We start from the raw sequence: 72089 nt of genomic DNA, 5'->3' as shown, positions 1-72089 counted from the left end.
TTTGCCCCATGAGGGCCCTTAATTGGTCAATAAAGAATTGAATATATATCTTTTTAGGGGGGGGGGGGGGGCTTTCCCTGTGGTATATCTTAAATCAAGACAACCTATGTCTACATATGAAACTCAAAACACCACCAATGTACTAAATGGGAAGAATTGCTCTTCATTATATGTTGTATTCTGTCTGTTATCTTATCTGTAATTATACATGTTATATGTTTATGCCCATTGGGTCCTGATTTGGTAATAAATCCTATTCTATTCTATTCTACATGATGAATATGTGAAATAAATATGATTTGTGAAGGAACGTCCAACAACGTGAACAAGCCCCGGAATATCGGGAAGATGGAAGGTCCTGTCCACAAGTACCTGAGGCCGTGCATGAAATCAGGACACTGAGTCTGAAGGTCTAGAATTTTATTTGTATCCAGATTGTTTGAATCTCTGTATATGAACGTTTATGTCATACATACACTTTCCAATATGCTGCCTAAACCAGTTCCATTGATTTTAATCGTTTGAAACTTTGTATTAAATTAAAATTACATATATGAATATTTTATAATATCTCGGAAATCGGAATAAAATACGTTAAACCGTATTGGGTTTTGATAGTTCCGTTCATCCTTCTATTACCGATTACAACTGTTTTAGTGTTTACAGTTTTGATTAATATTTATGTTTCTATGGGCTGGACTTCAAGTTGGGGATTTTGGCACATGTTTATTGGACTTTGGATGAGTTAACCCTACAAAGCATGGCAGAGTCAGAGGTTAAAAACATGAGTGTAACCCGTTTTATTCAAAATAAAAGAGTTTATTTCCAATCAAGGGCCTACCTTGTAGAGAATCCTAACTTTTTACTCTATGAGAAAAAAAGACATGCTACTAACCAGAAAACACAATTCTGCATCTTTACAGGACCTACAAGTCCAATGATAACTTTTGTGGCAAATTCAGGGTGGAAACACATGTACCAGGCAGGGTTGCCTTCAAGAGCATAGCTGTTACATAGCCTCTACGTAAAACTACGATCTTGAAAGATATGCTATCCTAGCCACTACGTATAAAAAATTATTTTTATGCTAGGTACCAAATCAAAATGGCTTAAATTCTTAAGCTACCCTCTCGGATCACATGAGATTTATTTGATATGAACAAAAATTAATTGTGATTGTTTTCTCCATCTAAGTGAATTAAATGTTTATTTACATATACATATTCAAATACATATTCAGCTCAATTTGTTCCAAATTAGTTACAACTATGATATTTGTATCTTAAATCTAACATCTGGTGGCTAGGCGAGCTGCATGTCTATTCAATAGAGCTAGATATCTACCACCTAGCTGCTTTGTTAGCTGCTACCATCTTGAACGCAGCCCTGAACAATTATCATGGTCCAAATATTCACATAACATATGTTCTGGGTTTTTTGCTTTCCAGTCAGAACCTCAGAATCATAATTCTGGTGTCAGGTTTTGCTGTAATATTGGTTGGCACAATCTCTTGATTTAGCTATATACTTAAATTAGTTGTATAGCTTTATTAAATATAGATATTTAAAATATTTAATTGCAGTCTTTTACAAATATGTTTTTACAAGAAATATACTAAAAAATCCCAAGTATACAACTACTCATACATGTCCAAATCAAAGATAATTTAAACATTGCAGCATTTGAACACTTTTAAGCAAAAGATGTATTTCCATTGTTTGGATAACTGTATACATCTTGTGAGTGTGTTTGGGCATGAATAAGTATGATTGCTAAAAATTGTGCTGAATTATTACTAATCAATTATCAGGGTTGTCCCGAAGACCTGGGGGCCGGGAAATCTCCCTGCCTATAATGATGTAATTCCCCGGTTATTCTGGTACAGTGTATTCCTCAACTCCCTGTGAGAGTGGAACCCTAAACCCCCTTCTACTTTTTTAATGTTCCCTTCTATTTCAATTCTTAGGAACAACCCTGTATTTTTGATCAGAATTGACCTCCTTTTATTTACAAATCAATTGCTTAGTCCAATTGATTGGAACACAAATCAGTTCTTTTATATAGCCCCAAAACATTTAGAATTTTGAGTGCAAAATCTATAAAGGAGACATTTTGATGAGCAATTTTTTCATGCATTGTATTTAGAAAGTACTAAGGTGAAAACTTTCACTGCACCAAAGTGCAACTTATACATAGTAACTGAAAAAAAATTCAAATTTAAGAAAAAAGTATGATAAGATAGGTAAATAAATCTAAGTCAAATCCTTATCTCAAACTTGATTGAACCAAGAAAAAACTTTGTGATATCTGAGGATTCGAGATATGAGGGTAAAATACTTAAAGAATAAGTATTTGGGACTTCCAAATCACTTCGACATATCCATGATAATCGAGATATCAGTGTTCGAGATACCGAAATTCAACTGTATTTTGAAGACCTATATCAAGCTATATAGCTGAGTCAAGCTATACATCTAAAAAAGAGATTGTGCGGGACTTGTATACAGCTAAATTGTGCTAAGAGCACTGAAGTTAAATTGATACAAAATTGTAGAAAACAAGAAGGATTTAGTAAAATTGATCAATGCTAAACATAACTCAGTGGATGTGAAATATTTCTTTGCAATCGTGTAGATTTTTTTTTACAAAATATTTAAAAGATTGTAATTCTATGAATGCTATAATTATCATTACAAATATTTATTATTATTATTAATTTATAGGGAAATATCCAAGTGTTTTGTCGAGTTCGTCCTCTGCTTGGAGATGAATTACTGGGAAATGATGGAATAATACATCACATGGATCTCTCAGACATTGACGGCAAGATACTGGAGCTGGAAAAAATTTCAGATGCTCCACCCAGTGAGGTCAGTGTGGATATAACTCTTAACTATAAAATACAGTGTATACGATTGTAAAGTGCCTCATTAAGAGATGATTTTAAGAGTTTGATTGAAAAAAAATATCATGTTAGATAAAAATAATAAAGTACCTTGTAGTTTTCACCAGTCTGAGTTTACTATCATTTTCATGTTATTATCATATAGGGTTGTTTGACAGAAAACAGGAAAGGAAAGTACAAGTTTACCTTTGACAGGGTATTTAACCCTGACAGCACCCAAGCTCAGGTGTTTGAGGAAATATGTCAATTTGTACAGGTACGGATACATATATCTGCCTGGTGCAGTTGACACCATTTATCTCCCTCCCCCTTCCCCCCTCTGCTGGTATTTTTCTTGGAATGACCTCCCTGTAAGAGTGTAAGGGGATTCTAGGGATGACATCCCTGTAAGAGGGTAAGGGGAAAACAGATGAGTGATTAAGTGCTTTAACTGACTTTATTTTCTCTCACCACAATTGCAACAAAATAGAAATTTGAATTAAAGTATATGGGATTTATTTCAAATGAGCAGAAATGTGATATGAAAGTCAAGGTAATAGATAAATACTATGCCTTGGGATAGAAAAAATTGAAACAGCTAGGATTGCACAAGAGGGGGTTGGGGGAGGAGACGTACCATTTAATTTTCACAGAATTACTTTAAAACTCAAACTTTACAGAGCCTTATTTATTTCACACTAAAAAGGAGAAAAAAAAACACATTGTAAATATCAGAGAATTGTGTAATATACATGTTTACTATGCAGAATGAGTAATTTATATACATAGTATCATCTACAGAGTGCTTTAGATGGGTACAATGTCTGTATTTTTGCCTATGGACAAACTGGCTCAGGTAAGACACACACAATGGAGGGACCTTTGCAGTTCAGCCCGGAGCAGGCTGGAATTATCCCCAGGGCTGTGGTTCAGATATTTGAGAGTACCCAGGACCTGATCAGCAAAGGTTGGCAGGTAGGTGGCTTTATTTTTGTTCTCATGCAAGTACAAATAGTTGTTATACATGTAGGTGTTTGGACAAGTAGTGTACATGTAGTAGTGTACATGTAGGAGTTTGGATTATATTGTGCATTATCTAGTGTATTAAGTCAGTGAAGATGGATCTAAAAATGAAAAGAATGTGTTTAAGGTAGAACCTATGTCGGAAAAGTCTTTGTCACAGGATTTTCTAAATGAGTAATTAGCACTTGCTTATTAATCAGTTAAAAATACATGGCATATTTCCATGTTATTGAATGTAGTGCAGCCGGTGCAATTTAGAATGATTATTATACACGGCAACTATAATTTTCAGCCATTTTAGGGGTACATGGTCATAAGGAGAATACAGAAAATCACAAAAATACTTCTTCAAACACCTTTGTTTATAGACTTTAACTAAGAATGGTTAGAACTATTACTAAAAATTAAAATGGTTATTCTTAAATTGACATAAAAGATTAAATCCACATTTCAATAAATATACGCAAATGTGCTCAGTATTTTTTAAAGGATTTTTTAGTCCATCTACAACCCTAAATTTGTAAATATTTCGCAAAAGTCTTTGTGACAGTGTTTTCAATCCTTAATATGATGAAGAACATACCCAAATGATTACGAAAAATGATTAAAATATATACCATACCCCGCAAACTAATGAGAGAGGTGTTTTTTTTATCAATACTAGACATGTTGACCTTTTTGCACTTACACAGGATTTCATGATTAAATGAATGTTTTGGTGATACTTTCAGATTTACAATATGAATAGTTATCAAAAAATGAAAATCTCTCTTTAGAAATTAATATTTTAGCGAAATGTTATTATTATACACGAACCACTAAAAATCCAAGTAAATAATTAAGAAATAATTATGAAAATAAATACATTTCATTTCATAATAGACATTACAAACATTAAACACAATCTTTGATAAATTTAAGACTCAGAGGATATATATCATCAAGATATTGCACTATTTAATAGTCGACTGAAGATTTCTTTGCAACTTTGCATTCCTTCAAAATAGTTGCATGTCATTCACTTATCACAGTTGTGTATTTTCATTAGCTGAGACAGTCTTGCATTCGTTCACTTAACTATGACGTCATACGACGTAGGTTCTACGTTAAAGCTTTAGTACATGTAACAGGGCTCAAAATGATATTTTTTTTCACTGGTCACTTGGGCTATCAACTTAAAATTTTACTAGTCAGTCAATAACTATCACTGTCCCACTGGGCTAGTAGGTGTGAAAAAGACTAGACCAAACAAAGGCATTGCAAGGCAGAGCATCCACTCGCAAAAGAGCACATCAATCCCAATATAAATTATTCCTTGCGTAAATTCCGTTATGCAAACATTCACCTAAACATACACAAGCATATTACTACATTCACTCCAACTTTGTTGCAAAGGGGATAAAAATCAGACTACATTTAATGTAACCATGAGTTTATTTTCCAATTTTAATAACCAACAGTTAAAATAAATCATATTTCATTACCACCGAATCTTTATTCTTAATCACCTTTAGTAGTGCCACTTTCTGATTCTGAATAGCCCTTAAGGACATATGCAACATATCTTACCAACTGATAATTTTTCAGGATCTTCTTAATTTAAGATTAAAATGCCATCAGATGTTCGTAGACAAAAAATTAGCATGCATTATCAGGGGTTTTAAAAAAAATTTGATTGATGAAAATTCTTGTATAATTCAAGGGAAAATATACAAAAATTACTAAACATAAATTCTAGATGTTTTGTTTATCCAAACTTGTTTTAGAAGAAGTGTACAACAGCATATTATATAGGCATTAAAATATAGCACAGTTTTGTTAAGTATTGGAACTCTTCAACTCCAGGGAAAAAGGCAATAAATTTCAAACTACGTTGTGTATGTTCTTAATTGTTTACTTCACATATTTCTTGTTTTTATGATGCATCATATCTTATTCACTATGATGAAACAGCATTTAAAAACAATATTACAGTGTTTAAGAATATACTCCTCAAGAAAATTTGTTCTTAAAAATATTTGTGGTATTGAATTTACATCGCGTTATTTAATCATAGTACATGTACAACCTACCAAAACAAGGAATTGTTCGCACCCAAATAGAACCTAGTGGATGCACAAATTGTCTAGTTAACTAGCCTGACTGTGAATTGATGTTGATATGCATAAAAAAATGAAATAATCACTGGTCCCAATGACACATGCTTTCTACAAAGCACTAGCTCAATCCAAAATTTACTGGCCCCAGACCAGCAGGCCATATCAATTATTTTGAGCCCTAATGTATTATGGCTCAGTGATTTGCTCTGAGAGAGATCATGTCTCTTCAAACTTTGGGTGTAGGTTGGTCCCTGACAAGAAACTGTCTGTGGTTGGAAGAAAGTGGAATGTTATCAGTATCTAGAACTATTTAATAATGTAACACATAAAACTGATGGTGCCGTGGGAGATATGTTAGGGCTCCAGTAGAGTTTGTCTGCTATTCAATCCCTCTCTGTGAACATTTTGCATTGTACATTCATATGCTGTCTGTTTACCATACAAATTTTGGCTGACAGATTTATATGAGTTTTTATATTCATATTTTCACAGTATGAATTAGAGGCTTCATTCCTAAAAATTTACAAAGAGAGAATTCGAGATCTCCTTGGAAATAACAGTGATGACCTAAAGCACCAAATCAAGATGTCCATGATGACGGGGTCAGTGGATAAGAAAGATGTGATGGTGACCGATTTAACATCTGTGACAGTCACATCAGAGGAACAGGTATTTAGTGGGCAAGTTTCTCTCCTTATATATCTCTTTATCTCTCTATCTCATTATCTCTCCTTATCTCTCTCTCAAAATGAAATGGTCACACCTACGTATACTATATGTACCTGTATCATCTGTACAATATACATTTACTTAAAATTCCACAACTTATACATGAGACAATTATGGTATCCATATTAAAATTCAAATTAAATATATAGCCAAGGATTCTGGTGTAAACTTCACTACACATCCATACAACCCTTCCTCTACATGGACTGTATAAATATTTTGTAATTTTTTATTAGTATGTCCATACATATGTTGTAAAAATAATATTTAGGTGCGTGAATTACTACGTAAAGCCTCACACAACCGTGATGTATTAGAGGTTAAGTATAACGAGCGATCATCTCGCAGCCAAACTGTATTCAGACTCCACATCTCAGGGGTCAACAAAAACACACATGAGGCTTGTACAGGTAAGACTAGATTTTAAATATGTTAATTGATTAATTTTTCATATTTTAACCACAATCTGTTGATGCTTATGGTTATTATTCATGGAAAATCCTTACATTTTCCAGGAACCTTGAACTTCGTGGATTTGGATGGCAGTGAGAGACTAAAGGAATCAGGATTAGAGGGAGCCAGACTTAAAGAGGCTCAATCCATCGGCAAGAGTTGTAATACACTGGGTAAAGTCTTCATGGCCATCGCTAATAAGGTTAGTGTAAAAACATTGTCAGACTAAATAAATAACATTACTCCATTTCATAATAGTATGAAGCCATTGATCCATGGGGAATGTCTGATCAGGATTTCACAGTTTAAGATTAAAATGTGAAGAGCAATATAATCACTTCTCAGCATTATTATTATTTAGACTTTATTTTCTGAACAAAATTAAATTGTTTATTAGATTTTACACATATTGCATGTACGTGAATCTGTATTAGTCAAAATGATTAAAGATGAAATTCCTGTCACAGGATAGATTTATCCCATATAGGGAGTCTAAACTGACATACCTTCTCCAAAACTCCCTGGGAGAAAACAGCAGTAAGACTGTGGTGATTGTAAATGTGTCCCCCAAGGAGGAGTGTTTCGAGGAAACCCTCAGTTCCCTTAGGTTTGCCACAAGGGTCAGTGTCTACAAATATTTTTTTGTAACTAAGTACATGTATGCTCTTTAGCTCACCAAAGCCAAATGCTCATGGGAGCTTTTCTGATCAAAATTTGTTTACTATTAATGTCCTCTTTGTTGCTATCGTCATCTTAAACTTTTCCCATTTTCATCGTCTTCTTTTGAATCAAGGGATTAAATTCATTCACTTTTGGAAAGCATCTCTGGTTGAAGGGGATTTAAGTTTGTTCAAATGAAGGGCCATGCTTTCTTCCAAGAGGAGATGATCAAGAAAAGGCAAAAATAGGGTGGGATCACTTCTTCTCAAGAACTGCTGAGCTAGAAAAGATTAAAAGCTTCTTTTTATAGCCCCAGTCACACATTCTTGATTCAAGCAAAGATCATGGGAATATAGTTTTTATACATGTAGGAATATTAAAAAAATGAGAGTTCAGGATGCCACCCTGTCATATTGATATGCGAAGATTTGTATATTGTATGAATTCAAGTTTGTATGAATTATGGACACTGAAGCTTAGATCAGGCTAAATAAAATAGGAGATCAAATTTACATAATAAAAAAATCTTCTTCCAGAACAACAAGGTCTGTTGCACTGATATAATCCCCGTGTATTGTGGATTCAAGTTTGTTTAAGCCATAACCCCTTGAGGGCTATAGTATTGGTCAATATTCTCCTGTTCTCTTGACGCTTCAAGTAAATGACCAAAATAATGTAAAAAGAAAAATCTATATAGTATATGCAAATGTCATTGCCTATTTAATATTTATATTTATGTAAATATAATTACAACAAATTTTGGTTATAATGAAGTCAGTGGGACTCCATATAACCCAGTTTATATCCATATTAAGAACATAAGGACATAGTGCAAAGTCTCCTAAGGGTTTCAGAAACATTTCCTTATTAACTGAGATTTCCTTATAAGTAAGTCCTTTATAACCAAGTTTTACTGTATTTACAAGATTATTCAAAATAAACATTTATGTAAATGTCATTATTTACAAAATTAAGATAAACTTTTGTATATTCTCTTTCCAGGTCAAGCAATGTAGTATTGGTACAACCCAACAGCAGTCAAAGTAACATATACTTCAGAGTATTGTGTAAGCAGTATTAATCCCCTTTCAGCATCCATAGACTTGTTTCCCTTTAAAAGGCTTAAAGTCTTAATGATGTAATTCTGTTAAAAATCACGAAAGCAGAACAAAATGCAGACTTGATCAACTCATCAAGGTTGAATGGCATACTAGAAATTTACTCAGTATTTGAAAATGTATGAGAAGAAAGGCCGGTCTGGAATCCATGTGGGATGGACTCACTAAAAGACAAATGGAGAAGAAGTAATTAAGAGTGTACAAATATTATTCACTTTAAAAAGTGTTCATATAGGACATATACATGTATATCATCAGGAGAGTTTCATTCACAAATTCATAAATTTTTTGAGCTACTCTGAACAGTGTAAAATTGTTTTCAAGATAAATTACATTTAAGTAAAAGTCATGATCTGCAGGTTTTATAAGTTATCAGTTGGAATGTTTTTATCTGATTGTACAAAAAGTTGGATTGCAATATTAAGTCATTGACACTCAAGTTTTCATGCACAGGATATGTGGGGATAATTGTGGGTTCTAAGTGGGAGTACATTCAGATTCAACAAGATGTTTACAGAGTTTTACACCTCGCCCCTTTGACTTGAAGCGTTTTTACACCTATGAAAAAAACTGTTTTTGTGATATGTGTACATGTGTTTAAAAGTGACACAGAAATACTAGTGTGTATTTGTAAATCTTCATTTAGGAATTTCAGATGAAACTTATATGTGCATCATTTACTTGTAAATTCATTCTGCTATATCCTCTTTCCTCCTTTCTAACCCCCCCCCCCCCCCAAAAAAAAAACAAAAAAAAACGTATAAATCATTACCAAATAATTTCTAATGTAATTAGCAAAACATATTTATGTCCCGATAGATGTTTTAGAATGATTCCTTATAACTGTTATAGGCTGCAATGTAGTTTTTGAAATTATGATTAAGTTGAGATTGTAAGTGCAAAATGTGTCCAGAATAAAATATTTAAAATATTTATATTCAGATGCATTTATGATTCAAATGGAATTCAATGCTCCGATAGACTTGTTGGAAATAAGTAGTAAAATGGAGAAAAGTGCTTCAAAAATGTTTTAGTTGTAAATCAGTATTTTATACGATATGCAAACATTGCATTTTAAATGGACAAGTCAAATTCAAAATCGTGTTTTAGACCCCCCCCCCTTTTAAATAAAATGCTGCAAATAAATGTGTCGGGAACGGTCCGTATATATAAATGTACATTGTATACTGATCTCAGTGCATGAAATATTCTTGTAAGTTGGAGAATCGGATGAAAAAAAAAATGGGTTAAGAGATTGAAGTTATTTTGATTAGACATATTCATGAATCCGTCGGGAAGTTTCATCATCGGATCGTATATATGTAATTACATGTATAAAGTTTGTACAACTGTAAAGGAATACGTTATACATTTATTGACTGGGTTCTCGGGCAACATGCGATTTGTCGGACCCAGGAACCAAACTGTTTGCCTTCGGTCCTCAGGCAAACAGTTTGGTTCGAGGGGTCGACAAAATGCATTTTGCCCGAGAACCCCGTCAATAAATATTTTGTTATACCTTTTATTTATTTATTTATTTTATTATTATTATTATTATTATTATTATTTTTTGTTATACATGTATCTTTTGCTGGCTTCCATACCAACCAACCAATGCAAATATGATTTAGCTGATCCCGCCCACAGTGTGACGTAAGCTGTCCAATATCTCGTCCATAGGTCCAACATCTCACTCTGCGGTCAAACATCGATTTTTATGACCCGCAGTAAAAGATTAGAAATGTTAGACTTTTTTTATTATGGGTTTATACAGGAACTAATTTTTAAAGGTATAACAAATAATATTGTCTGAAACGATACGGGAAAATCTATAAAGAAATTGTATGTTTCTTTATAGGGATAATCATAAGTGAGTGGATTGATCGCGATGTTCACAACTTTTCTGAGATATTTTGCGGACAGACTGTTCTTCTGTAACTTACTCTTAGACTAGAAGGGTGGATATACTTTAAGGCGGACGGGAAAGGGGCATTTTATCAATCTTAAAAGTCTATACCTACTTATTCACACTACCAATCATAAACATTAAACACAGATTTAATTAAAAGTCATATTAAAGCACTTTTTAAGCTATATTACCTAATTATATCAATCTAATTAATATTAGATGTTCCGAATCCGCTATACCGCTTCTCAAACGGTAGCGAATTCGGAACATCTAATTATTATATGGATATCTCGTGGTAAAATTTTGCGAATTCTCGACAGTGATATGATGAAATAGGATAAAATGTGCACAATTAAACTTTTTTTCTCAGAAATCGGCAATATATCTGTTAGAATTATGTTTATATATATATTAACCTGAAAAAATTTTGCCAAGGAAAGTGTGCAAATTTTGTAAGAATTTGTAATAACGTTATGAAATGTATGAAAAAATTGCATAGAAAACTGACAAAGTCGCATATTTAAACAGAGAAATCCTACGATTTCTTCATATTTTAGGAATCTATTATTTAGATCTATGTCATTTTTATTTAAAATCATTAAAAAAAGTCAAGGCCACCATTAAAAATATCTTTGTTTCCCCTAACCCGACCCTAAAATCTCAAGGTGGGTAGGTAGGTAGGCAAATAATTTTTTTTTTTTTTTGACAGCAGCTTTGAAAAATCATTCTCAAAATTTAATGGAATGATACTTTTATAAATAAGTACAAAAAAGCGATTTGTTAACAGCTAGAATACCATACAAATGCCTTAAACTCACCATTTAAGGTATATTAATTCACAACTGTTATTTAATCGAACTTGTGAAATATCTCATACCATAGTAAATTTGTTGAAATCAAATACATCTTTAAAAGATTCTTCAGTACTCAAAGAGTATATTTTTCATACCTATACTACACATGCAATGTAATTTTTCAAGACCTTCGACTTGTGCAGTGGTTCTAGAGCATTTCGTTTTGGAGTCTCGAAGAAGGGAGCTATTTATAAGTTGCAGGTTCATATCCAAATGCGGGACGTTGAAACCGGTTCTTCGAATGAGACTTAAAAAACTTAATCAGGTCCAGTATCACAGCGGATACTGGCACAAAAAAGATCCCCCAATGCTCAATGGCCTAAAGTGCTGCGTACAAGTCTTAGTTTGGAGCCCCTTCTCCAGACAAATGTTTAAATAAATGTTTTTTGTCCCAACTATTATCAAAGGAGTTCAAATAAAGAAACAACCAATCTTTGAGGGCCTTATTAAAGGAAAATACACAGACGTGTATCATAACTTCAAATCTATTTGGAAAAAGTATGCTAACAATATTTAATTGAGACAAACCATATCAAAATATGAAGAAATGTCATAAACAATTCAAAGTTACGAAGTTTAATCCATGAACGATGAATAAAAAGGCATAAAGAACACAGGCACTTGGGGTATGGACCCCCCCCCCCTTTCCATTTTTTTTTCTTTTTAAATCTGGGGTCGAGTCACCTTTTTCCTAGTTTTGTATTCTAATATGCACTGTATGTTATCAATAATGTAACTCTTTTGTCTCTATAAGCTGTTTTTAAATATATCGTTTTCGACTGATACATAAAAAGAGAGAAGGCTTGCAACTCTTTTCTCATCGTCTGCCTCACCTCGCTTAAACTTCGCCTGATTATTTATCGAAAGAATAAGAAAACATGGAATATGCATACATCAATAAATTCGTTATACATTCTTCTTCCTTTTCATATTTCCATTTAATTTTTATGTGCCCCCGATTTGTAAATATTTCGATTAAATCACCCGCATCTAGGGTAAATTTTGTTGATGTGCACCAGCTGGGACGGAAGTGCAATAACGGTAACTCTAACTTTATAAATGTTCTGCATTAAAAAAAAAAATTCAAGGCTTTGCAATAACAGTATTGTGAAATTTGGTTGTCTAGGTCGTCTGTTAAAAGTTAATATTCATCCATTAGAATTTGCTAGTTAAAGTTATCTTGTTATTCACAGAACTTACCGTTACATGTCATATGAAGAGAAAATTCGGGATTTATTCCTTCTCGCATTTAATGTTCCGAATGACATTACACATAATGATGATACCCGAAAATACCGGGCACTTCCGTCCCAGCTGGTGCACATCAACAAAATTTACCCTAGATGCGGGTGATTTAATCGAAATATTTACAAATCGGGGGCACATAAAAATTAAATGGAAATATGAAAAGGAAGAAGAATGTATAACGAATTTATTGATGTATGCATATTCCATGTTTTCTTATTCTTTCGATAAATAATCAGGCGAAGTTTAAGCGAGGTGAGGCAGACGATGAGAAAAGAGTTGCAAGCCTCCTCTCTTTTTATGTATCAGTCGAAAACGATATATTTAAAAACAGCTTATAGAGACAAAAGAGTTACATTATTGATAACATACAGTGCATATTAGAATACAAAACTAGGAAAAAGGTGACTCGACCCCAGATTTAAAAAGAAAAAAAATGGAAAAGGGGGGGGGGGGTCCATACCCCAAGTGCCTGTGATAAAGAAAGGATGTTTGAATTCTACATGTATTTATTAGGATGAAATATGCAGACTTATTTTCAACTCTGATGGTCCCATATAGTAAACATAGGAATATTGATGAACTGTTTTTAAGATGAAACTCAAATAAAATGCAGTGAAATTGATTGGTGTGTTCACAAGGTGGGCCCTTTGTCTGCTCATAAGGGGTATCATAAGGAGGGCTTACGGACCTTAGCATGCTCTCTACGTACCTTAATTTTAAGACAGGTTAGTAAATACAACCGAAACACTCGTAATAAGTCATTGCATATTATAATTTATTAACAAAGTGTTTCAAGAGTGTATGATTCTTATATGCTAAAGGCATAAGGTTGATATGTCGCCTTTCTTTTAAAACACGAAGTGACGAACTACGCCCTCCGTGACGACATGTTTGAGCGCCATTTTGTTTACAACAAACACTTGAAAATCACAGAACAAAATCAGTCGTTCTGATAAAAAGGGATTTGGATGGAATTTTATTTTATGAAAAATAACAAACATAAAAAAAATATTTGAATAATCTTATGTAAAAAAAAAATTCCAGTCGGCGCATTTTAATTGGGTCGGTCGCGTTAGGGGAAACAAAGGTATTTTTTATTTTGGCCCAATCCATGCATCTTTTATGTATGTGTTACATAATCGTAAATTCTAAATATTACAAATAAAAACACTTAAATTCTGTTTATGGATTTTGCATCGCTTATTGGATTTGGCTGTCAGAAAGACATAGATTGACACTTAACCTTGAAAAAAATGGAATGTCATAAAATTGAAGTCCGCGATTGTGGCACATATATATTGATACTTGTATATATTATAAAATAAAGTACCGAATAAAATAAATAACTCTACTAACAATCATATACATATAACAAAAGTATTTTACATCGTTGTGATTAACTACCATATATATATTATAATTGGTTTAATTCTTTGAGTGACTTTAGAAGTTTAAAAAAAATGATCAAAACATCATGTGACGAATAAATGTCCTGAAAACAGTAAAACAATCAGATTGGTAAGAAACAAATGTCATCATTTTCCCATGTCAACATGTGCATTAATTAGCATACATAAATCTTTTGCACTAAGTCGAGTCAGTATATATTTGGGAGAAAGCGATGTTGAGCTACCTTTCACGTGAGTATCATTCTTACCAGTTTTGAAAATACGTGTACATACGTACAGTAAACTAAAGATTTAGTGGGAATACTTACCGGAAGCAGACATAGCTGATATGAAGTTTCTTAAAATAGTGTGTAACTTTGGGCTGGGGTGGGGTGGATGCTGGATTTTTAATGAAAGACGACATGAATTTCATTATTTATCTTCATTTAAATCTAAATTTAAAGTTATTAGCAAACAAAAGGGGCATATTCTTACAAATGCCTAATTAGAATTATTTTGTGTTGCAGAATTATTTCAGTTAACATAAAGGTGCATACGGCATGTTATAAGGCTTAGTATTTGCATTGTCCAGGCCGTGCCCGCTCTCTCCGCCACTCTCCAACATTTGATATAAAGAATACTTTGGAAACAAAGTTTCTTTATAAATGTACCCTCTATAATTACCCTTGATGACTTTTTCTGTTAATTTTGCTAGTCAAGAAGTTTTTGTGTGGTATGCCCTGAAAATGTTTGATTGTGTGCCCCCCCCCCAACCCCCACCCCCATCTGAAACTGCTTCCTATCGGCCTATTTGTACACGTCTTCAACACATTTCATTTCCTTGTACTTGATCGAGTTGAAACAAGATTTTCCACTTAACAACGCTACGAGAAACCTTTGATATTTGACAGCGTCAAATTCCGTCAGATTTTAATTAATTTTTTTGAATATTTTTGTTGACTGATAGGTTCAAAGCATATGATTTGTAATTAAAAAAATAAATAAGACAAGTGCGTCAAATTTTTATACAAGAGACATGCATTTTTTTTGTAAATAATTATTCAAAAATATACATCATCTTTTTTTTTAATGATCAAACATGACGTCACAAGGTGGTGACAGAAAACGAACATCCTCCAAGCGTATGTTCAAATTTGTTCAAGTAATGGCCTCTGGAAGCTAGGCCTGGAATCACAATAGAGAGTCACAGATTATACACTGAAAAACATATATAAAGATGAAATATGTGGAGATAACGAACAGTATTCCAGCTCAGAAGTCCATTAAACATTACAAAATAGGAGCAGAGCAAACACGGACCTCTATGACATCAGAGGTGGGATCAGGTGCCATGGAGGAGTGAGCATCCCCTGCCGACCGGTCACACCCGCCGTGTGTTCCTTGTCATGATCGGGAAATAACGGAAAATCCGTCGACAATTCAGTATGTAAATAATGGCCTAACAATTAGTATGAAAAAAGTCAGTCAGCATTTGACTTAGTGAGAGCTAGATTGTATTTGCTGACAAGGTCATTGTATCGACCATAGAACTTACGAAATGATGTCTTTAAACGAGACTGCTGATATTCTTGTTTCATCAACTTGTTTGTCAATAACTTACCTCGTTTTAGAAATTGTTCATACGTAAAGCATACTCTAGCGTATCGAATCAACTGAGATATGTAAACCCTGTATGCAGGCGATAAAGGGTATATTGCTGCATAAGTAAGGGAAGTTGACGATTGAAAAGTTAAAGTCATAGGGAGCCGCTGAACCAATATCACCCACTCTGGCGTAGAGCATTCTTGAGTGAAGGGGAACAAAAATTGTGAATATCATGCCCCCAGGACTTGAGGTGTGGGGCTAAAACCATCAAAATTAGTTCTACCTTTAAAAATCTTTTTTGCTCGTGGACATCAAGCAGTTGAACTATTGACGTGATTGTAATTGAACCCTCTGCTAAAATTGTGAAATTCCTGACCCCAGGGTCAGGGATACTGGAGTTAGGATCGGGCTCTGTATCATCACATAGTGAAAATGCATAAATTATTTTAAAATCTACTTCTTTGTTCCTGGGTATTTAGTAAACATACTATTTGCATGGTTATGATGTGCAGTGAAGTTTCTTCCAAAATAATGAAGTTTCATGGTCCCTGGATCAGGGGGCTCTTGTGTTAGGGCATGGCTGTATTGATTATATAGTGAAATGCATATATCCTTGAAAATCTTCCTGCTCTGCTGCTGGGCATTTAGGAGGCAAACAGAGTACAATTTTAAAATAAGCAAAGGTCCTTTTTACCCAAATTTATGAAATTCTGGACCACTTGGTCAGGTGTTCTTATGCTTGGCAGGGCTCTACTAATTTGTATTCTTTTGAGAGAAGTTATGTCCCTTTACTATTGACCAATGATTAAGTAGTCACTGTAAATAATGCATGTCATTGAAAGGTCAATTCAATAAGAGAATTATACGAGAATTTTTGTAATATACAATACAAAAAGTACTTTCATTTGGTTTTAATGGTCACTGACATATTGTAAGTAATAGATAAATAAAAACGAGACAAAAATACCTTATCATCTTACATATTAAATGTTCTTTAAAGACCAAGAGAAGCTATAAATGTGGGAATGAGGTGGGTTCACTAATAGTGCTCAAGCACTAATGTTTTGTTACTTTGCATGGTGATAATGACACCTATGGGCAAGTACAGGCAAGTATATGTAGATAGAGCCACCTTAACAGTTATGTACTAGATCACCTATTTTGTTGATCCCTGATCATCCTCTTTTGCTCTTTGGCAATATAGCTTCATTTATCAGTTTATTTTGTTTTATTTTTTACTTCAATGGATCCTTTACAGTGTTGTATTATTCTCAGGTGACCGTTAAGGCCCTTAGCCCTCTTGTCATTTCTTTTTTTCTGTTTCGTATTGTTTATTTTCCTTCCTTGTACAAGAATCCATGTTTTGTCCCATGCATAATTAATATACATCGCAAGCAGGTTTGTTTATGTCGCGGTATACTTGATGTACAAATGATAAAATGAATCGGTAATGCACACCTGAAATCAAGGTGAAAAGTAGCGGTAATGAATGTAATTTCTTGCAAAGTAGAGGCAATGTGTCCCTACCCCTCATTTTGTGCAGTCTTTTTTTTTCAATTCATGCAGAGGCGTCGGAAGAAGGTATTTACAATTGGGGAGATGAATTGATTGGGAAATTGGGGAGAAAGTTCGGTCCCGGTTTGACTTGAAATTCAATAGACAATATTTATTTTTTTCAATCAAGGGCCCCCAGAGAGGCATGAAAGATACATTAGTAGACAAAGGCAGTACATTATCAATAAGGAGATATATTTAAAAAAAAATGTTAAAGTAAAATACATACATAGAAAGTTGTTGTGCTTTACAATGTCATATTAAATGATTAGAGAGGTAGTTTCCAAGTTGAAGTAAAACATTCATATTTTCACATGTAATGATCCAAAAATATTTTTGAGAACTATCTAAGCTATTAAAACTTTTATTATGTTTCTGTGCTTCATTTATAAGTTTGGTTCTTTTTTCTTTGTAAAAAGGACAATCTATGGTAAAATGTATTTCATTTTCCACTACATTCAAATTAGATTTTTCACATATTCTTTTATCTCTTTCTAGTCCAATATATCTACCAGTTTCAATTTTTAGCCTGTGAGAAGATATTCTTAATCTGGTAATGCCTCTTCTAAAGTCAAAGTTATTCAGTAATGTTAAATATTCTTCACATTGGAAATTACTCTTAAGCTTTACATAAGAATCCAGTTTTCCAGAAGAACTTTTTTCTTTAGAGTTGAACCAAGAGCAAATAAACTTTTTGCGGATTTGATTATTGATGACAATTTTGAATTTAGATAGACTCAAAGAGGAGGCATTTTTTGATATTTCTAAAATATTCAAAAATTCAAGTATACAAGAGAACCAGGAGTCTCTACTTGTACTAAGTGTTTTGGAATTGATAAAAGCATTGTACAGAAGAGAATTGTTATCAGAATTTCCCAATCTATGCCAATATAAAACATTGATTTTATGATATCAATATAATACGGAAATCTTCCAAGTTCTGACATTACTGCAAATTTGGCACTTTTCTTATGAACACCCAGTATAAATTTACAAAACTTCAAATGTAGCTTGTCATGTTCTGAAAAAGTATATACATTGTCAATTGAGATACCATTTCTGAATCGTGATGAATGAGGACTAAACACACCCCATATTTCGCTGCCATATAACAGTATTGGCTTAATTGTATGGTCAAAAATATGTAGACTAGTTTTAACAGGAGTATGAAATGCTAAAATATCTTTACATAACTTAAAATAACATTTCAAACCTTTTTTGTACAATGCATCTTTAGCCTGCGAAAAAGTACCTGATGCAGTGAAATAAACACCAAGATATTTATAATTAGTAACATTTTCGAGTATACTACATGTATTATTCAATAAAAATTTATTCTTCAACAATTAACCAGATTTATTAAAAACTAAGACTTTTGTTTTATCAACATTTACATATAAACACCATTTTTGACAAAATTCATCTAATGTGTTTAGGTTTTGTTGAAGACCATTGGCTGAGGTTGATAACAGAACAACATCATCAGCATACAATAGACAATGTATTTCTAAATTATTAAGTGTACCAGGGTCCGGTGTACTAGACCACATATTTGGTAGATCATTTAAACCAACATCTTGATATTTCTTTTTCTCATTAACCTGAAAGCACAATTTGAAACAAAACAAACAGATATTCTTTTCTCTCTTATTTTTGTATTTTTACTCAGATTGGAAAAATATTATATTTCTAAATTACACTTATATATGGAAGCCGTCGTGAAGGGACTGCATAGCGGTGTAGGCGCAAAAAATTACATTTTTGGAACAAAATACATGTGAATTATTTATTCGTCCATTTAATTTATTATATTTTTTGCTAACCCTCACCCTTGCTGTGACTCACTGGCCTAAAAAATGGGAATGGAGAATCAAAGTCTCTGGTTGTCTTTACCAATGTTTTTTTTTAGACCAGTAGGCTATACAGACCTGCAGCTACCCTCCCTTCCATTTCCGGATACGTTTTAAACTACGACACAGTTAAATTCGTGATTGTTATTGGCGAAATCATGCTTAATTAGAAAAAATAATATGCCTTACTTAAACTCGAAATATTTTAATTCTAAAGTTGTTGCAACCTGGGTTCTGATAATTTAAATTGCGTCTTTTCTCCGAATTTGCCATTTAATAATTATTATAACTATGATTAAGTCAGAGAAAAGTAAATGCCAAGCATTTCCCCATGTTGAAATATATGCCATTATATCACGGTAACATGTACGCCTCGATCCCTTTCCTCCCTCAGGCTTACATGTATGATTACGTTTGACGATTTAAATTCAATGCATTTTAAGGATAAATAACAAACTTTTTTCACAAAGCAGCAATATTTCTCATAGATTTATATTCAAAGATGTTTACCAGGCAAAGTGGGAGAACTTTGTAAGATTTTGTCGCAATGTTAAAAATATGTGCAAAATTTTGTATAGAATTATGTAGAAAACAAAACAAAGTCGAATATTTAAGCACCAAAGAAAACTTACGATTTCTTTATATCTTAGGGATTTATTATTAATGTAATTTCTATTCGAAATCAGTTAAAAAATATATATTAATCCAGGCATCAAATTTTTATTTGTGTTATGTATCCTTAAACTATACGGACACCATCTTTTATCAACAGTTTTCTTGGTCCTGTTTCACTGTGTGTCAGCTGGTCAGGAGAAACACTGGTTATGTGTTAAAACCCCTCCCCCACGCTTTCGGGACCTGCACGCCTCCTGTCCCTCGGAACAGTGCTACTCTCTGCATCTTTTTGCGTGCTACAACGAAGACTGCTGTGCCTTAAACATCCGGCCAGATGGCAACGCCAGTAGTAAGTGTGTAATGGGGATAAAAACAAGAGGCCCATGGGCCACAGTGCTCACCTAACCTTTTTCATGAGATAATAGGTATATACTCACAGAGCATATAGATAGAATCCTTAAAGGTAGCTATTAGTTTACATTCCATGATTTTAGGACGTCATCCTAGTCAGGGGACAATTAATCTTAAATGTAAACTACATGGAGATACATGCTATCATATTTATTGTTGCCTCTCTGCTCTACAAAAGAGAGAGTTTTGAAGAATTTTCCCCATATCTTCGTATGTAAGACGCTGATCCCATATTGTGCCTTCACCTAGCCTATGTATGCTTTGAATACTAGTGAACATAAATCTACATGTATGGGCATATCAATACGACGTACTGACTTCTACCCTCGGTTATCTCGCTAACAGATTTTTATTAAAGTTTTTATTCTACCAAATCACACCGTATTCCACAATCCAAATATAAAACTTTGACCCCTATTGTGATCCAATTCTATTAAGATGGGTCATGATTTGGTCAAACTTTAATCTTCACTACATGGATATGTGAATAATGTGACTAACTGCAACCATTCTATTCTTCCATGTCAAAACAATCCCTACTAAGCCAAATCTGGTTAAAATTCGTCTTGTGATACTGGGAAAGAGGTCGAAAATGTTAAAGTTTGACGAACGTCGAACGACACACAGACTAACTTATACAACATACTTATTTCTGATAAATTATTAAAGACATGATTAACTGTCTCCTTCTACCTTTGAATAATAATAAATTTGGAACTGTTATTTATTGCCCTAACTAGAGGAAAAAAAAACAGACATTATAATACATATATAAACTTGACGTTACGCACGGTGTTGGTGTCACATTTGGTAACGTTATAAATGACGTTTAACGTCACGTAAACGGGACGTAAAAATTACTCATATCAATCAGCGACTTAGTAAAACTTTCATAAAGGTTTAACTGCATACTGAAGAGTTCTAATCCATATGTTTTATGAATTTAAAGTGATCTGCCCTTTTATGTAAGTTGGAATAAATGGAAATCTTCAGTAAATGACACAATTTGAAATAAAATGAAAGTAATATTGACCAAAAAAACCCTGAATACATTAATTGAATGTACGTAAACATGAGCGAATACTTCATTTTCTTTAAACATCTTTATATATTTTTTCTTGGTGAATGTTGTAGCTAGGTACTAGTACCCTTGTTGAAATTGAAGTATCTACACGTTTATATAAAAGATCTCAAAGTAAAAAAAAAAGTTTTCATTAGAATTTAGAGTTCCCTTAAATCCATTTCTATGTTAAAAGTAAAAAAATAAAATAAAATAAAATGAAAAGAAACTGGAAGTTTAATGAGTGAATATGTTTATTATGTAGCGTGAAAAACGTTCATGTCAAAAACAGGCAAAACTGTTCTTTACCGTATTAATTAACTTTCTTTAAATTTGTTAAAAATACAGGTTTGAAATCAATTCTAAAAAATATTTAGATGCCATTTAATATCAATTTAGTGTGTTAACACGCACAAATCGACGCATTCCAGGATATCTTCATTTTCCTCTTCGGTTAGGTGAAGAATTTCGTTTTGTATAGATACATTTTGGCATATAAACAGTAAAGATGCACTTGGAACCATGGCTACTGGGCGTTTTATTAGCTTATAGTCCAAGATTGAGTTTTCCTTTTTAGCAAAATATTTTCCGTGGATGACTGTTGACCCTGCAACAAACGATCCACCCCACTTGTCTGTTTTGGCTTTCCGTAGAGTTTTGCTCTTTGATGTGGCTTGTAAAAGATAAAAGTCATTGTCGTCATCCCCTGTGCACAGAACAGCAAACACTGTTCCTTCAGTAATAAAATCTGAGAGTGTTTCTGCCTCGGTATATTCTTCCTCAGAAATGTCAGGATCCTGATGTGTAGATTCGCTATTCGACTTCATTTTCATTTCTTTGGAAAGTCCAACTTGAGGTAAATTTTCACACTTTTCCCCTTCTAGACAACTGTCGCAGTAACACGACATATTACGTAATATGATTTTCCCGTCTTTAGATGTTTCTGCTCGATGTACGGCTCGAATTCCTTTAATTGGCTGAAAGTTCTCTTCAAACATCGGGATTTCTTCAATATATCGAAATATTCTTCTTTTGCAGGCATGAGATCGCGGTGTCCTGAGTTTAGCCTCTGCAAAATTAAATAAATCAAGCGCAGATCTTATTTGAGCTTTCCCGCGGATAACGGCCATATCAGCTTGGTTCTTAAGTAAACCTCCCGCTGCATCCTGTGGTCCTTTACCATGGCTACTTTCAAAATAATTTCGTATCATTTTCTGATATCCAAGCTCGTCAACGGAATGAACGAGATTTCCCAAACAGTTCCTGCTTTTATATTGGCTTTGACATCCGTCACAAAACTCATGCATTGTAGAGAGCGGGTAATTGACGGACTGCAAATATTCAGATATCAATTTCTGAACACATTTAACAAAATGATGGTCGTGCTTTTCGTCAGGAGAAATAAGAAAAAAATGTTCACAAATAATATAAGGGTCATCGGGGGTGCTCGATACACCGTCAACTTCTAAAATAGCATGTCTATAAATCAGTGAAATGTGAATGGAAACCTCAGTTCGTTGAAAATAGTTTGACTGGATTTCAATCTGCTCACTACATCGGTAGTTTTCCGAGAAATCATGAACTGTTAAACATTCGTTTTCCGGTAAGTTTTCGGCAAGATTTTTCAGCTGATCCGTTTGCCATTTGGCCCTGAAATGATGACCTGGGAAAAACCCCAACACCTTCTTAAAATACTTTATCATCTCACCGGACTTTGTTATTTTGTCTACCAATGTCAGTTTCTTCTTGGTGCCATTTTTTGTTTTGATGTCAACATACTCGAATTTTTTCCAGTTTACATCTGGCGAATCGTCACACATATCTAATTCAGCGTCACAAAATTTCAGCAAATGAACACCGCATTTTTCACAGCTTCTTTCTAAACAGTCTTTCAAATGTAAATTTCCATCCTCCGTATGGCACATCGTATCTTCACATAATTCCGAAATTGTTTTGTAAACCTTAAATGTGTTTTCGTCCAGCAACCCATCGTTTGCCAACTGATTTCTACGTGCCTTGAAAGCGTTGAACAAAAACTTGCTCTCTAGATGATACCTGCAGCAGCATGTTGTTCTATCCTTTTTCCTTGCAGATCGGACAAAATATGGCTTACATTTTTCAAATGTTCTCTGTGAAATCTGAATTTCAGGATAATGTTGGTTAAAAGACATGAACAGTTCACTCTGTGTTTTTTCTAGAATTTGAATAGCATGGCTACAGTAAGTTTTTGGACCTATTCGGACACGCTTGACATCAGTTTTATTTCCAGTGTGCCGCGAATTTTCAGGTAGACACTAAAATTCATATACTGTTTTTTGAACTTCTTCAGTTAGTTTATCTGACCTTGTTTTCCTTTTTGTAAACTCAAAGGATGATTGTTCTGAATGCAAAACTCGTTGTCGGATTCGAACACCCTTTGAGATCCTTCTAACTGGCATTCCGAGTTTTCTCGCAAGGTCAACTTTGGCCCTAGATTTTTGAACTAATGGTCCTGATACAGATGCAGCTAGAATGTCGACGACTTCCCGCGACTTATCACTCCTCTTAAATTTCACCGAATTCAAGAAAGATTTCACATCCTGTATAACCGATTCATTCATTTCCAATTCTTTGCGTTCTTCCGGTGATGGTACAACCTTTCTACGCTGTAGTTCCTTAACCGTGGGTGATTTCTTTGAGGACAAGTACGCCTTTACAGTTGCAATACGTTTTAGAGGTGTCCTAGGAAGAGCTTCCTTTAACTTTCTTATTGCACGGGATTTGCTCATTTTATTTTGAAATATTTGTTGTTCCTCTTGTGTGAGCGGAAGATTGTGTTGCTTGAGTATTTTTTTCTTTTCTCGCCATCGTCTTTGTTTCTCTGTGTTTTTCTTGCGTTTTTCTTCCTTCTTTAATTTCTCTTGAATCTGTTTACTCTTAAGGACTGCCCTACTTTTCCGCTTTCTTTCTGTAGCTTGTTGTCTTTTTTCACGTTCTTCCTCTTTTTTCCGAGCAAGCCTCTCTCTCTGCTGCCTCTTCTTTACAGCAGCTATAGATTGAGACAACTCCTTTGCTGGTCTCAATAATTTTTGTTTTTGTTTCCATTTTCTCTTTTGTTCTCTGCGTATTTCCTCTCTCTTTTCTTTGATCGTTGAGCAATTTGACATACCTGTACCAATATATGATACAAATTTTATAATTTATATGTAAACTAATATATTAAGGAACGATAAAAATAGTTATCATACAATATATCTATACATATGTCATCCAATAAGGAATGAAATTTGAATTTATTATTGAATGTTTCATAGACAACATAATGGCTGGGGGTCCTCTTTTAGGTACATGTGAAACAATATCATTTAAGATTACCCCACCCCCCAACAAGGGGAAAAATAAGGAATACTTTAAGATCAATTTTGTTTAGAGCCAAGAAGATTAAATTTACCAAATATGTTTAGAAAAAAAATAAGGGTTTTTTTATTCTTTTTTGCACAATTTGTGTTTTATCAGTTCCCATATTTGGACGCGGAATAAACTTGGCTACAGTAACCGACATTCAAATAAACGAGGCGTCCGGTTTAGTTGCAAGCCGATTACATGCCGGTGTGCTGTACACCCACAATGACAGCGGGGACCGGGCGCGGATCTTCGCCGTGGACTCGGAGGATGGTGGGACGTTAGCAGTTTACGATATTGCCTCAGCTACTCATCATGACTGGGAGGATATGGCTGTTGGCGTGTGTCCCTCAGGATCAGGATCTTGTATATACATTGGTGGGTAAAAAAACATTAATTACAGAAATAGCTCTTTGGTGGAGGAAAAAAATGAGTAATTTAAGTTGACGGGGAAAGGGTGTAAAAATGCCCTCTGCTTCCCAAAACATAACTTGATTAATTGATTAATTGAACACCATATAACAGATTTTAGTCAGGAGTCAGTACCTCACCTGGGAAAAGCACTAGCGCTGATGCTTTCATCAGAATATTTTTACACCCTGTTAGAATCCTATTGGAACCATAGTTATTCTTATACTATAGTATTTGATCAAATATTTAATATCAAAAACGCCAGAAAATTTAATTTACCGCATGGACTTGAGCTGGGCATAAAACTACATTTATATCCATTGAACAAAGTCCAGTACACTACTAGATGCAAACGATATTTGTGTTTCACGCTGTGCAAAATTTAATACAGTGCCCACTGTCCAACCTGACAACTGGGCAACCCGGCACACTGGACTTTCTGAACTCATTTTTTATTCCCAAAAATTTCTTTATAATTTATATAGAATAAAACACTATTTAGTCCGACTACTGTACATTCCGAATTTCTTTAAACTTTAAAAGACCCTTATTGACTTTAAAGGGGCCTGGACAGAGTTGCATTGTTTACAATTTTAAATTTATTTTTATTCAAAAAATATCTTCAGTTAAATGAATTGAACTTGCATAAACATTCTTAGAATTCAACGACAATGAAATTCTTCTTAAAATCACGTTAAACGTCTGTGTTTGTAATTAGGGCACGAGCTCTGTTATTGTTAATGTTTACGTTTTACTGGGTGTGTTCAATTTGTTTACTCTGCACACATGTTTGAGCACGGACTGACAATACCGGTGTGTTGGTTTTGCTTTCTCACATTTCTACTCTGAATTTCCTAGGTTATAGTTTCAATATTTTTCATTAATACACAACTTTTTTTTCCAGTATTAAGGATGAAGTTTACTTTGTGAAAAATGCAAAGATATGTGTCAATCAAACGCGCCCCGAAATTCGTAGTTTTCAAAATTTCCAGATGAATGAAGTTTCTAAACAGCTTGTATTTTATTTCAGCGTGAAATGCTCTAGCAACGTGTAAGTAACGATACTATACTGAAAATTTAAAAAAATATTAACTTCATATCTGTGTCCAAGCCCCTTTAATGCGAAAAGCTGAAAAGTCAAGGTTGATCTTTTTCTTTCTCCGTCTGGATATTTTTCCCAGTTCTTCCACCCTATTCTTTTCTCCTAAAACGGGGAAACAAATTTTCTGAATTAGCTTGGGCCAACTTTAAAATATTGTTTGTCTCCCGACTCAAGATCATATACACTTTTTTCAATGGATGGCGCTGTAGCTCTCTGGTCGTCCATCCCAATTATTTTCAGACCAGCGAGCTACAGATCTGTAGCTAGACTCAAGATGACAAAATAGGGTCGGTAGGTAGGTAAGGAAAAATTTTTTCTCAGAAAAATTCAATTTCAATGCTAAATTTTCAAAATCTATATTCCAGAATACATAAAAATAATTGCTTCATGGAGATTTAAAAAAGTTTTGAGTCGGGCCATTTTTAGCCAGTCGGTCGGGAGAGGGCAACCAAGCAATTTTTTATAAAGATGACCTTGTTCATGTCATTTTTTATAATAAATAGGTGATGTTGGCGGGAACTACGGAGACGCTGGAAGTGTCAAGAACATCTACGTGGTAGAAGAACCCAAGGTTATTTCCGGGAACGACACCCTACCCCTCCTCGCAAAACTTCATTATAAGTATAGTTAAAACTGTTGTTTATAAAATTACATTTTTTATCATTCACTTAAAGTAATTAAAAGCAACCTATATACTACTAATTCGAGAGTTCCAGATCAAAATTAAAGTAGTGTCACAACCACTATAAATCTTCTCAAAACCGTAGTTAACATGAGAGGAAAAACAGGAGAATGACATAAACTTCGAAACAGTTTCATGTTTGAATAATTTTAAGGATGAAACAACTCAAAGCGAGCGTTGTATAGCATGAGGTTGCAGTGTAGATTAAATAAACGTATTAACAGAGATTTGTAAATATTAGTATCGTCAAATTAAAGTCGGTAATGTTGTCGTCGTGCGACGATAAACGAAATGTGACAAATTTACCTGAATATTTAAAAAGTATATGTCTGAATGAAATTTTTAGGTAAGTCAGAAAAATAGAGGTACAAGTAAATAAAATTTTATTAATAATTTAAGATTTAATATAAGTGACGTGACATTACTTTTGCATCAATCCTTGTATATTTGTCGTCATTCTCGTTTCTGATCGACCTGACACTAGTAAGTGCTGTTTTCTCACAGCTGGGATGTGTACGACACAGAAACACTGATGATTGATCCCACAGGGGACGTTATTCTGATCTCCAAGGTACAAGGAGGGCGTGGCTTAGTGGGCTATATACCCTCCATTGCATTCTACACTGCACAACAATTCCCATTTCCTCAATCTTACAACATCACCAACTCCACTACACTGAATATTCCTCTAACTGATGACGTGGACCCGCTAGGAGGGGACATATCCCCCAATGGTCGAGAAGTTGTCTTGAGGACACACCACAAGATCTATTACTGGATGGTCAATAACAGGGAGTACCTCACAACACTAAACACGACCGAGCCCTTGGAGGTGCCACAGAAGAAGGAACCCCAGGGTGAGGCCGTATCCTGGGACACCCGTGGGGAGGGGTACTACACCCTCAGTGAGAGGGAAAATCAACCGCTGTACTACTTCAGAAGGCTGTTTTAAATGTTAAAATAAGATACAATGCCAGACATATTAATTTTTCTCAATCTTTAAATCTTTTTTAACAAATGTATATATAAACTTTCAACAAGTTTGACTGAAAAAAGATACATGAATGCATTCTACTGTAGCAAATTTCTAAAATATTTTTTTTACAATTTTGTATCTTATACTTTTGATAAAAGCCTTGTCTTGTTTCATTTTCTAAGTATTGTTCACAGGTTTACATATATTGTCAATATCAAACAAGTAAAATATACCACATTTCTATAAGAAATGTAGTTATTCTCAAGTGAATTTATAAAAAATAGTAATATAAATTCAAAGATTCAATCAACAGCTTTAAGCTACAAAGCAACAACTATCCTTCTGACTGCCATCTGCTGGTCAAGGGAGAGCACCTAGTTCTGGATCTCTTGATTATCATATACCTATAAAGTCATATAGCTCTCTTCCATGTATTAAAGACAATGTCAATGTTATGTGTAGCCTCTCCATCCATACAACAACCAGTGGTATAAGTCTCGTAGCTGGCTTGGGTGTGGATCTATAAATATTTCAGTAAAGATTTAATGACTAATTTAGAACATGTATGAACTAGAGATGTCAGTGTGACATGAATGCCCCCCCCCCCCCCCTTCCCTCTGACAAGCAAGTTTTAAATATTTGAAAGTCCAAAGACATGAAAATCAATATTTCATGGTGGAAATGAGAAAAAAATAAATAGAGAATATTCAATGTTTTGTAGCTGAATATGGGATTTATTTCACAAGTGGGACAGGATTTTTTTATATTAATGAGAGTGAAGCAGGAGTGAATATATCAAAATATCCTATCTCACAAGTGAAATGAAAGAAAAAGTGAGCAAGCTCACATATCCCACGCTCCCCCAAAACTCGACAATGCAACACGCAATGAATGGCACAGTGCATTTTAAATACACAGTATAATTCATGAATTTGTTTATATACTGTACTTATGAAATTATTTAAGGCAAAGCACCAATTTGATTGGGGGGGGGGGGGGGGGGAACTATCCAAGATTGTGTGTGTGTGTTAAATCATCAATATTTTGATCTCAAAATCAATAGGGGTTTTTTTAAGGTCATAAAATATTCACATAAAGTTTCATTACAAAAGCTGATTCCAGTGGATTTCCTTATTACCTAGTTGGAAAGTTTCTTCGATAATAGGCATTAAAACTTTTAAGGCAAAAATAATGGAATCGGAATTTCCTGGTAATATGCACATCTACACACTGTGTACTAAATATCTGCAAACTTTGGCCAAATTCTGTGCAGTGGTTTAAGAGGAGTTGCACTGACAAACTGTTCATCTCTATATTCAAGATACAGCCAAAAATCTAAGTTGAAAAGTGCCGAAATTCCCAGAAAAATAAAGGAATCGGAATTTCCTGGTAATATGCACATCTACACACTGTGTACTAAATATCTGCAAACTTTGACCAAATTCTGTGCAGTGGTTTAAGAGGAGTTTTGCTGACAAACTGTTCATCTCTATATTCAAGATACGGCCAAAAATCTAAGTTGAAAAGTGCCGAAATTCCCAGAAAAATAAAGGAATCGGAATTTCCTGGTAATATGCACATCTATACACTGTGTACTAAATATCTGCAAACTTTGACCAAATTCTGTGCAGTGGTTTAAGAGGAGTTTTGCTGACAAACTGTTCATCTCTATATTCAAGATATGGCCAAAAATCTAAGTTGAAAAGTGCCGAAATTCCCAGAAAAATAAAGGAATCGGAATTTCCTGGTAATATGCACATCTATACACTGTGTACTAAATATCTGCAAACTTTGACCAAATTCTGTGCAGTGGTTTAAGAGGAGTTTTGCTGACAAACTGTTCATCTCTATATTCAAGATATGGCCAAAAATCTAAGTTGAAAAATGCTGAAATTCCCAGAAAAATAAAGGAATCGGAATTTCCTGGTAATATGCACATCTACACACTGTGTACTAAATATCTGCAAAGTCTGATGAAATTCTGTGCATCAGTTTATGAGGAGTTGCGCTGACAAAAAAAACAGGACTGACTGACTAACTGACTGACTGACACACTGACTGACTGACTGACTGACGGACGGGTCAAAAACATTATACCTCACGCAACTTGTTGCGTGGGGTTTAATAAATTCCATATTTAACCATCAAACATTGAATTTTCTCTTTGATTTCCTCTTTGCCTCTGTCTCTTCGTAATACAATGTCATCGGCTGTAACAACATAGTTGAGCATGTGAGACGTCATAGCTAAGCAATTTGACACTGATACATGGATTTAAATAACAATTTGGTGAAACTTTGGTAGTTTTAGTCTGTGTCGGGGAGTTTATTTACTCTCGCTATCTTATAACAGGACAAGGAGTATTTGTAGCGAACAATAAATTCATTCCTTGTAATCTTAACTTCCTTATTAAAATGTGTTAAATTTCTTACTTGTAATACATGTAATCCTATCTTCTCTATTACAATGTGATAAATTCCTTACTTATAACACATGTAATCCTATCTTTTCTACTATAATGTGATAATCCCTTGCCTTTCTGTGACAATTTGAGAAATCCCTTACTTCTCTGTTACAATGTGATAAATCCCTTGCCTTTCTATGACAATGTTATAAATTCCCATATCTCTATTACGGTATGATAAATCCCCTTCTCCTACATTACATTGGAATAAATCCCTTTCTCTATAATCCTATCTCTAGGATTTAATCATTTCAATCTTTTCTATTCAGTGAGTTACATCACATACCCTGTAATCCTATCTTTTCCAATAGTTCCTGTGTGTTCTCTCGTCTCTCCATCACCTCTATAAGATTGGTTGACTCGACCTGAGGTAGCTGTATATTATTGTAGATGTAAATCTTATTGTTATAGGTGGCATATACAAAGCTAGGGTTGTTGTCTACTCCATACAGGCCTGTAACATATAAATCATACAACATAAGTACAGTCGACTAGCTACCTGTGCAATAAAGAGCAAAGCAGCTAAAAGCCTCATGTATCAACGATAGCTGAATAGAGGAGGGGATGGGAATTAATTTAGGTTTTCAAACCTGCTGTGAAGGCCGTGACATTCTCCTGGAACTGATACCTAACGACAGCTCTGTTATGATTGACAATGTAAGTCTGACCATCCCAGGAACAACATACAACCTCCTCCTTACCATTACCCTGTAAATACGTCATATCACATTTGTTAATTAAACTATCTCTTTGGAAGTAATAAATTCTATCTTCTTACTCATGTACCAGAATTACAATATACAGTCTGTATCACTGGTAAATAAGGTACATGTAAAAGTACAAATATATTTACTACCAGGGGTAGTAGAAAAAGCATTACTGAACTGAAGATAAATATCATTGGTCATCCATTACTTGTGCTCCTGGTTAAAATATTTCACAACTGAATGTAACTTAAAATAGTAAAATTATCAAAAGTGAATCTGTCTGATGCAGATGCTTGCATAGCTTTAAAACTGGGCAAACTTAAATTTTCATCAAGTACTACAAGAATGAAAGGAGTGTTTGATAAAGCATAGATTAGATCTATTTTATGAAACACTGTGATTTTATATCAATGAGAAATTAAAAATGCCAGTAGTTAGGTCGACTATCAACAAATCAGTGATTGGTTAAGTTTCTGATTATTCAAATAATTATCGGAGTCTTTCCAATTGTACACCACAAGCAAAAAAGAAAAAAATCTCAACAAAAGTATAAAAAGAATGCAGTTATACTGTACCTCATCATTAAAATTACCAAGCTAAAGACAAGCTTGTAATATTTTCTACAACTTAAAAAACAAGGGAAATTGACTTAACTGTGACATCTAACTTCTTCAGTGAGAATAGCTGATGGTCAACTTGTAGAGACCAGAGAATCTGTTTCTTCTCCACTAATAGTAGATTACCTGTTATCATAAATGTATTATGGACAATTAAAGTACAACTAAATTTTATTATTACCACTTGCTTAGCTATTTTGGGGTAAGATATGAAACTGACCGTCCAGAGTACAGATAGCGTAGTACGTCCCTGGCTGTTTTGTTCTCTGTTTGGAGATTCCACCCAGGATTTCTGTGGAAACGGTTTGGTTTGCCCTCTGATCAGACTTCAACACTTCTTCATTATATCTGTTACAAAATCAACCAGATATTTATGTATCATAATATAGCATTAATTTGTGAAAATTCAAATTATAAATTGTAGAAATATTTGTGACTCAAGTAAGTTTTTTCATGAATGCTGAAGTTTTATAAAATTACTTCTTGTTTAAAGAGAATCTGAAAGAACTGACATGTATTCACATGTATCATTCACATATTACTTGTTACTGGTGTCCTTTATTGACTGGAGAAACAATCTTAATATTTATGAATCTAACCAATAGATTACAATATAGTCTATGAGGGGTGATCAAAAAGTTTGCGAACTAATTGATCTACTTCCATAAAAGAAATAAAATTAGGTTTCAGTGTTCATTATTTTTTAAGGTTTTCCTCTCCGATTATAATGCACGTCTTTCACCATTCTGCCCATGTGCGAATCACATGATCTAGGCGGTCACGTGACATGCTCCAGTGTTCTGTTCACAAAAGTTAAAAAGATTTTTCCAAGTTTTATATTTCTTTCCATGCAAGTTATTTTTTAAAACAAGAACAGTCCATTTGTCACAAATGGCCAAATCTTGGCAAAAGGATAGAGGGATGAGGAAATCCTTTCCCAGAATGAGCATGGTGACCATCACAACCCGACTCCTCCGTCTTGGGTGCGTCATTTATTCAATGTGGATAAAGTATGGGCGCCTTCTTTTTATCATATCTGATATGTTTGAAGACCAAAGTAAACATTTTAAGGATTTAATAATTATGTTATTGTTAAGATATTCCACTATTTTTCTTACTGTAACACAGCAATCTTTCATAACAAATTGCCCAACTAAGGACACATCTCTTCTCCAGCTGGGCAACAGAACAAATATCATTTTTAACCATCACCCTTCCATCACTAAAAAATCAATCCAATTAATGATTGAGCTTCTGGCAAGTCTTTTATCTTCACAAACCGTGTACAAATTATTATTTCTACTGCAAAGGAATTTCCAAGATATACGTTAAACTTTACAGCAGTTCGTTGCTCGAGTACCACTGAGTCAACCATTTTTTGTCACAAGGCATCTACATATTGATGTCATTTTCACATTGTGACGTCATTTTCACATTGTGACGTCACAAACATGGAGCAAAATATTACGTAACATCTGCTATTTATAGAACCTGTGTATGACTATATGTGTGCCAAATTTCATTGCGATCTGAATTGTCGTTTTGAAAATATAGAGATAGTTCGCGAACTTTTTGATCACCCCTCGTACATACCCTTCATCACCAGAAAGGTCAAGTTCTGAGCCCTGTTTAAAAGTCATTGTTACATAATCCCCTCCCGGCTGAGCTACCAAAAGTTCTGGATGTCCCTCTTCTGTAAAATTCACTGTCAGGGAACTTATCTAAAGAAATATACAATGATACATTGATAACCTTCATCAGCAATTACAACAGACACCATGATAAATTCTCATTAGAATTTCTTTTCTTATAAAGAAACTATTACACTACTTACAAATTGTTAAGCCATTTCTGAGAAAGTTAGAGACAAAGGGAGAGAGAGAGGAGGAGATAGAGACCTGTCCTGCTAGCTGCCATTTCTGAGTCTGTATCAGGTTGTCTGAGATGAGTTCTGTCTCTGGGTCTTGCACAGTGCTCCATCTGAAACACCGCACCACACGATCAGAGTACGCCACTGTCAGCTCAACCTTACCATCCCCATCTAGGGAAGCCACCAAAAAACATCAAAGATTCTCATCGTCACCAGGAGAAAATTACTCATACATTAATTATGCATTTCAGTATGACTTGTAATCCTGTAGTTTATATTTTTGCACAGTTCTGTATTTATCATTTCTTTTCTGTGAAAGTCCCTGGCATGAAGAAACTGATAAGTATAGAGCAACATGGTCTTTGAATTTTTTTATTGTAGAGTATTTCCACAGAACATGTAACTGAATGTGACATGAATGTAATACATAAGTATAATATCTGATCACTTACCTACATCCTCTATCAGTAGAACTTTACCATTTGCTGGGAGGTGCTGAGTAAAGGATGGAGTTATACTCTCTCCCACAGTGTCGGAATCCTTGGTAGTCTGTAATATAAAGGTTTTCCATAAAATTATTGAATCTTTTTACAATTCAACCTTTTCTGACTAAATTACAAGTGAAGCAAGTCAGAAATCCTGCTAATTTGTTTTTGATACATGCTTCACATCCTTAGTTTGTTATTCTGTAAGTAAACAGAAAACCAGAAGCAAATATGCCACGGCTGTTATGTTATTCAGCACAATGATTTATTATAACTTACCTCTGTAGATGGCTCAGACTTGATATCAAATATGTTACACCACCCTTCTGCTGTCAGCACAACCAATACATTCTGTAACATTTATGATGTGTGTTTTTAGTTTCAAGTACTCTTGTTATTTTTCTAGAAATTAGTTTAAATTTAATCTCATCTTCTACAAAATTAAACGTATTAGCTACCATAAAATTTCCATTTTACCTTTCCTTTGTTAAATACATCTCCAACTCCTATGCATGTTATCTGAAGTAAGAAAACATATTTAATACTCGCACCATCTAAAAACCAGACACTCTGTCAGTAATGACATTTATCATGTTTATACATGTAGCTGCATTCCACTCATACAAGTTCAGATTACATGTGTATAAGATGGTGGAAAAAAGAAAAGACAGACAGATAGGCAAAACAATATACCTATATTGTTTTTAGATGGTACTATCACCATTTTATGAGGGGGGGAAATACAAACAGTAATACTAATTAAAAACATTTACCAGGTCAGTCACAGTCTCTTAATTTAACTACCAGTATATAGCTTGAATAAGCTATATAGCTTAATTTAGCTATTCTAAATAGCTTGATTAAGCCATTTTTTTTTAACTTTTGCACGTTAAAAATTTGGAAGATTTCAACTTTGAACTCTTATGAAAACAATGGAAAAAAATCACTAATCAAATTGTCTTCTTCAGAGAATTTGTACTCAGAGTTCTAATTTTGGGGGGCTATATAAACAAATAAAAAGCAACTGATTTGTGACCACACAGTTACTTCTTGAATAAACTTATAAAGGAGATCAATTGTGGTCAACAAGATACCGACTGGTAATACATGTAATTCTGCACAATGTGAAGTAATCATACTTAGCTATGTCTCTCCACACACAAGGTCGCAGTTTCCAAAACAATGGAACTACACCTTTTGCTTAAAAGTGTTCAAAAGCAGCAATGTTGAAAAGATGTTTGAATTGAAATGTTTTGTTTAATAATCCATAATACAAATATGAGTAATCACATACTTGCAATTTTTTTGTTTGTTTCTAAAAAAAATATGAAAAACTATACTGAAATGGCTTTATCAATCTACTTTGAATAGCTTGATAAAGCTATATAGCCAAATCAAGAGATTGTACTGGACCTGGCTAAGCCTTTAAGATATTTAGTAGGAAAATAAGCAAATATGATGTGCACCATTCCAAGACCAGAACATCGTTTCCACGGAAATCTTGTGGTTCCCTTAAAAATGGCCAAGTCTCCATCTGTATTACCCACTGCTAACTCATGCCCCTGTAAAAAGCAATGTCGTACAGATATTGAATATAAAAACCTGATACTCTTGTAAACATATAACCTAAATTTGATCTGTGTATCATATGTCCTTTTTGTGTCCTCATTTTACAATTCTTGAATAATGAAATTATTTAATAATTGCAATTGTTTAGAAATGGTAAAGAGTATTCTCTTTAGAGAAGTGGACAGGCTTTCGCCTACATCCAGGGTAGTGGATGTAGGCGAAAGCCTGTCTGTCCACTTCTCTAAAGAGAATAGGTAAAGAGTACCCACTCGAGCCGAGACATGTTTACCTGATCATTATCTACATCACCAAGGACAATTGCATGGTTAAATAAATTTCCCGAGAAATCAAGTTCTATTCTTTCTACAAAAGATACATTGCGCCACATGTTTTTCTGACTTGGGCCAACAGTAAAACGAAAGTAGAAAAATGCTTCACTAATATTGATACAACGAGCCCGATCTGAATTGATCAAATCGTAATGAATAATTGATAATTGTTTTAAAAAATACACTATCTTTCCAACGATTTTATCATTCCCAATTTTACAGTTACAAACATAATAATTCTAGATAGTACTAAAAGATATACTCCTTATAATGCATCATGTTACATGTATACTGCTGATATTCGATGGTGTTGATTGAGACTTGTATAGGAGGACACTTTCCCAAGATATCCTATTGACATGGAAAAAATCAAAACATTCTGTGTCCAACGACCCACTATTCAGCTTTGTAAATCTCTAATTTTTGTGAGAGGGCGGGGAGGGGGGAGGTAAGGGGGTTGTATCATGATAAAGACCCTCTCAGTAGCTCCTCCAACAATACATTTTAGAGATCAGCACATAATATTCAATGGAATTCTTTTTGGAAGTGGGGAGCTCGAGGGGGTGGGGATTCAATCGACAGCAGTTTCCTCCGGACTTACTTTCGATGCCAGTTAGAGGTAAGCTGTCTATTGTAGTAGATTTCACTTTTGGCTTTCCATAATATTAAAGGTATTCAGATTAATACAGCTCTATCGAGAGATATATTTTGGCTATCGGTGTTCTATTATCAGTCAAGCATGAAAAGTATCTATTGGTCACTTTCACTTCTTTTATTCTTTTGGCTATTTAAATCATGACAAACCTTTATATTATCAGTAGTGTATCTACTCATTGACTAGGTCTAGGGTTGACACCTTTTCCACCTGAATCAGGTATTACATGTTTTTTCATTATTGCATTTTTTTTTTTTGTATAATAAATTGTTGAAACTTTACAAGTTGTTTTATTTAGGGAAAGTTAATCTTGGTCCAGAACAATAATATTTCGGAACGAACCTGGGTAAAAGTGAAAATATTTTAGAGTGTGAAATACAACTCCTACAGAATGGTGCCGTGTTACCTAGGATCAAGTTCTTGACTTTCCTTCAATAAAAACCTTGTCTATTACAAATTCAAAATGCAAAGAAATTTAGATTTGTTGCTTGATTGTTTTGATGGCGGAAGTCCTTCAGATAACACACCTGCTCTAAAACCTGTTGCAGTCGAAACACATGAACCCCGTGTATCCAAGCGTTACAAATTAATTGACTTGGAAAGCCCTTTGTTTGACTCCGGGTATGACAAAGCTTTTAAAAGCTTAAATCCCGAACCATGCTCACCCCAAACCTCGTGTTTTTCGCCACCTGTGAATTCAATGAAAGGAAGTGTTCCTAGGTCAAATAAAAGTGTTGAGAGTGAATCAGAAATAGAATACCTAAACACAGTCATCCGTGACCTAAGGTCACAGATCAATGTATTACAACGCGAAGCCCAGAAAAGAGATCTGGAACATTTTGAGTGTCAAAAACAGCTGATTTCATGTCAGAGAGTTATTCTAGAATGTAAAGAAAAAGAAATAAAATTACTCGAACAAACGCAAAACTCGTATGAACTCCGCACATTTTTATGTGACCATGGTAGTCAAACTGAGCCCTCAGTACAACCAATCGCGACAAGCACTCCGTGGCGTCAAACTCCTAGTTCGTTTGAATTATTTCAAAGGTCAGAAATCAATGAGCCTCGAGTAAAATTTAATCTCACTGATTCAGATCAGATTTTCGAGACTACACACGTCTCAGAAACACAGAGCAATTTAGAGAGTGCACGCGAATTACCGATACTACACAATAGCCCAACTTCTTGTGAAATAATACCTGATTCGATTGTGAAAAATCAAGACAACAAAATTGTTTCAAAATCTCAAGAGTTTTCTCGCGAAACATCACATGCAAACGAGTCAATAATCTCACAAAGTTCGCGAAAACACAAAGAAAAACAACCCGAGTTATTTTCAGGGCGTGAACAAAGTGTTGATGATTATTTGATCAAATTTGAAATTGTGGCAAAGTGGAACGAGTGGTCTCATGAAGAAAAGGCAAGTCAGCTATTAATGAGCTTAAAAGGTCCTGCTTTTGATTTAATCAAAGACTTGACAGAAAAACAGAAATCAGATTTCAATGAAATAGTACGCGCTCTGAAAAAACGCTTTAGCCCCAAAGAACGCGAAACGGCACATAAAGATAAATTTTGGACTCGGCGCCAATTAAAAAATGAAAATGTTACAGACTTTGGGTATGCAATCAAAAAACTCAGCTACTTAGCTTTTACTGAGATGGACACAGAATCTCGCGAGTCATTGCTCGTAGAACATTATACACGTGGTCTTTCAAGTTATGACACAAAACGTCACGTACGGTTGAATCAACCTTTAACACTTGACAAAGCAATTTCTTTGGCAATGCAAAGTGAAGAATTTGAAATATCACATGCAAACAGGAAACTCAGCTATACCGAACAAATCAACTATGTACAGAGCAATCCTGATAAACGGTTGTATGGGAAAGAAAATTCAAATTTCTTTGACAATGCAAATTTACAAGAAATAACATGTTTTGCCTGTAATCGCAAGGGTCACAAAAGAAATCAATGTCCAAATCTATCAAACTTTCAACCGTTCTCTTCCGACCAAACTACTGACAGTATGAATGCAAAAGAAAGGCTTCAAACAAATAATTACATGAGAGGCCAGAGGCCTAAAACGTTTCAACAAAATTCAAGACAGAAATTTGACACAGATCAAAATAAAAACCTCCCACAACGTGAGCACGCTTTTCAACCGAGATCAAACGAGCAATTCGAACAAAATCCCTCGCAGCGTTTGCCCCCAATTCATGAACATAAATTTGAATCCATGCCAAACCGAACACCATTAAATGCAGCAACCGCAAGCACATTCGAGCCAAGACACACTTCGGGATCTAATGTTCCCATACCGGAAAACTATTAAGGGCTGGTCTTGAGGCCGAAAGTCCAGCCACACCAGAATATGAACAAAACTTAAAAAATGACGGGATAAAATGGCCTAATTTGAGAATGAACTCTATTCGATCGTGTCTTTTTGTGAAGATTTTTGTAGATAAAGTTCCTGTGAAGATGTTGGTAGATACGGGTGCGTCTGTTAGCATAATCTCAGAAAAAACCATCAAGGGACTAAAATTAGACATGTCTTTGATATCGAGAGAGAATATAGATCTCACTACAGCAGATGGAAGCTGCTTGAATGTGATTGGGCAATTACTATTGAATTTCAAGATTGGGAAAAATTGTGTTTCTCAAAATGTTTATGTGGCAAAGTTAGAATCTGGTTTAGAGGGAATATTGGGTATAGATTTCCTGACCAGTTCGAAATCAGAATTAAATATCAAAGACGAGTGTATGATTTTAGATGGACAAGAGATTAAATTGTTCAGAGAGGGTGCTACATATTGCACAAGGGTGAAAATGAAGAATGATATTTGTGTTCCTGCGAAATCAGAATTGTTGATAGAGGGTGAGATTGAGAATGAGATAGGAGAGAATGTTGGTCTTGTAGAACCATTTCCTATAATAAAAAGTAGAGGTCTACTAATGGCAAAGTCTTTGGTGAATCCAACAAATGGCAAAGTTTGTATGAGTGTTATCAATACTAACAGAAAAGACACAACACTGAGTAGAGATATGCTGGTTGCTAGTTTAAGTACCGTAGATTGTATTGAAGAAAAGTCGAATTTTGAACAAATTCAGACACCAGGTCATGTAGTTCTACCTAAACATCTCCAAGAACTTTACGAAAGGTCTTCAGAGAATTTAAACAATTCTCAGGCAAAACAACTCAAACAAGTACTGATTGAATTTCAAGATATTTTTGTGGGTCAAGACGGAAATTTGGGTCAAACAAATGTTGTTGAACACACAATCGACACAGGTGATTCAAAACCTATAAAACTTCCCTTACGTCGAGTTCCTATAGCTCAGAGACAAATCGTTGAGTCTGAATTAGGTAAAATGCTTGAAGGAAAAATAATCGAGGAAAGTCAGAGTCCGTGGGCTGCACCTGTTTGTTTAGTTCAGAAAAGAGACGGGAGTACTCGCTTTTGTATTGACTATCGTCAACTAAATAAAGTAACACGTAAAGACGCGTTTCCATTGCCTCGTATCGATGATACACTCGATTTGTTAGCAGGCTCGCAATGGTTTTGTACGTTAGATTTAGCATCAGGATACTGGCAATGTAAAGTTTCTGAGCAAGACAAACCAAAAACAGCATTCCTAACACATAAGGGCCTTTTCCAATTTAACGTCATGCCCTTCGGTCTTTGCAATGCCCCCGCCACATTCTCTAGAATGATGGATATTGTTTTGAGTGGCATGAAAATAGATCGATGTTTGTGTTATCTTGACGATGTAATAGTTTTTGGGAAAACATTTGAAAGTTCTTTGGAAAATCTAAGACAAGTTTTTTACAGGTTGAGAACATCCAACTTAAAACTTAAACCCAAAAAGTGTGTTTCATTTCAGACCCAAGTTTCATATTTAGGTCATACAGTTTCAAAAAATGGCATACATGTGCTAGATGAAAATGTCAAACCGGTCAAAAATTGGCCAGAACCTCAAAACGTTAAAGACGTTCAAAGTTTTTTAGGCCTGGCGGGATATTATCGCCGTTTCATTCCAAATTTTAGTGAAATAGCCAGTCCAATGACTCAGTTGACTAGGAAAAATAAAATATTTAACTGGACCGCAAATTGCTCAGAATCTTTTCAAAAATTAAAAGAGTTGCTTATTAATGTACCGATTTTGACTTTTCCAACAACTGAAGATCATTTTATTCTAGATACAGATGCGAGTGCAAATGGTATTGGCGCCGTTTTATCTCAAGTTCAAAACGGTCAAGAACGTGTCGTTAGCTATGCTAGCAAAACGCTAAACCAAGCAGAAAAGCGTTACTGCACCACAAAGCGCGAACTTTTAGCTGTCGTCTATTTTGTGAAACATTTCAATCATTATTTATGGGGTCGACATTTTACTGTCAGGTCAGATCATTCGTCCTTGACTTGGATTAAAAATTTCAAAGATCCAATAGGAATTCTTGCACGATGGTTGAGCATACTTGAGACTTATGATTTCAAAATAGAGCATAGAAAGGGTGTAAAACATACAAATGCAGATGCCTTATCGCGTATTCCAATACGCAGATGCCCCTGCCAAAATTGTCCTGATTGTTCAAAACATTCGAGTGCCCGAATAAATCCAATCTCAATAAATCAAAGTACCGAAAGTACTGAGAGCACAGAAAGTAATCATGGTTTATGGATGGAATCTTTATCAACAACAGAAATAAAGAACTTGCGAACAAATGATCCATCGTTAAAGCCCATCATTGACTTAAAAACAGAGTACACAGAAAAACCCAATCGTTCTGTACTGTCGAATTCAAATACTGAAACTAAAATTTTATTTAGTATGTGGGACACTTTGGAACTAAAAGAGGGAATATTGTATCGCGTAAATGTCAACAATATTGGCGATAAAAAATATCAGTTTGTAGTTCCTTTCGAATTAAGGCAAAAGATTTTAGAACAATTACATAACAACAGAACTGCAGGACATCTCGGTCGAGATAAAACGATCTCATCTGTCAAAATTAGATACTACTGGGTTGGTTTGAATGCTGATGTTCAAAGATGGTGCTCACAATGCGATCAATGCGCAAGACGAAAACCTGGTCCTGGTGTAGGTACATCTGAACTTCAATCTAGCAAAATTGGGTATCCCTTAGAAAGAATTGCAATAGATATTATGGGTCCCCTTCCAGCAACCTCAAATGGCAATGAATATATTATGGTTGGTGGTGATTATTTCACTAAGTGGAAAGAGGCTTATGCTTTACCAAATCATACTGCGTATACTGTCGCAGATAAACTCTGCGCCGATTTTTTCAGTAGATTTGGAGTACCACGGGTAATACATACAGATCAAGGCCGGGAATTTGAATCTTTGCTATTCACAGCTCTTTGTACAAATCTTGGGGTAGAAAAAACTAGAACTACACCTTATCACCCTCAATCCGATGGTATGATAGAGAGGTTTAACAGAACTTTGCAAGATATGCTCTCAGCTTTTGTCAACGAGAATCGTGATGACTGGGACGACCATTTGCCTTATGTTATGATGGGGTATCGTGCAACACTGCACAAAAGTACAAATTGTAGCCCAAATCTATTAATGATGGGTCGAGAATTGTCCCTGCCTATTGACATTATGATGGGTTTGCCTCCTAATACTCCAGATGACAAATGTCCTGCTATGTACATAGAATGGCTAAAGAATACTATGAGAAATGCTTTCAATTTTGCACATACCCATCTTCAGTCTGCTCTCCAGAGACAAAAACTAGATCATGATATTAATGCTAAAACCAGACAATTCACTCCTGGAAATTGGGTTTGGAGATATTATCCCCCTAGTGCAGGACAAAAACTTGGTTTAGGATGGACGGGACCTTATCTCATTTTGGAAAAAATTTCAGACATAACCTACAAAATTCAGAAAAATGAAACATCCCCATCATTAGTGGTTCATGTTGACCATCTCAAACCATATAGAGGCAGAAATTCCCCTGAAAATTGGTTATTATCAGATACACAAATTAGCTCAGAATCAGAGACTGAATTGTCTTTAGATGATAGGGATAACTCATGTGTAAACCCAACATCTGATTTCTCTCCCCGTAGAACTCGTTGTGGAAGACCCATTAAGCCTAGAGATGTATATAGTCCCTCATAAAGCGTTGTACATATCAGTAGTCTTAGAGAATTTTACATGTAGTTCAAGAGAACGTAAACTTTGAGTTATTGTTTGCATTGTAGGAATATTTTATGATTACTTTAACTGTTACTTAATGTAACAAAGATTTACACATTATTTATTGATATTAAACAATAACCCCTTTATAATTATTGATATATATTTCAGTATCATGGAAGCCGATGATTTACATGTCAAGGAGGATGAGTTGGTACAGTTTCATCAAAACTATTGTAGGACACATTGGCCTTCTCAAGGCATGGCCTGTGAAGTAAACGGCTGCGACCAATATGTCTATCCCACTCTTCGGAAATATATGCGCCACTGGCAGAAAATTCATAAAGAATTCCATGAAATGTTGGAGTGTGGGTTATGTCCTCGCAGATTCGAGAAATTATACTTTCTCACGCAACATATACAGGGAGACCATCATCTACATCTGGCAGCAAGCAAAGGGATGGCAGCTAAGGCTAACCGCGTAAATATTAGGAATCTACTGTACCAAAGTCCTGGGGACATATTACCACCTATATTACTGGAGGAATTTTGATCAACAACCCAGCATTGCTGACAGGAAAATTGCTGAGAAAAGGAAGAGGGAGCAACAAGTCGCAGAAAACATAGTGAACTGTAGAAACATATTACCTGAGGAGCAGTGCAATACCAATTCCAGAGATGAAGTGGTTGAGTTTGATGGGAATGGCAATGCCGAAATGAGGTTAAAGAAAAACTTTTATCCAAAGAGAGAAAAACTTTTAATCACATGTAATTTCACGGCTGAAAACTTTGAAATTTAATTCTAGTAAAAACTATGTGAACCCTGGAGCCAGTCATTTTTGTATATAACAGATTATATTTTTGTACATAAATATATATTTTTGCTAATCATATATGTTTTGTATATTTATAAGTATATACATTAATGTTGTTGATAATATTTATTAATTGTTAAAATTTATTTTTGATATATTTATTGAATTTTTTTTCAAATATAATATATACATTTATTTATAAAGATTCTAAATTATGATTATTTGGTGTCTTGAGTAGATATTTTTTAGAAAATGTAAACATTTCCTAAAATTTGGGGGGAGGAGTGTAGTAGATTTCACTTTTGGCTTTCCATAATATTAAAGGTATTCAGATTAATACAGCTCTATCGAGAGATATATTTTGGCTATCGGTGTTCTATTATCAGTCAAGCATGAAAAGTATCTATTGGTCACTTTCACTTCTTTTATTCTTTTGGCTATTTAAATCATGACAAACCTTTATATTATCAGTAGTGTATCTACTCATTGACTAGGTCTAGGGTTGACACCTTTTCCACCTGAATCAGGTATTACATGTTTTTTCATTATTGCATTTTTTTTTTTTTGTATAATAAATTGTTGAAACTTTACAAGTTGTTTTATTTAGGGAAAGTTAATCTTGGTCCAGAACAATAATATTTCGGAACGAACCTGGGTAAAAGTGAAAATATTTTAGAGTGTGAAATACAACTCCTACACTATAATACACTTCAGGTCAGCTGTCAAATTCAAACAATTCAAGTACTGTCTTAAATACACTACCGATAAACTGTCTCAATACACTACAGATAAACTGTCTCAATACACTACAGATAAAGTGTCTCAATACACTACAGATAAACTGTCTCAATACACTACAGATTAACTGTCTTAATACACTACCGACAAACTGTCTCAATACACTACAGATAAAGTGTCTTGAGCAATACACTACAGATAAACTGTCACAATACACTACAGATAAATCATCTCAATACACTACAGATAACCTGTCTCAATATACTTCAGATAAACTGTCTTAATACACTACAGATAAACTGTCTCAATAAACTACAGATAAACTGTCTCAATACACTACAGATTAACTGTCTCAATACACTACAGATAAACTGTCTCAATACACTTCAGATAAATCATCTCAATACACTACAGATAAAGTGTCTTGAGCAATACACTACAGATAAATTGTCACAATACACTACAGATAAATCATCTCAATACACTACAGATAACCTGTCTCAATATACTTCAGATAAACTGTCTTAATACACTACAGATAAACTGTCACAATACACTACAGATAAACTGTCTCAATACACTACAGATTAACTGTCTCAATACACTACAGATAAACTGTCTCAATACACTTCAGATAAATCATCTCAATACACTATACAGATAAACTGTCTCAATACACTACAGATAAATCATCTCAATACACTATACAGCTAAACTGTCTCAATACACTACAGATAAAGTGTCTCAATACACTACAGATAAACTGTCTCAATACACTACAGATAAATCATCTCAATACACTATACAGATAAACTGTCTCAATACACTACAGATAAATCATCTCAATACACTATACAGCTAAACTGTCTCAATACACTACAGATAAACTGTCTCAATACACTACAGATAAACTGTCTCAATACACTACAATTAAACTGTGTCAATACACTACAGATAAATCATCTCAATACACTTTACAGATAAACTGTCTCAATACAGAACAGATAAATCATCTCAATACACTATACAGATAAACTGTCTCACTACAGATAAACTGTCTCAATACACTACAGATAAACTGTCTCAATACACTACAGATAAACTGTCTCAATACACTACAATTAAACTGTGTCAATACACTACAGATAAACTGTCTCAATACACTACAGATAAACTGTCTCAATACACTACAGATAAATCATCTCAATACACTTTACAGATAAACTGTCTCAATACACTACAGATAAATCATCTCAATACACTATACAGATAAACTGTCTCACTACAGATAAACTGTCTCAATACACTACAGATAAACTGTCTCAATACACTACAGATAAACTGTCTCAATACACTACAGTTAAATCATCTCAATACACTATACAGATAAACTGTCTCAATACACTACAGATAAACTGTCTCAATACACTACAGATAAATCATCTCAATACACTACAGATAAACTGTCTCAATACACTACAGATAAATCATCTCAATACACTATACAGATAAACTGTCTCAATACACTACAGATTAACTATCTCAATACACTACAGATAAACTGTCTCAATACACTACAGATAAACTGTCTCAATTCACTACAGATAAAGTGTCTCAATACACTACAGATAAACTGTCTCAATACACTACAGATAAATCATCTCAATACACTATACAGATAAACTGTCTCAATACACTACAGATAAATCATCTCAATACACTATACAGCTAAACTGTCTCAATACACTACAGATAAACTGTCTCAATACACTACAGATAAACTGTCTCAATACACTACAATTAAACTGTGTCAATACACTACAGATAAATCATCTCAATACACTTTACAGATAAACTGTCTCAATACAGAACAGATAAATCATCTCAATACACTATACAGATAAACTGTCTCACTACAGATAAACTGTCTCAATACACTACAGATAAACTGTCTCAATACACTACAGATAAACTGTCTCAATACACTACAGTTAAATCATCTCAATACACTATACAGATAAACTGTCTCAATACACTACAGATAAACTGTCTCAATACACTACAGATAAATCATCTCAATACACTACAGATAAACTGTCTCAATACACTACAGATAAATCATCTCAATACACTATACAGATAAACTGTCTCAATACACTACAGATAAACTGTCTCAATACACTACAGATAAACTGTCTCAATACACTACAGATAAATCATCTCAATACACTTTACAGATAAACTGTCTCAATACACTACAGATAAATCATCTCAATACACTATACAGATAAACTGTCTCACTACAGATAAACTGTCTCAATACACTACAGATAAACTGTCTCAATACACTACAGTTAAATCATCTTAATACACTATACAGATAAACTGTCTCAATACACTACAGATAAACTGTCTCAATACACTACAGATAAATCATCTCAATACACTGCAGATAAACTGTCTCAATACACTACAGATAAATCATCTCAATACACTATACAGATAAACTGTCTTAATACACTACAGATTAACTATCTCAATACACTACAGATAAACTGTCTCAATACACTACAGATAAACTGTCTCAATTCACTACAGATAAAGTGTCTCAATACACTACAGATAACCTGTCTCAATACACTACAGATAAACTGTCTCAATACACTACAGATAAATTGTCTAAATACACTACAGATAACCTGTCTCAATATACTACAGATAAATTGTCTAAATACACTACAGATAACCTGTCTCAATATACTACAGATAAATTGTCTTAATACACTACAGATAAACTGTCACAATACACTACAGATAAACTGTTTCAATACACTACAGATAAACTGTCTCAATACACTACAGATAAACTGTCTCAATACACTACAGATAAACTGTCTCAATACACTACAGATAAACTGTCTCAATACACTACAGATAAATCATCTCAATACACTACAGATAAACTGTCTCAATACACTACAGATAAATCATCTCAATACACTATACAGCTAAACTATCTCAATACACTACAGATAAATCATCTCAATACACTACAGATAACCTGTCTCAATACACTACAGATAAAGTGTCTCAATACACTACAGATAAACTGTTTCGACACATTACAGATAAACTGTCTCAATACACTACAGATAACCTGTCTCAATACACTACAGATGAATTGTCTTAATACACTAAAGATAAACTGGTTCAATACACTACATATAAACTGTCTCAATACACTACAGATAAACTGTCTCAATACACTACAGATAAACTGTCTCAATACAATACAGATAAACTGTCTCAATACACTACAGATAAATCATCTCAATACACTACAGATAAACTGTCTCAATACTCTACAGATAAACTGTCTCACTACAGATAAACTGTCTTAATAGACTACAGATAAACTGTCTCAATACACTACAGATAAACTGTCTCAATACACTACAGATGAATTGTCTTAATACACTAAAGATAAACTGGTTCAATACACTACATATAAACTGTCTCAATACACTACAGATAAACTGTTTAAATATACTATAATAAATGTCTCGATACATTACAGATAAACTGTTTCAATACATACTGATAAACTGTCACAATACACTACAGATAAACTGTATCAATACACTACAGATAAACTGTCTCAATACACTATACAGGTAAACTGTCTCAATACACTACAGATAACCTGTCTCAATACACTACAGGTAAACTGTCTCAATACACTACAGATAAACTGTCTCAATACACTACATATAAACTGTCTCCATACACTACAGATAACCTGTCTCAATACACTACAGATAAACTGTCTCAATACACTATACAGATAAACTGTCTAAATACACTACAGATAAACTGACTCAATACACTACAGATAAACTGTCTCAATATACAAAATTTTAGCTGTCTTCAAACACTTCTTGCGCTGTCTCATTTCACTATTAGTTAAAAAGTTAATAAAATACAAGTCAGATTTCTTAATACATTACAAGGTAGCTACCTTAACGAGGCCGAGTATAATTATTCCTACCCTAGATTTTATGATAAATTTTCTTGAATGAATTTTTACTATTATATTATTCATTTTAAGATAAAAAAAAAATCAAATGTTTACCATCCCGATTTCTTAGGGGACCACCTCAAAAGTTGTCAAATTTTAATATTGGACCCCATGGGAATTTGTTGGAAAAGCGCCAAATTATCACATTTTCCCATATTTTTTGTTTTTCTGCCCTAGGGATTTCCTTTTCAGTCAAGTACATGATGAAAGTTATTGTAAAAAGTCACCAAATCGTGAAATTTAAAAAAAAAATGACTATCTGCTTTGGTCTAGGAATTATTACAAAGTTTACAAGGCCGAATACCTCTAAATTTGCCATATTACGGCATACAGTTTGTATATAACGGCACAGACAAATTGTTTTGGTAAAATGATAACGATGTTAAGATTGCTGGTATGTTTCTTTTGATGTTCTGTCAACAGTTTTTAATAAAATGTCCATGGACGTCTTGAAAACTCAAGCGAGTCATGCGTCATTCTTCAGCGTCATGCATTGCTTAGAGAACCGGAAAACAATGACGTCGTGAAAGCCATTTCAACCTTTATTCCTAATCATTGTCTTAAAATCACATTTTAAGACCCATAAATTTTAAAGATTATGTGATGTAATGTTAATTTTGAATCAAAATTACAATACTTAGGATAGGGTGTTATGTTGCACCTACAAATGCATGATACTAAAAAGCTGCGCAAAGTCATGCGCACTCGAATTAGACTCGGCCTCGTTAATACACTACAGGTGAGCTATCTGTATAGGTTAGCTGATGATAGTATATTTCAGATCACCTGTCTCAATATATATACGACAGGTATTCGGATGGGGCGTTTAATGGTACCTCTAGTCAAGTATTACAACCCTAGAAGATCGCTTCTCTGGTCTTGTAAAAAGTGGGCTCACCCAGGGTCGTCAGAGAATTTAAGCTAAAAACTTTCAAAAACCGACCACATATTAGCCGCCGAAGTATGACTGAAATACTGCCCACTCGAAGTTAAGAAGTAATCAATCAATCAATTAATTAGCTGTCTCAATACACTACATGTTTGTTGTCTAAATACACTTCTAATTAGCTGATTCCATAGAATACATCTTAGATGTTTTTATAGTTATACTCTATTAATTAGCTTTCTCAATACACTGAATATTATCTGTTTCAATAACCTACAGGCCCATAGAACCCCCCCCCCCCCCCACTCCTCCCTTTTTCCGAGTATAGTTTTTGCTATGGTAAATTTTTCTTTAGATGCTGGTTGCCCCCTCCCCCCGCCCCCCCCCCCCCCCACTTTTTGATGTTAAAAGGTCGAGCACAGGCATTTGGACGGTAAATTACCCTTTTTTTTGCTTGTCAGATTTTCTTTTGGAAGTTGCCCCTCTCCCACACTTTTGAAACCGTTGCTACGGGCCTGCACTACTGATTAGCTGTCTCGATATACTACAGGAAAGTAATTTAATACACTATTAATTAGCTTCTTAATATACTATGTACAGGTTAGCTGTCTTAGTACAAAACCTATTTGCTATCTCAATACTTAATTCTTCACGCATGTTTTTTCACCGACGTTATCTGAGAATGACGTAATTTAGAATAAATCATTCCATTCTATGTTTCCATGACACGGGCATGTCAGACAAGTGTGTAAATGCTTATAGATTCCAATCGCCTTGACACATCGGTATCACTTGTGTAGAAACCACGCTCAGATAGTGATAAATAAAGTTTTCATGTGTGTAAGTTTACATGTATATAACACTAATATGATTCTACGATAACAGGTGAAGATATAGAATGTATAAGGAGTACAAATTACCAGGGATCCGTGCCGTCTAAAAAAGGGGGGGGGTGGGGTGGTCCGTGTTTTCCAAGGTCATATCTTCCTTACTTTACTATACAAAGAATGAATCTTCATAACACTGCTTTCTCGCCCCTTTATAAAGGCAGAATTTTACCTTTTCAAATCGGAACATTGTTATATTATAGCTAAAGTCTTCAAGCATAGTCTGTATAGATACTCATAAAAGATTTTTTTGGGAAAGAGACTTTCAATATATACATATCGATTAAATAAAATCGTATACTTCACTGTAAAATCCCGGTTTTGCCATTACAGCTATGTAGGTCATTGTATTATTTGAATGAGAAGGCGGAGCGTCTATCAAGCGTGCGATTAGTATGAATACATTAGCGTGTGTTCGAGGTGTACGAAGTTTTATGATTAACTGACACCTAAAAAGCATTTTTTCATGCAAGAGACCGACAAAATTTAAGCATACATTTTTAATTTGGCTGGCTTAACTTTGATTTTTTTTTCTGCTTAACTTACGAGTCGTATTTGAAATGATTTACTAGAAATTCGTTAAATTATTTATACATTAAGTACACAATGGAATTTGGAAACGTATAACGAAGGATACACTATTTTTCATACTTTAAAGAAACTTTTTTTTGTTGTTGTTGTTGAAAAAAGAGATAATTAATCCATTCAAGCTTATTACATAATTAGAAATTTTTCATACATATATATAATATAATTTTTTGCAAAATCCGAGTGCTACAACAAATACATGTTGGCGGTTGAATTATGACATAAAACTACACTCGGTGTATAAAAAATAGATAGTTAAGAAAGTGAAAATTTAAACGTTAATTAAACGTCAGTATCATCGCTGGTGGATAAAGAAATATCAGTGTCAGTGTACTTTGTACAGTCCAAATTGCATTGTTTCAAAAATCCTGTTTATTCATACCAGACATGTTAATATGATCTTCCTCATTTAGGAATTCATTAATTGTCGAAATCCACTCCTATACTTTTTGATTTTAATAAACTCTCTCCCTGTAGTAAGATAAATAATAAATCACCCCGAAGTATTTTTAAAGCCCTTTTTCATTCGACTGATTTTTTTTTTTTTTTACTAATATCTACGTTGATCGGACATGTGAAAGGGTCATACAAATGCATGTTCTTGCTTTGAAACATTATGCTTTAAAAATAGCTGCGAACATGGACTTTTTTTTTTACATGATCTGCCAAAAAAAAGTGAAATTTTGTGCCGATGTAAAAAGTTATAGCATTTGCTTCAGAAGAAACCGTAGCTTCCCTCTATTCAAATTAGGGGTGTTTTTTGTGCAAATGTATTCATCCAGTGCCTTTTCATCCGATAAGGCGGGGTTTTTTTTGTTTTTTTTTTTTTAGCGCTCCGTACTTCAATTTCTTTCCCTGAAGGTTTCTTCTATTAGAAGTATGCATTTGTGCACTTGTAACAAACAATTTATTTTTCTAAAGATATGATGAATTGGTGTTTTTCAAATAACGGACTATAAAATTAATGACAGTTTTAACTGAAAAAAAAACTTTCATATCTTCCAAGTCAATGAACGGAGCACTGATGTATATTTAGGGACAAAGGCCAAAGGAACAATATATACCCACAGTAATTTAAATTTTAAAATTCTGTATTTATGAGACACAAGCAGTAAGTGCAAGCTATATGCTACAGGACTTCAATATAAATTGATAGATACCGAAAAAAATCAAATAAAATCGACTGAAATACCGTTTGATGACAAATAAATCAAAAATCTTAACACATCTTAATCATAAAAAAGTTTTCTCCCAGAATTTTAATTACCCATTTGAAAAATGATTTGACCATCGATAGCTCGTAGACACAATGTCGCATAGGTGTGCTCAAAGCGTGGAAGTGAATAGATTTGAGTCACGTGTTCAGTGCTTTGTTATTCATGAGGTCAAAGACGGGTTGAAATTTGTAAACAAGGTGCCTTTACTATGGAGACAAGCACCTGTGATTTTGCACCTTTTTTGGAAAATAACAAATGAGCGCAAGACTGTTTCAATTTCTTTCATGAATGTAAATGACTAGTATAACTCTTTACATTGACCGTATTTACGACAACTTGAAACATCCATGCGCTCATATAAAAAATGGACTTGCAAAATGGGGGTGTGGCCTAAAGTCTATGAGAAATCGATGTAAACAACATACCCCTGCTATATTAGTCACATAAATACCTAATTACTGTGCAAGGAAGTAAAAATTGAAATTGAAATTAATAAACTACAATGTTTGATGGAAAGATTGAGGCAAAAATGTGTAGAAAATCTTTAATTTAATTTTTTGTAAATTATCGGGGGGCCAGATTTGGACGTTTAAACGATTCATCCTTTGAAAACGTTGAAAATCCCAGGGGTGCGGGCGGATATTTTGTACTTTTTTTTATTACCGGCGTTTCATAATAGTTATGTAGACGTTACTGATGACGCGCCGTTTCTGTACATATAAGATTTGTTTGATATCAAGCAATTCACGGGAGGAAGGTGCATGTCAATGCAGAAAAGAAACTTGTCCGAGAACTGATCGTTAGTCAATACTGCAGTACTTACATAGATCCCGTGTATAGAAAGCCGCAGCTGCCTCATTCATTATATGCTGATACTTTAACATTATATGCTGATACTTTGTCATTATATGCTGATAGTTTGTCATTATATGCTGATACTTTGTCATTATATGCTGATACTTTGACATTATATGCTGATACTTCAACATTATAAGCTGATACTTTAACATTACATGTATATGCTGATACTTTGTCATTATATGCTGATAGTTTGTCATTATATGCTGATACTTTAACATTATATGCTGATACTTTGTCATTATATGCTGATACTTTGTCATTATATGCTGATACTTTAACATTGTATGCTGATACTTCAACATCATATGCTGATACTTTGTCATTATATGCTGATACTTTGTCATTATATGCTGATACTTTAACATTGTATGCTGATACTTCAACTTTATATGATGATACTTCAACATAATATGATGATACTTCACTATATGGTGCTTTAAAAAAAGGTTGAAAATCGGGATCGTCCAAAACGCATGTATTAAAAGAATGTGGAATGTGTGAGAAGTTTTTATTAAGATGGAATATTGCAGGTTGTTCGACGTATGCACGCCTTTTCTCGGCTAATAAGGTCTCTTTGGCCGGATTTTAAAGGTTCAAGTGGATAAAGACATTTCGATCGTTGTTCACATTCATCATTTCAAGGAAAACTAACGTTGTATCTTAAAATATGTATGTGTAATCATAGGGGCTTATCTTTCGGATTGTTAATAAAATTTTTTGAATCTACTTTAAATACACTTAAAAGTTGTTAAAATAAAGATTCTGACACTTTCAGTCAAGAAAACCCACGTTCAATAAAAGACGTACCACACCTATATATATATATATATATATATATATATATATATATATATATATATATATATATATATATATATATATATATATATATATATATATATATATATGTGTGTGTGTGTGTGTGTGTGTGAGAGAGAGAGAGGGAGGGAGGGTGAGTGAGAGGGTGTGTGTGTAATGGATATATGCCGAATACTGTTCTATATGTAAAATTATCAGACTGTTTGAGGCCCGTTAGGGCCGAAAACAGTCTGATAATTTTACATATAGAATTGTATGAGGCATATATCTTACTTAAAACATTGCTATTTAAATGTCCAAAAGTTACCTAAAGGAGTCCGATAATAACACAATAGGAGTTCAGGCATCAGTAGTTTTCTACCTGAAACCATCTAATAAGTAGACAAAAGAAAAGAGAAAGTTTTTTTTTCTTTAGACAGTAAAACCATGCAGTGAGTAAACTCTTGTTTCATTCATTCTTTCATTCAATGACAGTCGTTTAGTGTAGTAGGAACTATCGACAGTGATTAGGTGATGAAGGAATTTTTTTTATAATTCGGAATATTTTTTTCAGTAAGTGCGTTTGACATTGATACAGATACAGTGTTGGATGATATCATCAAAATGCATTTAAAGTAAAAATGCGGATTTTTATTTAAAATTTTGATTGGATGATATAATGAAAATCTTGGGTTTTAAAAGTGCGGTAATTGGCGAACTAACCTCGTTAAATGAAGAGATTTGCAGACTGATTTTTTTTTTAATCAGAAATGGATTTAAATTGGCTTATTCACAGTGCTGTATCGAAAACGCTTGGCAAAAAACAGAGTGGAAAGTGTTATTTTTGAGGAAGGTTAAAACTCCAATTTCTTCTTCTTAGATTTGCTATTTTTAACAACTTAATTTCCTCGTGTTCGCTTTCCCTGATTTTTTCTACCTAACTTTTTTTGGTTTTCTGGACATATTAAACCTTGATTTCACTCTAGTTGTTGTTTTTTAACTACTGTCTGATTTTGTTATCACCGCTGTCCGATAATATATTATTGGACTGTTAATTATTATTATCGGACAGCTACAGGTAAATTTTTAGACTGCAAGAACAAAGGCATGACATCACAGCAATGTTTTAAATATATATATACATAAAGTATATAGGTGTGGTATATGTACGTCTTTAAAAAAATGAGGGAAAAAAGTAAGAGGTTGAAAGAAAGAAAAGTTTTAGAAAACTTTTATGTTCTTGATATTCAAGAGAGAAAACCTGAAACAGAAAATCTTTGCTCTTACATACTCTTTTTTTTTTTTTTTTTTTTTTTTGAGTTTATGTTGTCATTTTGTCATTAATATCCCCCCCCCCCCCCGTGTGGCGCAGTGGTTAGAGCGTCTGCTGTAGAATCGCGAAGTGAGGAGTTGGTCCTTACGTCGCGGGTTCGAATCCCTCTGTGGGACGTGGAGACCGGTCCTTCGGATGAGACCGTATAAACCGAGGCCCCGTGTCGCAGTAGGTGTTGGCACGAAAAAGATCCCTCGCTGCTCAATGGCCCTGAGTGCCGAGTATAGGTAAAAAATTTGCAGCTCTCCACCGGCAAGTGGTGGCGTCTCCATATGATTGAAAAATTCTCGAGATGGACGTTAAACAATAATCAAATAAACACCCCCCCCCCCCCATCTTGAAATCCTGTATACCCCTCTGGAATGTGTGTACGGGCTTTCAAGTTACATGATTATATGTATTATTGCAAGAAATAAATAAATAAAGTAAGTACATGTATTTTAATATGATTTCTTATAGATGAATTTATACTGCATGAGGTGGTTCTGAGGCCGGAACGACCATGCAATACGCGTGGGAGGGGGGTTATCATATTATGTGAATTAATCATCTGTACTAGGATGACTTTGGCGTGGTGGTAGCCCCACCCCTCTCCCCAAAGAAATGGAGTTTTCGAGTTTGGTTACACTTTTTTGTTTTGTGTGAAAATAAATAATCTTTACCTGGTCATCTAGAAAATTAATAATCTATCATTCACGTAGTCACATGAAAATAAATATAATCTGACTCGAAAAATAAAATTGCACCCCCAAACGAATCAAATGTTTGTCCCCTATAAATTGTATTATTCTGCTTTGATGTCCTGTAACTTCATTGATGTTTAAAAAAAACAGCGAAGTTTTAATACCATGAAGAGGTCCTGAACTTCCAAACTATCTTTAAATTTTCGTACAGTACACGCGCTTTTTGCAAAGCTATCTTCGTTTAAATCACTCTTAATATTATATATTTACTCTCTACCCCTTTCCAAATACGCCAGTATATTCAAGACTGCTTACACGTGCCTCCTATCCCTTTTCGTCCCATCAATTTGCCAATACATGTACATGTATATATATACTAAAACTTTGCAATTGAAAACATTTTTTTTTTTTTTGGATTTTTTCTCTTGTCAAAGAATTTTAGTATGAAGATCCCGATGTTTAACCTATTTTTTAAAACACTTTACAGTGAAGTATCATCATATAATGTTGAAGTATCATCATATAATGTTGAAGTATCAGCATATAATGATAAAGTATCAGCATATAATAACAAATTATCAGCATATAATGACAAACTATCAGCATATAATGACAAACTATCAGCATATAATGTTGAAGTATCATTATATAATGTTAAAGTATCAGCATATAATGACAAAGTATCAGCATATAATGTTGAAGTATCAGCATCTAATGACAAAGTATCAGCATATAATGTTAAAGTATCAGCATATAATGAATGTTCTCCACATAAGGCAGCTGCGGCGTTCCATATCCGTGCATTAACTGTATCCCATGCTTAAGTAACGGAAGTAAAATTCGTTATACGTCACCATCTATGTACATACAACAACCTTGTAACTTTTATCAACATTTCCGTATCATAGTACATCCTACTCACAAAAAAAAAATCGGCTTCAAAAAGACAAGCACTGGAACTGACACTTCGACGGACAAACCTTAATATCACTTAGCATAACCACTAGATTAGAAGTACATACAATGTCTCTAATAATCATTTAGAATAACCACTAGATTACTGGAGTACATACAAATGTATCTAAATATCACTTAGAATATAACCACTAGATTGGTAGTACATACGTCATACCTAATTATCACTTAGAATAACCACTAGATTACTAGTAAATACAATGTATCTAAATATCACTTAGCCTAACCACTAGGCTAGAAACACATACAATATGCTCAAATATCACTATGCATAACCACTATGGATTACTACCCAAATATCATTAGCATAACCACTAGATTAGTAGCACATACGTACAAGGTCTTCAACACTTGCTCTCTAAATTACAGGAAAAGAATATTTTGCGTGATAAACACAATTTTTTAAAGAAAAAAACATTGACAATGAAAGCTACATTTTTTAAAAACCGAATTAACAGCTGTATTGAAAATTCTATTTTTAAAATTTGAAATCACAAAATTTTACCAAAATGAAGAGCATCAAAACGTACGACTTTTCAACATCTTATAAACTTTATACAACCATTTCCCACGATAAATTAAAGACCAGACTATTTGACATCATAGACAACTGCTTCTTCTATAAAAATGGAACTCGTAATTTGCATACCTTGTCATTGGTTATCTGCAAACTTATTTTTGTTAAAACATTCTGATACTATACACTGAACCAAACTTCTAAGTGTTCACCTAACATTTTTTAAGTTATAAAGAACAAATGCATATAATAAAAAATTTCTTTAATTCATGGTTGATGATGCATATTTCAGTTCGATGTTGCGTAAATTTCATGTAAGTATCTCGTCAGACTTTAAAGCAAAGTGTCAAGGACATGATGTACCCTCAAAATGAAAATTTACATAAAATAATCTCTATGGAGTAAGACCACCACTCGTTCAAATTATTGCAAGACATCCTTTTCTCATGGATACCATGTACTCCTGAATAGGAGGTTGATCTATCTGCTGCCACACCTACTGAATGGATCTTTCTAAACCGTTTAAATTGTGTGGAGGGGGGGGGGGGGGGCTTGGACATTCCTTTTGAAAGTCCCAAATGTGTTCAATGGGATTTAGATCCGGGTATTTGGCAGGCCAGTGCATCACACAGATGCCTTTTTTGGCAACACTTAGACCATCCTTGGGCGTTACGCAAGTAAGTGTACCTCATTAAGGATGATTCAGACTGTTTGAGATGATATTGGACTGCCATGAGCACCAATTTGTTGCCAATTTCTTACCATTGAAGTTGCTGCTTTAAATGTTTCTAAAGTGGTTCAGGACCATGTAACAATCTTTTAACCTGGTTGTGACGCGAAACCTTGGCCTCAGACGAAGATCCAGATCACTTCCGGTTTGGTTAAATTTTGTCCAAAGCTTTCAAACTGGGATAAGTTGGCGAAAAAAATGAGACATAACCTATAGAAAAATGTGTTTAAATGGATTTTTATACTGGTTGTTAATTTTTAAGGAGGCCGACTGGGGTTTTCATTGCGCAATACTTCGCGCAGCATAGTAAAATAAAGCGTATTTACTCTTTTAAAGCAACTATTTTTACATAATTTATAAAAATTAACAAATTTAGTAAATCTCAGGTTAAAAAATCTAATTACGTTTTTAAATAACTGATTTTTTAAACGATTTTTTAAATGATGGGTAGATAGACGTCGTAATAGTGTGTTTTTGACGTTATGAATAACCGAAGTTCTTTAAGCGGGGTCATTAATTATGCCATAAAACAAAAAGTATAAAATATATGCTATTGAAATCTTAAACATAGGAAATTGAGAATCTAACAATTATTTTCATTATTTTTTATGTAAATCTGTGGTATCTGTCATGTTTTCTTGAACTTTATAAAAACTGGAAAATATCATGAATTTTGACATTTTGAGATGCCCTCTCTGGAAACCAGACTGTAGAAATTTGTGTTTCTTGCACAAAATGTACAATATAGTATTACCCATCAAATAATATAATTTGAGCAAAAAGTCTATAGTAGCATTTGTATAATTTGCTCCGAAGTGCGAAAAAATGGTATTTTCCTATATAATCCTATAGTAAATGTACCTGTATTTTGAGATTGTCCCTAAAAAATAACCAGACGGTAGATTTTCACTAAACTTGGCATGTATACTGAAATCAGTGTAATGTACATATGGTATAAAATTAAAGAGTTTCTCTATAGTAGTTTTCACACAATAAAACCCCAGTCGGCTCCCTTAAAAGTAATATCAAGGACAAATAAACAGTAAAATAAAAGGTAGTAAAACGTGTCATAAGGATGATCCAGATATCAACATTCCAACGGCTCTCCCTCCTTCCTCAATGGTCATTTTGCCCATGTTTTGTGTTTTTTAGTTAAACCAGTTGTTAAAAATTGATAATGATCACAAAAAGAAGCTGATTACACAAAGCACGTGTCGCAAAGTACAGATTTATTGTTTTTAAGCTTCGTCACGGGACATTGGTTTTCATCGGTGATAAGTGATTTTCTTTCGACAATTGTTGAGAAGACTCATTGGTTATAATAATTTGAAAATATCATAATATTCCATCATGTAGTTTTTAAATAAATGAATTTATTAGAGTGAACACTTAGAAGTTTTGTTAAGTGTACACAAGTACTCCAAGACTGATATTTAAAAGATGCTTGAGTTTGTAGTTTTCGGAGACCAGGTCTTCCAACAGTCTGTTGGAATTTCCATGGTTGCTAATTGTGCCCTACTATTACATTCAGCAGACATATGAAGCAGAATTTATTGAAAAACTTCTACATGAAAAGAAAAGGTCTCTAGCTTTGGACTTCTATTCGACATTTGCTATATAGATGACGTTTCATCAATAAACAATTTCATTCCTACGTTGATTCGATATATCCCACCGAACTTGAAATAAAAGACACCACAGAGTCTGACACGTCTGTTTCATATTTGGAAGTTTTACCAGAGAAAGACATTGAAGGCAAATTGACCACTAGACTTTATAATAAAAGTGGTGACTCCAACTTTACTATTGTCAACTTCTCTTATTTATGTAGCAATATTCCATTATCAACTGCAAGTGGAGTTTATGTCTCCCAGTTGATTTGATAAGCAGGGTATGTTCTACGTACGAACGATTTCTGAAACGAGGCAGACTAATTTTAAATAAGTTGATGATTGAAGGATATGAACAATCTTGTTTAAATTCAACCTTTCCAAAATTCTATGATCAATACAATGACCTTGTTTGGAAATTCAATCTGTTGTAGAGTCGAATGTTGACTGACGTCTGTCATACAAATTGTTAGGCCATTATTTTTATAATTTTTTTCCGTTTACCCGATCATAATAAGAAGCTCACGGCGGATGTGACAGGTCGAAGGTTGATGCTTACTCCCCAAGGGCACAAATCTCACCTCTGTTTTTAGGAGTTTGTGTTGGCATAATTTGTAGTGTTTAAAAGAATGATCACTTTGTTATCTTCACATTTCACTTTGAATAAAAAGGATATATTAACAGGAACAAGTTTCAAGTCAATATTGATTATCTGAATAAGTTTCAATCACTAATAGAAATATGGTTTAATATAAATTTTGCATTCATCAAAAATAAATTATCGTGAATCAGGCGAGCAAACTATGCTTTGAGCATACTCGTGCATGTATATATAAAGTTGGGAAAAATATTATCATTATGATATATCTTTATCGGTTCTCCAAAGACATGGTCACGATTTTTGCGTTAACTATTTTGGTGGGATTGCTACTACAGTCTACTCGTACAGGTTAGAATGCCGATCTTCTTAAAGAATCTCCCTAGTTGCTTATAACTCAGAGTTAGTGAACTGTTTTTCTATCCACTTCCAAAGTTTAACTCTTTATTAAGTTTTCTTTTATAACTATTCCCGATCTAAATGTTCAAAGGAGCGAATTCAACATTGCCTATGGGTAATGGGAATTGTGTTGGAGGGGTAGCAAGATGTTCAGGGAATAGTACAAACTTGTACTTTGACAAGCAAACAAATGGGACTGGAATTTTCATTTTCTTGAAGAGGCTTTGGTTCATGTCTTAAACTAGAGAGAATATTGAAGAAAAGAACCCAGAATACTGTAGAATTTATTTTGGAATTACATCATGAGTTGAATTGGTAACGGCCCCGACCTTCACTCTTTTGGCATTTTTAATTGACGTTTTATATATCCTTCAGCCCCTATCTTCGGTCATGGAATCAATGTTGGAGACATCAGTGACCACCGGATAGCAGAGGCCTCTGGTCTGGCGTCTAGTAGAGTTCACGCCAGTGTCCTGTACACACACAATGACAAGGGGGACTCGTCCAGAATATTTGCTGTGGACGCCGACTCCGGACACGTCCTGGCCGAACTTAACATTAATAATGCCAGAAATTATGACTGGGAGGATATCGCTGTGGGGGTCTGTCCTAATGCACCCTCAAAATCCTGTATTTACATAGGTAAGACTTTTGTTTGTTTATTTAACGACCCTTTGATAATTTTTCACTCTTGTTGAGACGCCACCGCTTGCCGGTGGAGGGTTACAAATTTAGACCTGTACTCAGCACTTACGGCCTTTGAGCAGTGAGGGATCTTTTTTTGCCAGCAACTACTGTGAAACGGTACCTCGGTTTATACGGTCTCATTTGAAGGACCGGTCTAAACGTCGCACAATGGATTCGAACCTGCGACATAAGGATCAACTCCTTACGCTGCGACTCGAGAGCAAATGCTCTAACCACTGCGATACGCGGGCGACGTAAGACTTTTGAAATGTCCCAGCAATTGATCGTAATTGTCTAAAAAAAATTTGCTGTTTGTTAGATTTCCTTCAAAACAGCTTAATCAGGGAATACTTTTGGTGTCTATGGTGGTCAGTTGTTTTAAAATTTATAATTAAAGGAAATTCAACCTGATTCTTTAAAAGTGATAAGTGGAAATTTTTTTTTTATTTTTAACTCAGAACATTTTTAAAGTTCTCTCCGTGTATTGCATAATAGTTTTAGATTTATATATTAAATGCTAAGCTTTCAAGTTTTATATACACCTGGTTTTACAGGAAATAAGAGCGTAAGTAGGAATTTCAATTAATTCTTATCTCAAAAATTAAGGTTGTTCGTGTAACTGATATACCAGTTAGTGAAGAATACATGAACAGATATTTTCTAACATTTCTTAGGAGTTTCGTGCAGTGCCTATATTCCATATTTTTTAAAAACATTTTTAAAAATGGACAATTCTCTAACACTGTACCATGTAAACAATTTTAAGAAAAACCATTATCATTACCTCTTACCAAAGTAAGGGATAAATAATGAAAAACGTGAAGATAACGGAACAGTGATCGATCTAAAAAATCTATAAACAATACAAATCTGTGAAGAGGGTATAAAACACGGACCCCTGGAAATTCCAGATACGGGATCACATGCCTAGGCGGAGTAAACATCCCCTTTTGACTGGTCACACCCGCCGTGAATTGATCAGGTAGACGGAACATTCCGAAGTAAAATATAGTATAAAGACAAAGGCCTAACAGTCGCTATGAAACACGTCAGCCAAAATACAACCCATAGATATGTTATTTTTGTTAACAAGGTCATGATAACGACCATAGAATTTGCGAAATGCTGACTTTAAACGAGGTTGATTAAATCCCTGTAATATCAACTTATCATTCAGTAGTTTTAAATATTTCGTTTTAAAAATTGATCGAACTCAGAGCATGCTCTTGAGTATCGAATAAATTGGGAGACGTAAACACCCTATGTAGGTGATAGCGGAATATTACTACATAAATAAGGAAAGTTGACGATGAAAAGGGTGAAGTCATCTTGTTTGTCATTTAGTTTAGTTGTTAGTTGTAAACTATCAATGTAAATAAACAATCAAACTCACACCAGATGCAATAGTTGTCTTTGTATACAAAGTTCCAATGCGAATGTCGCCTGTATCGTAGTGGTAAGGCGTTTTCTTTATGTAATATTTGTGGTTTTTCATAGAATTTTGGGTCATAATGGACATAATTCAATGTATAACTAATTCCCATCTAATAATACAATAAAACTTATTTGATTATAATTGTGTAAACTTTTCAAAAATTAAAGGCCAATATTCCATTAAAATGACATACAGAAAACGAAATTGTTCGTACATTTTCTTCATAGTGTTTGTGATGAAGACGTGTCAGTTATTTTTGGACAAAGGTTAACATTAAGGTGGTTAGTACATGTTCTTTATAGCATTTGAAAATGGGTCAGATATTTCTGGACAAAGGTCTAAATTATGATGTACACACAAGAACATTTGCGTGTAAAAGGTTCCTTTCTTATTGTTATCTCGATAGGTTACAGATTTTCCCGTTTTTATTTATTGTGTACCTGCATGGTTGCAGTCCAATATATCTATGTAGTATAACATTTAGTCTGTTATAGGAGATACCGGTGACCACTCAGGGGACGGGAGCGTGAAGAATATTTACTTGGTAGAGGAACCACTTCTACTGAAGGATGGAAGTTTGAACCCCATAGCTACACTTCATTATGAGTAATGAACAGTTTACAATTATATCTTTATTTGATTAGTAATGCTACAATTTTGTAATTGCACTTTCTGAAATTGTATCTACTAATTTATATCACTTGATTTTTAATTCGTCAGTTGAACAAAATTAAATAACAAAGAAAAATTATGCTTTCTACAGGTGGAACGTCATAGATGCCGAAACGTTAATGGTGGATCCAAATGGCAATGTGATTCTCATAACAAAAGTTCACGGTGGCCTTGGACAGATTGGAATAATTCCCTCTTCGGCTTTTCTTAGCACTTCTACGTACCAGATAACTAGGTCAAGCACCCTTAATATTCCTCCCACAACTCACAACGATCCTGTGGGTGGAGACATATCCCCCAACGGCCGCGAGGTGCTCTTGAGAACACACAATACAATATATTACTGGAGAGTGGATAATATGGACTATTTGACTGCTCTCAGTACCGCTGACCCCGTGGTGGTATCACACGTCAAAGAGCACCAAGGCGAGGCTGTGGCATGGGACGCGCTTGGAAACGGTTACTTCACGTGCAGTGAGGGACATAACGAACCGATTTACTACTTCAGGCGAAATTCCTTTTAATTCAAATTTCGATTAGAATTCAAGACAATGAATTTTTACGCATGTTGGGTTCAATCCCGTTCTGATCACGGAAGAAATTTCATTCAGTCCATGCAACAGTATTCCCCCGCAAAAAATGCGATACAACTCATGGCGATTTTATTACAATAGTGATAGTTTTTCTTCCTGCAGCCGTGAAGCATTTCATTTGTATCATATTGTGTATTATATATTTATACTAATTCTTGAGAGCCTTTTTGTCAGTAAACGGACAGAACATTAAATTGTTTTGTCTCATAGCGGTTTTTTTTTATATCAAGTGTACAATACCTGGAGACACACCAGGCCCCAAGACCATAAACTGAGAACAGACTTAAGTCAAAATTTCAAAGCAATATAACACTTTAAAATAATTTTGATAATGAAACGAAATTTTCATCATATATTTAAATTTAAATGTTATATAAAATTGCAAAATTTTAAGCAAATACATTTTTAAAAAAAACTCAAGATATTAAAAATCAAAATTTTGACTTAAGTCTATTTTCAGTTTATGGTCTTGGGGCCAGTAGTTGGCGGAGCATGTAATAAATCAAAACTGTTTTTTTTTATTGATTTAATGTACCACCTCAAAAATAAATAAATACGTAAAAACACTACATGGGAAGCCCATTTAGGACCTATCAAAAATATATGTGAATTTGATATAACAATTTGTCGAATTGTTAAAACGAATATTCTTTGTGTAACATCTTGGATCTTTCTCAGGTGAGCAGAATAGTCTCTGTGTATCATAGCATTGGTCAGTGTTTTCCTACATGTACATATAATTAATGTTGAGGAACATCTTATCTCTACATATACTTATCGACTCGCCAAAGACATGGTCACGATGTTGGTATTGATCCCTTTGGTGGGAACGTTATTGCAATCAGCTTCTACAAGTTGGTATCTCTTTTTCCAACTGATCCATAAAAATATTGCTTGTTGAACTTCGTTTTATCCAGTTTTCAAGTTTTAAAAAGTTAAATTCGATTGATTTAAAATATTCTTTCTAGTGGGTAATTGGGGATGCGGGTAAAAAATGAAATAAAAAAAATTATATTTTGACAAGCGAAAATGGGGGTTTATAATGCTTGTTTTGCTGTTTATTTTGCTAAATTAAAAAACGTATTGAAGTTGCATTGCTTTAACTCTTAATATGGACATAAGCATTCCCCTAGAAAGAGAATAGATTTATGTGTAAGAATGTGTAAATTTTGAAATTAAAAAAATATTCAAAGGTAAAAACCCTGTGCTAGATAGAATAATACATAACTTATGTAACTATGTCATGATTAATTGGTAACGACCCTGAACTTTTTATCACCTCGTGTCTTCTGTATTTAAATTTTACAACGTTAATACATGTATATCTATCAGCCCCTACCTTTAGTCATGGAATCAACATTGGAGACATCAGTGACCACCGGATAACAGAGGCCTCTGGTCTGGCGTCTAGTAGAGTTCACGCCAGTGTCCTGTACACACACAATGACAAGGGGGACTCGTCCAGAATATTTGCTGTGGACGCCGACTCCGGACACGTCCTGGCCGAACTTAACATTAATAATGCCAGAAATTATGACTGAGAGGATATCGCCGTGGGGGTCTGTCCTAATGCTCCTTCTAAACCCTGTATTTACATAGGTAAGATGATAAAAGAAAGTACCCCCATTGTTTTTTGACGGCCAGTTACTTCAAACAAAATTCCACGTCACACTAAAAAGTCAGATGTCAAACAGCAGAAAACTTTATTTTAATATGATTTTTTTTCCTTTGGACTAACTAGATAATGCATAGATAAGAAAAAAAATTTACAATTCAGAAGATATATCTGCTAAAAAAAAAGGATGGACATAAAAAAAATTGCTGTTTTGATTTTCAATATCTAAGGTCTGACTATAATATCTGCTATACTAATGGATAATAGGTTCATGATGTTTTGGATTATATGATACTGCAATTTAGAAATGTTTTTGCTCTTTTAAATGCTTGCAAGAGACATAATTTAAATCTTTAGAATTACTGTAAAATCATTTATTTTCGTGGGGTCAAATTTTCGTTGTTTGAGGAAAGAATATTGGTTCAGAGAGATTAGTTTTGATTTTGTGTGTGAAGGTGTTAACATGATACTGGTATGTAAAATCAACATTTCGTGGAGGAAATAAATTTATTGGTCTCTTCATACCTAACATTTCGAGGAGGAAATAAATTTATTGGTCTCTTCATACCTAACATTTCGAGGAGGAAATAAATTTATGCGTCTCTTCATACTTAACATTTCGAGGAGGAAAAAAATTCGTGGGTCTCTTCATACCTGACCATTTCGTGGAGGAAATGAATTCATGGGTCTCTTCAAACCACGACAAGAACGAAAATTACAACCCTATCACCACGAAAATTACAGAGTTCACAGTAAAAAATATTGCATGTTAATACAATAAAACACCTAACTTAAAGAGCATACGTGTAATAGGTGATCATGAGTTTAAGCCTGATAAAATGTCATATTTATTACTCATGATTACCATGTCTCGAAGTATAGAAAAATGTGATAAATATGTGCCCTCCAAATGTTGCTTTAATTAAAGTAAAGAAACAAAAGTTTCCCTCCACAGTTTGGTATCCAAAGAGCACGTTGACCAAAAATAGTTTCTGTCGTATCTCCCCACTTTTGCCTGTTTTGTTCCCCAACAAGCATTCAGTGATAACCATCAGAGTCGATGTGACTTATTGCTACTATCAATATACTAGTAGTAGGATATTGTCTGTTATAGGAGACATTGGTGACCACTCAGGGGACGGAAGTGTAAAGATCATTTATGTGGTAGAGGAACCACTTCTACTGAGGGATGGAAGTTTGAACCCCATAGCTACACTTCATTTTGAGTAATGAACAATTTTCACAATTTTATCTCAACTTGATAAGTGATTGCTGAAATGCTGTAAATGTACATTATAGTTCCTGGAATTGTGCTTATCAATTTATATTAAGTTAAATATTATTTTACTCCGGAACAACAAAAAATCAACAAAGAAAAATCGGTTTTGTAGATGGAATGTCATAGACACCGAAACATTAATGGTGGATCCAAATGGCAATGTGATTCTCATAAGTAAAGTTTCTGGTGGCCTTGGACAGATTGGAATAATTCCCTCTTCGGCTTTTCTCAACACTTCTACTTACCAGATAACTAGGTCAAGCACCCTCAATATTCCATCCACAACCCACAAGGATCCACTGGGAGGAGATATATCTCCCAACGGCCACGAGGTTCTCTTGAGAACTCACAATACAATATTTTACTGGAGGGTGAATAATATGGACTATTTATCTGCTCTCAGTACCGCTGACCCCGTGGTGGTATCACACGTCAAAGAGCACCAAGGCGAAGGTGTCGCGTGGGACACACTTGGAAACGGTTACTTCACGTGCAGTGAAGGACATAATGAACCAATATATTACTTCAGGCGAAACTCCCTTTAATTTAATTTTACATTTGGTGATGATAAACTTTTACATAAAATGTCCCTTGGGTTTAATAAAAACAAAATTATTCATTTCTAGCAACTGCACATCCTAGCAAAGAATAAAGGAATTGAACAATAAATTGTGTTAATGATATCTCTTGCTCTGACCTTCACGTATTATCAATTAACAATAGTTTTCTTCTATTCATATGTCGACTCGATATATCACAGTGAACTTGAAATAAAAGATACCACAGAGTCAGACACATCTGTTTCATATTTGGATATTTTACAAGAAAAAGACTTTAATGGTAACCAAACAACAAAGCTTTATGATAAATGTGACGACTTCAATTTTTCAATCGTCAACTTCCCTCACTTCTGTAGCAATATACCCTTATCACCTGCTTATGGGGCTTTTGTCTCCCAGTTCATTCGATATGCAAGTTCATGCTCTACGTATGAATTTTTTCTAATATTTTCTAAAACGAGGCAAGCTATTGACAAACAAGTTTAAACAAGAATATCAACAGTCTAGTTTGAAGTCAACATTTCGCAAGTTCTATGGTCGATACAATGACCTTGTCAGCAAAAACAATCTGTCATCAAGTCAAATGCTGACTGACTTTTTTCATACTAATTGTTAGGTTATTATTTACACACTGAATTGTCAACGGATTTTTCCGTTATTTCCCGATCATGACAAGGAACACAGGGAGGGTGCGACCGGTCGGCAGGGGAATCTCACTCCTCCATAGCACCTGATCCCACCTCGGATGTTTTGGATGTCTGCTCTGCTCCAAAATTTGTATTGTTTAATGGACTTTTGAGCTTGAATACTGTTCGTTATCTCCATATTTCATCTAGAATGTAATAATTTTGTAAGCCCAGAAGGCTCCTTCAACATTCGAAATTTATACTCGTATTTCGAGATGCAGTATATAAATTAATTAGTCAGATGGCTCATTCTATATCGTATTCAAAATATACGAAATTCAAAATCCTATGTCTATAATTAACCAATACAATTTGGTTTTCAATATATCATGATGATTTAAAAGCCACATGTGGACAATTTCTATCTAAAGTATGATAAACAAATTATGGACTCGATTTTCTGCTTTCTGCTTTACTATCGGTAAATCAGGACAGAACCGTATTTTTCGTTGATTTAAACTAATAATTGTTAATAAATATTGTACCTACAGAGTCTAAGATTTTCGAGTCGAAACTTACTTTTCATCTATACGGTTAATTTATAATTTATCGACGAAAAAATAAATTATAAAAACCCAGAATATGAACCCAGGAATTTTCAATTTTGCTATCTTTTTACCCCTTTTATATAAGTGGGACAATTAAATATTCAGAAATACAAGTTAAACAGGATGCCCTTGATAAAATGCATATGTGTAATTATTATTATTGAATATCGCATTTTATTTTCAATATCAATTTATGAATTTTGTACTTATGTGCAAATTCAAAGAAGTTGTTATTAATCATTATATAAAAACATAAGTCTTTATTTAAAAAAAATCACATCATTCTTCGGTCCTGGGGGCAAAAATTAAGACTCTATAAAAAAAAAACCCCACAGCGACTTTTTTTATTTTATTTTATTAAATAAATATTATTATTTTTTGAAAAATATATAGTTGTCTTCTTATTAAGGATGCATTTTCCTAAATACATGTATGTACATGACTCTTCTTGCAAAAATATGATGAATGTAGTGTTGTTCCCTGGGGGTGGGGAGGGAATTGGGTCAAAAAAGACATTTTTGGATACTTGGCTATATAACTCCATAATGGGACATATCCCAACCTTTTCATCAGCTTCTGAAAATGCAATTTTTTCTATAGGTAAGGCATCCCGGTCCACGAAAGCCCTTTGTTAGCAAAGATTTATCGTTCGTGCAAGGAAGAATTAAATGGTAAATTGAAGTATTTATGGCATATAATATACATGTACATGTATATTTACGACATACGAAAATTACAGCATATGTCCAACCAAACCCCTATCTTTACTCCTCACCAAAGTATTAATTACTATGACGGAGAAAAGTCAGACGTATGTTCTACAATATATACAAGAAGTAGTGTAAATCAAATATAGATTCTAGAAAACTCCAAAGAACTTCTGGAAAATTTAAAATCTCAGAACTTTTCAAACATCAATAGCATCAAAACATATACATGTATGACTTTTCAACTCTGCATACAACCATTTCTCACAATAAATTAAAGAGCAGGCTTTTTAATATCATAGACAACTGCTTCCTGAATAAAAAAAAATGGAAGTCGTATTTTCATATCTTGTGATTGGTCACCTACAAAATTAATTTGTTAAAAGTCATTCCAAGTCTACATACAAGTAATCTGAAGTTGATATTACAAAGATGCTTGAGTTTCTCATTGACAATATCTTTGTAGTCTTTGGAGACCAGTTCTTTAAACAATCTGTTGGAATTCCGATGGGCAATAAATGTATTCCTTTATTAGCCAAACCTATTTTAATATTCCTATGAAGCAGAATGTATTGAAAAATCTTAATGAGACGGAAACATCTCTAGCTGTGGCCTTCAACTTAACATTAAGATATATCGACGACGTTTTATCAATTTACAATTATAGTTACTTTCATTCATATGTTGACCAATATATCCCAGTGAACTCAAAATAAAAGACATTACAGAGTCTGCCACATCTGTTTTACAATTGGATGTTTTTTCTGAGTAAAGACGATAATGGCAAACTAGTAACTAAACTGTTTGAAAAACGGGATGACTTCAGCTTTTCTATCACGAATTCCCTTATTAGTCCCCTACCGGTGAAACCGGAGGGGACTATAGGTTTCCTCTGAGTCTGTCCGTCCGTCTGTCTGTCTGTCTGTCTGTCTGTCTGTCTGTCCGTCTGTCTGTCTGTCTGTCCCTCTGTCTGTCTGTCAGTCTGTCCCACTTGGTTTTCCGCACTTTTTTCCTAAACGCTTGTAGATATTGAGCTGATTTTTGGTATGTGAGTGTATCTTGATGAGTTACAGATCAAGTTTGCATTTCGTTCCGCTTCATTGATTTTTGACGGAATTACAGCCTTTTCAATTTTTAAGGGTTTTCCGCAATTTTCTTCTAAACGCTTGTAGATATTGAGCTGATTTTTGGTATGTGGCTTTACCTTGATTACTTATAGAACAAGTTTGCATTTCGTCCCGCTTCATTAATTTTTGACGGAATTATGGCATTTTCAATTCTTAACGGGAACCAGATTACACTTGCCGGTAGGGGACTAGTATTGCTAATGCAATACTCTCAGAATGCTTGTTTATGTAGCAATATTCCAATATCAACTGCATATTGTATTTATGTCTCGGAACTGATTCGATACGTTAGAGTGTGCTTTGAACACGATCCATTTTTAAACCGAGGCAAGCCACTGACAAATAAGTTGATGTTACAAGAAATTCAATAACTTCTTTTAAGTCAGCTTATCGCAAATTCTATGGTCCTTTTAATGACCTTGTTTTGTAAATATAATCTATCTTTTGGTCTTACTTTGACATATTTCATACCATTTGTTAGGTCATTGTTTTTAGCTTTTATTCTTAATTTGACGACGGAGTACTCTGTCCACCAGATCGATACATAGGGCTCACGGGGGATGTGACCGGTTGACAGTAGATGCTTACTCCTCATAGGCACCTGATCCCATCTCTGTTGTTTCCAGGGGTCCGTGTTTTTGCCCCGTTCACGATTAACTCTTTTGTTTACAGGTTCTATGAGATTGATCACTTTTATCTTCACCTTTTACGTTCTTGAAGAAAGAAGTTAAAAGCCTCGAATGTCTTATCTAATGATAAATATATCAGTATGTTTTATCAAAATAATATGCTGTCTCCCAGTCTCCTAATGAATTTGAAATTTACAGTCTAACCTATATTTTGAATGGTAAAAACGAGATTTTGAATCTCGAAATTCGATTCTCGTATGTCGAATGAGCCATCTGGGCTTTCGAAAGCTTTATCATTCATTCATGTTCATATGACTATTCATATTATTCAAGTAATAAATGAACAAATCATTCTCAAGTTTGATCCGTTTCTATGAAAGCGGAAGTCTTTACAAGAGTTCACTCTTGATATAAATCAGTCAGGATTATCCTCGAGTATAAAGATGCGACCACACTAACCGTCTTGTTTTAATGTTTTTGGACGAATTTTAGTTGTCTCTTGACACGTTTGAGGTATTAATCCTTCTGTTATAGAATATGTTTAACTGAGACTCTGTACAGACAGTTTATACTCATAGTCATTTTGTCATGGTAAAGATTAAAGTTTGGGACTCTGCAAAATTGTAAACCAAGAATATTAACTTTACGAGAATCGAATTTCGAGAGTCAAATGGTTACATTGGGTTTCGGTTGGCTGACGCTGAGAATAGTATAAGTACAATTTTATCATGTATAATTTTATCTTGCTTTACAAGGAAAACAGTTTTGGTGGTGTTTTTTTTTTTTTGCTCCCTATATGCAAGATAAACTATGTAAACATGCAAGAACAGTATGTCAGCATGGAAGATAATTATCTGTAGATGTTAGAAAATAACTTACATGAAAGATCAATCATTTTAGAGAATCTGATTTCAATGTAAGCAATCTTACTAAACGCTAGTTTCTGAAATACACGTACATA

General features: G+C 34.2%; 3 protein-coding genes and 1 pseudogene across 3 annotated transcripts; 3 read left to right on the top strand and 1 right to left on the bottom strand.

Annotated features, from left to right (window-relative positions):
- The first annotated feature begins 14567 nt into the window (after positions 1-14567).
- On the top strand, positions 14568-28183 carry LOC133186749 (uncharacterized). The gene is made up of 5 exons (XM_061322042.1): positions 14568-14618; positions 20148-20339; positions 24957-25220; positions 26859-26976; positions 27542-28183. The coding sequence occupies exons 1-5, from the start codon at positions 14600-14602 to the stop codon at positions 27987-27989; spliced, it is 1041 nt and encodes a 346-aa protein (XP_061178026.1). The 5' UTR covers positions 14568-14599; the 3' UTR covers positions 27990-28183.
- Positions 28113-36118, bottom strand: LOC133186748 (KICSTOR complex protein ITFG2-like). The gene is made up of 12 exons (XM_061322041.1): positions 36015-36118; positions 35623-35718; positions 34634-34675; positions 34436-34507; positions 34124-34220; positions 33700-33842; positions 33395-33522; positions 32022-32149; positions 31839-31927; positions 31068-31185; positions 30764-30931; positions 28113-28533 (listed from the first exon to the last, which is right to left on the bottom strand). Exons 1-12 carry the CDS (start codon positions 36111-36113, stop codon positions 28466-28468), a joined length of 1248 nt encoding a protein of 415 aa, XP_061178025.1. The 5' UTR covers positions 36114-36118; the 3' UTR covers positions 28113-28465.
- Positions 36119-60701: 24583 nt separating this feature from the next.
- LOC133186497 (uncharacterized) lies at positions 60702-63909 on the top strand. The gene is made up of 4 exons (XM_061321732.1): positions 60702-60705; positions 60966-61232; positions 63207-63318; positions 63476-63909. The coding sequence occupies exons 1-4, from the start codon at positions 60702-60704 to the stop codon at positions 63906-63908; spliced, it is 816 nt and encodes a 271-aa protein (XP_061177716.1). The 3' UTR covers position 63909.
- A 1226-nt stretch (positions 63910-65135) lies between these two features.
- LOC133186496 (uncharacterized) lies at positions 65136-67416 on the top strand (annotated as a pseudogene).
- The last annotated feature ends 4673 nt before the right edge of the window (positions 67417-72089 follow it).

The sequence above is a fragment of the Saccostrea echinata genome, unplaced genomic scaffold, assembly GCF_033153115.1.
Source record: "Saccostrea echinata isolate AGI-Se365-2 ecotype Australia unplaced genomic scaffold, CSIRO_AGI_Sech_v1 ptg000014l, whole genome shotgun sequence".
NCBI lineage: Eukaryota > Metazoa > Mollusca > Bivalvia > Ostreida > Ostreidae > Saccostrea > Saccostrea echinata.
Note: the sequence above shows the minus strand (reverse complement) of the source record. Positions and strands in the feature narration are given on the sequence as shown.

Coding starts and splice junctions, on each gene's coding strand:
- LOC133186497 (XM_061321732.1), top strand. Junction 61,233..63,206: donor AAAATCCTGTATTTACATAG/GTAAGACTTTTG, acceptor AGTCTGTTATAG/GAGATACCGGTGACCACTCA. Junction 63,319..63,475: donor ATAGCTACACTTCATTATGA/GTAATGAACAGT, acceptor TGCTTTCTACAG/GTGGAACGTCATAGATGCCG.
- LOC133186748 (XM_061322041.1), bottom strand. CDS start 36,113: ATGTGGCGCAATGTATCTTTTGTAGAAAGAATAGAACTTGATTTCTCG. Junction 34,221..34,435: donor AGTCTGAGCCATCTACAGAG/GTAAGTTATAAT, acceptor TTTATATTACAG/ACTACCAAGGATTCCGACAC. Junction 31,186..31,838: donor TGAAGAAGTTAGATGTCACA/GTTAAGTCAATT, acceptor ACGTATTTACAG/GGTAATGGTAAGGAGGAGGT.
- LOC133186749 (XM_061322042.1), top strand. Junction 20,340..24,956: donor GCCAGATGGCAACGCCAGTA/GTAAGTGTGTAA, acceptor GTGTTTTATCAG/TTCCCATATTTGGACGCGGA. Junction 26,977..27,541: donor CTCGCAAAACTTCATTATAA/GTATAGTTAAAA, acceptor GTTTTCTCACAG/CTGGGATGTGTACGACACAG.